Source organism: Pogoniulus pusillus, chromosome 19 (genome assembly GCF_015220805.1).
Source record: "Pogoniulus pusillus isolate bPogPus1 chromosome 19, bPogPus1.pri, whole genome shotgun sequence".
Lineage (NCBI taxonomy): Eukaryota > Metazoa > Chordata > Aves > Piciformes > Lybiidae > Pogoniulus > Pogoniulus pusillus.
In genome coordinates this window covers 5,913,543-5,964,073 of record NC_087282.1, presented here as the reverse complement: position 1 = coordinate 5,964,073, position 50,531 = coordinate 5,913,543, and the positions used below count along the sequence as shown (strand labels likewise).

The 50,531-nt window shown below is 47.9% G+C and overlaps 2 protein-coding genes across 7 annotated transcripts; one reads left to right on the top strand and one right to left on the bottom strand.

The window, feature by feature from the left end:
- Positions 1-1,333: 1,333 nt before the first annotated feature.
- Positions 1,334-18,183, bottom strand: LOC135183813 (heat shock factor protein 3). Its single transcript, XM_064159039.1, has 13 exons — positions 18,021-18,183; positions 16,527-16,635; positions 13,518-13,645; positions 11,252-11,376; positions 10,324-10,399; positions 9,548-9,609; positions 9,013-9,094; positions 8,274-8,407; positions 7,098-7,343; positions 5,638-5,743; positions 5,076-5,141; positions 4,505-4,571; positions 1,334-3,927 (listed from the first exon to the last, which is right to left on the bottom strand). Exons 1-13 carry the CDS (start codon positions 18,138-18,140, stop codon positions 3,596-3,598), a joined length of 1,653 nt encoding a protein of 550 aa, XP_064015109.1. The 5' UTR covers positions 18,141-18,183; the 3' UTR covers positions 1,334-3,595.
- A 142-nt stretch (positions 18,184-18,325) lies between these two features.
- HEPH (hephaestin) lies at positions 18,326-48,153 on the top strand. Of its 6 annotated transcripts, none has more exons than XM_064159033.1 (22): positions 18,326-18,472; positions 18,974-19,048; positions 22,406-22,601; positions 25,435-25,679; positions 26,400-26,612; positions 27,193-27,372; positions 27,952-28,206; positions 29,131-29,299; positions 30,860-30,999; positions 31,195-31,326; positions 32,525-32,736; positions 34,339-34,489; positions 34,767-34,979; positions 36,551-36,761; positions 37,412-37,551; positions 38,459-38,590; positions 41,040-41,146; positions 41,895-42,120; positions 43,558-43,697; positions 44,057-44,219; positions 45,254-45,286; positions 47,062-48,153. In XM_064159033.1, the coding sequence occupies exons 3-22, from the start codon at positions 22,438-22,440 to the stop codon at positions 47,304-47,306; spliced, it is 3,471 nt and encodes a 1,156-aa protein (XP_064015103.1). In that variant the 5' UTR covers positions 18,326-18,472; positions 18,974-19,048; positions 22,406-22,437; the 3' UTR covers positions 47,307-48,153. The 6 variants fall into 6 exon arrangements, with proteins under 6 accessions (XP_064015103.1, XP_064015108.1, XP_064015102.1 ...); XM_064159038.1 differs by having other exon boundaries at positions 22,403-22,601; positions 29,143-29,299; XM_064159032.1 differs by having other exon boundaries at positions 22,403-22,601.
- The last annotated feature ends 2,378 nt before the right edge of the window (positions 48,154-50,531 follow it).

Below are 50,531 nucleotides of genomic sequence, written 5' to 3'. Positions count from 1 at the left end.
GGGAAGGGACAGTGAGGCAATGGCTGGGTGGAGGCTTGGTAAACACCACACACACAGGGACAGGGACACTTGCGCAGCCTTTGGGCTGAATCACAGCCCCATGAGCTGGCAAACAGGGCAAGAGTAATGTGGGTGTCCAACACACTTGTACCCACAAGTACAACAGCACTTGTTAGTACAGCAGGTCCCTGAAAGTGGTTCCTGATGCCATTTTGCAGCACACAATCTATCAGGGCTTCAGGTTGCCACTGGGAAACTTTTCACCACAAATGTATTCCACACTAGCACTCAACAGAGTATTTTGAGCTTCCACATCACCACTAATGAAAAAGGTGCCCTCACCATGAGGGCTGGCTCCCAGCAAGCCACCTGCATACAGGCAATGGAAAAAAATAGCCAAAGCCAGCCTGGCCCTACAGGGTCAAATCCCATTCCCACAAGCTTTGATTCCATGGTATGTCAACTATCATAGAATCACAGAACTGTCAGGGCTGGAAGGGATCATAGAATGGTTAAGGTTGGAAAAGACCTCAAGGATCATCTAGTTCCAACCCCCTGCCACAAGCAGGGACACCTCCCACTGAAACAGGCTGCTCAAAGCCTCATCCAACCTGGCTTTGAACACCTCCAGGGAGGGAGCAGCCACAACCTCCCTGGGCAACCTGTGCCAGTCTCACCACCCTCACTGCAAAGAACCCTTTCCTAACATCTAGTTTGAATCTGCCCTCTGCCAGTTTAAACCCATTACCCCTTGTTCTCATTACAACACCTTGGCAATAGTCCCTACCCAGTCCTCCTGTAGGTCCCCTTCAGATACTGGAAGGCCACTACAAGGTCTCCTTGAAGCCTTCTCTTCTCCAGGCTGAAGAGCCCCAACTCTTGTAGCCTGTCCTCATAGCAGAGCTGCTGCAGCCCTCTGAGCATCTTCGTGGCCCTCCTCTGCACTGGCTCCAACAGTTCCATGTCCTTTTTGTGTTGGGGGCTCCAGAACTGAACACCGTACTCCAGGATGTCAAGGATCATTCAGTTCTAACCTCTCTGCCATGAGCAAGGACTTCTCACACTAGATCAAGTTGCTCAGAGCCCCACCCAGCCTGGCCTTAAAGACTTCCATGCTAGATAGGGTTAATAATAAACTTCTCTTTCTCCAGCTGACAGCTCTGAACACAGGCACCGATTTAAACCTTTGCATTTCAGTTAGTCCTGAACCAGCAGCAGCTGCAAGAGATCCCCTAGAGAGCACTGGAAGAAAAAATGCAGTAAACAGGTTTGGGAAGTGTTGGCACACACAGGAACACAGAGACACAAAAAGAATGTACAAGAAACACAGTAATGGTTTTGTAATTCTTGCCTTTAATTACTTCAGCATGTGGGTTTGCCTTGCTGTTCAGCCTTCCCCTTTCCACTGCAATCTTTTAGTGAACTTGCACAAAGAAACATTTTTTTTTTCCTAGACCAGGACAGAAACCAAACACTAATGCACAAGTTTTTCTTTGCAGTTTTCTTAAGCCTTGGTTGCTTGGGTTTTTTTTTTTGGTTTTAAAAGTGAATTATAAAAACGATTATGCAATCAGATCAAGTATCTGATGGGGAGATGAACTGAGACCAGAGGACTCCATGATGGAAGAACATGACTAACCTGTAACAGAAACTACACCGCAGTCCAACCTGTTCATGAACTGAGAGTGACAGGAGATCAGCTGCTCAAATAACTTTGTTGTCTGCACCATGCTGTCCAAACAGCACAGAAGTAAAGTCTGGGGTTTTTTTTTTTACTGTTTCACTCGTGGCAAACATGAGGCCTTTTGGAAGAAATGATGAAACTCAGAGCTCAAGACAGACAGGAATTCACTCACTGCTCTCCCCCCCGCCACTCTCTTTAGCTCATGAAAACTTGAGACTCCTCAGCCCTTTGTCTCAAGAAAGCAAAAAGAAACACTAGAAAAGGCTAGAATATGACATACTCAACAATAACCAATTCAAAATGTACAAACATGGAGGGTCACAAGGTAAAGAACAGTTACAGAAGCCTGGGAATAAAACAAAACTGTGAAGGCATCACACACACAGAGCTGGTAGCAAGATCCTCTGCCACTCAAAAGGGCTGACAATTAAGGTCACCATAGATAACATGCATTATCTAATAGGCTTCAGAGTATCAAATCACCTTCAACTCTTGAATATAAAAGAACTCAAAACTTAGTAGTTCAGACACTTCAGAGGACAAAGCCTGTAGGTAGAATGAATTCCTAAAACTGAAGATAAGAAATGGAAGTAATTGTGCTGGCAGGAAATAATTGGTGTGATACAGTGGATTTTCTACCTGCTTTCAGGCCCTTTCCAGTCACAAAAGCTTTGTTTCATGTCATGTTTCATATGTCAGGTTTGTGTGGGCTAGTGGTGATTGCTACAACCATGACACTGGCAAAGGAGAACCTGACAGCAGAGGCTGGTGTCTGCAGTACAGCTGCTCGAAGGAGTTAGGGAAAAGAGTGTGGAAAGGAATTTTGTGAAAAGATCTTTTGGTTAAGCAGACCTTCCCTTTTTGCAATCTGCCATCAGAGGGGTCTCAGATGCATCTGCTTAACTTAGCTTTAAGGTTCCACAAACAGGAAATGCAGTGAGAAGCTCTCAGTGCTCATATAGGGTCAGGTGAACAAACAACTACCGCAAGCAGGAAAGAAATCTCAATGCAATGTCCAATGTTACCTCGTAACACCTTTCCCCCCCTCCCCCTCTGCCTCTCTCACTTGAAGGGCAGCTGCTGGACTTGATGAGATGTCACTTCTACTCAGCATCTGAGGACACAGACCTGTGAGCTAGGTGCGAGTTACCCGAGAACCGCCATGCAATGTGCATGAGAAACCAGCGTTACGCAGGGTGGCAAAGCACTTCCTACCACAACACCTACAGCCCGTGGCAATGGAGGTGGCTTAGCATGTTAAAAAGTAATAGTCCACAGTTAAAATGTCATTTTCCATAGGAAAAATGTTCCCTGTACCTAGCAGCAAATCTAGGAATACGGAAGTGATCTAAGCAGATGCAAACAATTGCAGCCACAAACTATATCAAAATATCCCAAATAAAAAAACAACCAACCCAAACCACTTAAAAAAAAACCCACCACAACCAACCTTAATTCCAGCCAAGCCACCTACTGAAACAGCCTCTCAGAAAGAGTACAAACTCATGTTTAAAACAGGACACGCCACAGAACTATTCAGCTAATGGAAAAATAAACCCAAACCACAAACGAAAACCAAACCACAAACGTTTACAAACGGGATACAAACAGATTTCCTCTTGCAATAAGGATATTGGATTAAAAAGTTAAAGGAATATACTGTGGTATGGTCTACAGGGAGGTTGTTGTTCTCCTCTGCCCACTGCCTTCACTCCCACCAGCTCCTGGTTTGAGCTCATGTGCAGTTTGTTTGTTTGTTTTACAGATGTGCTCTTTGCCTGTAGACAGAGAACTTGCTTCTGTTTGTACAGAGTAGAGCACCCAGGAAGCAAGTGAGGAGAGGTCAAACTTCTGGGTGATCTCTTTCTTCGTTGTCACATCAATTAAGCCAGCTGCAGATCTTATGTGAGTTCAAGAGGTTTCTATCTCAGAGGCCTCTTCTATGAAATTAGCAACAGGACTGAGGAGCAAGAGCGGGAAGAGTTTATACTCTCCATTCCCATCTTCTGAGAGCAGAGGTGGATCACCCATTCCCAGAGCATCCAGAGGCTCAGCCTGGCTGGCCGGAGCCGCTAATGGCAAGTCAGTTCCGCTCCCTGAGGGAGCAGGAAGAGCAGGTTTTTCCTCCAGGGTGGGCAGCAGAAGGTCTTTAGGATCCTCTGTCTTCCCTGCAGCTTCGCTGGAAGGCAGCTCTTCAAATAATGAAAGCAGAGGATTGGCCCTGTACTGTATCAGCTGCATATCTGAGGGAAAACAGACAGTTTAAACTCCAGGCTCCTGTGTCACATAAGGGAAGGCTCTTACTCAAGATAAGGAAAGCTGGAGAAGCTGCTTCAAAACCTGGTTGATTAAAGAAAACCACACAGCTGAGCTCTGACAGACTACATCCACAGCTGCACCAGGGGAGCCAAGGCTCCTGTGGCTGTTAAGATCAACGTCTGAAGCACACTTCAAGCCCCTAACACATACAGCATGCAATGGCAGCACTGAAGTGGTAAAATGAGTGGCACTGCATTTGAGGGGGGTCATAGCCCAGGTAGGAAACACTTCCACAAAGACATTTGCAGTTCTGCTTCCTATTGTGGCACTCTGTCATGTGCAAGCAAAGGGAGACAGTTAACACCAAAACAGGGCACAGGATTGGGCCTCTAAAGATTGAGGCACAGCTGCATCGAGATCAGAGGAACATTCCAGTCTTCAGGAGCATTTTAAGCCCAGATGACAGGAAGAGATAAACCATATTACAGGCCACAAAAATTCCAATTCAACACACAGTTTTGGAGGAGTTTTTCACAGCTCTCAGTGTTCCTTCTTGCCCACCTTTGCTTCCCGCTGTTTCTCTCTCACCGGCTCCCAGATCCTCACTGCTCTCTGCCAAGTCTGAAATCTAAAAGAAAATGGAGGGAGTAAGACAGAACACACAACAACCACAAAATCAATGTCTCCATTGACTGATTAACAGCTTAAAGGAGTAGGGAAGAGAAATTAAATCAGCTGACCAGTGAGCCCATTTGTGGCAAAGAGGAGCTCTTGGAAAGAGGCATGGTGAAATATAGACAACTTAAAGCCAAACAGGCTTCTGACTAGAAAATACTTTACCTTCCAAAGCAGAAGAATTAATACAATCTGGGGTGTTGGAATAAAAATGAATTCACTGAGTGTATTACTGCAGGTAGGAGCATAAGACTTGAAATGATCTTGAGAACCCACTTAAATTCTTCCATGCCAACAGTGATAACTGAAAACATTAAGTCAGCAGGACTAGATAAAACGTCAGTTTCATCCTGGGCTATCAATCCAGGGCCATCCATCCAGGCTCTACTCTCAAGCTGCATCAGTCAAAAGCTCTCAGCACTGTATTAACCCTCCCCAGTATAAAAGCAACTCTTACATTTTCCATACCAGGAGAGGTTTCCATCAGGCTCATATCCAGGGCTGGCAGCTCAGGATTAAATGCCTGAAAATAGGAAGAGACTGTATGTCAGATAATAAGGTTCTTAATTAAGAAGTTCAGAGAGCTCCCCAGCACATCACTGCAACACAGGGAAGGTGCCTTAGAGCTATGTATTTTCAACCTGTGACACTAAACAGGTGACAGAAGAAGAAAAAGGACACTGCATTTCCAAGTGATTCCAGGTATATGGCTGAGGTCCAGTCTATATCATGAAGCATAATCAAACACATAGTCAGGATGTGATCACGTTTGACAAAGGCTTGAGAAGTGAGCCCAATTATTTCATCCTTCTTCTCCTTCGGTTAAGATGAGCTGAGGCTCTCCATGTTACCTTCCACACTGCCAGACTCCTATGCTGGCTCTGTATTGTCCCAGAACTATTTGCTTTTCACGTTTACCCCCTCTTGCCCATTAGAAGATGGAACAAAGCAGTAAAATTTCATGCTGCAACTTAAATTGGTTGTTTTTCAGAGAGCAGAGAAAGTGAAGAGGCACTCACGTCACTGAAAGCTTCAGAACCAAAGCTGTACTGCTTCCCAGATAGCATCGCTTGCAGCTCCTCAAGGCTGGCATCAATGCAGTTGAGAAAATCCTGAATTTCCTCTCTAAAAAGACAAAAGAATCCAGAACTGTCAGAAATGGCCAGCACTTAAGGCCTTCTACTGCACCATGACACATCATCTGCAAACCTCTCAGTTATCACTGCTGCAGGGCAAGGTGAAAGCTGGACCAGAACAATTTATTGTCAGATGAATGAAGCTACAATCCTGTGCCACGTTTTGTGGCCCAGCTCTTTGGAGGACAGGTACAGGAAAGCTGAACAGTGAGTACAATAACAGTTATTATGATAACCTTCAAAAACCAGGTCCCACTTCCATACCCACTTCCTCCTCCATTGTATTATCTTTTGAATGGTCTCAGGTCCCAGACTTCAAACCAATGTCTGCTTAAATTAAGGTTTTATGTCCTAGGGACAATAAACAACAAGTAAAGAGCTGGAAATAACCTGGATCTGAGTCCCCTATTCTGAACCACCACAGAATGGTTTGGGTTGGAAGAGACCTCCAAAGCTCATCTAATCCAACACCCCTGCAGTCAGCAGGGACATCTTCCACTAGAGCAGCTTGCTCAGAGCCTTATTGAGCCTGACCTTGAGCATCTCCAGGAATGGGGCCTGAACTACCTCCCTGGGCAACCTGTTGCAGTGTTCCACCACCCTCATGGTGCAGAACTTGTTCCTAACATCAAATCTCAATCTCCTCTCATTTCAAACCATTGCCCCATATCCTATCACTACAGACTTTTGCAAACAGTCTCTCTCCAGACCTTTCCAAAGACAGCAGATAGGAGAGAAGGACAGGCAGTGACATGGAATGCATACATGGTTTCAGCACTGAACTCTTCTCTCTGCTGCAAGCTGATTTATATTAGATCTAAGATTAGATCCAAAGAAGATCTTGACTGTGAGGGTGGTGAGGCACTAGAACTGGTTGTCCAGAGAGGTGATGGAATAGTCCACTCCTGTTGGTGTTTGAGATGAGGCTGGATGGGGTTTTGAACAACCTGGTATAGTGGATGGTGCTCCTGTCCATGGTAGAGGGGTTGGACTATGCGATCCTTAAGGCCCCTTCCAACCTAAACCCTTCTACGATTCCATGAATCAAGACCTTCAGATTGCTCTGACACATCACCACAGGACTTCCTACCTGAAGGTAACCACAGTAGAAGATCTGTCAGGAGAAAGAATGAAGGCTTGTTCCTTGATCCATTATGTTACCATGCAGTCACACAAATGATGGCACTGCTAAAGGCTCAGGGGTGAGGGCAGGGCTGGGAACTCTGGCAAACCAGTACCAAAAGAGCTAAATTCACTGTGTTCTGCTAAACACACCCTCCAAAACTTTGACAAGATCCCACAAGATGGCAACAGCATAACAGTTTCCAGAAACAAGTTCATACCTGTCCAGCAAAGGATCATTTTGGTTTGCAGAGCTGTTCTCGTTCAAGATGGAGTCAATCACTGACACAGGGTCTTCTGGAGCATTAGGCTGTGCACTGTGGAGCTCCACAGCAGCATTTCCTGCTTCACTGGATTTACTGACATCGTTTAAATGAACTGGTGGGATGGGTTCTGCACAATGTAACTCGTTTAGCTGTGACACTTGACAAAGAGGCAGGCCAGGATCCAGAGCTGCCTGCGTCTCCCTGCGGCACAAAGAGAAACAACGCACAGGAGAATTCATCAACTCTATTAATTACTCATGGCAAGTTTTGCACCTCAAATCTTAATACAGAATAAGGCCAAGCCAGACAAGGGTTCAAAGAACCAACTGGTCTTTAGGAAAAGAAGAAAAGCTCCTTTCTAAAGGCACAGGAAGAACCTTTTATTACAGCTTATACAGGTGGCATGTCTCAGGGCCAAAAGCAGCCAAATAGTGCACAGAAATTTGGCAGCAGGGAAACTCCCCACACTGTGTCTTTGGAAAGAAAAGATTCCAAACTGGCCCATATTTCACTCTGGATGTTAACAATTACAATGGATTTCCACAAGAACCTGATGCCACACAAAACATCTTCCCTTCAGCACTGCTTAGGCATAGTATTAGCCAGAGTAAGTGGTTTTATCTCTAGTTTCATCACTATCTTGGTTGGTTTATGAGTGATCTCCATGCATTTTGGACTGTTTATTAGTAACTACATATACATTCAGGTTGAAAAGTAAAGTGTCTGCCTCAGCAAATTAAGCCTGCAGTGTCAATCAGCTTGCCAGGCCATTTGGCACTGCTGAAGGGACAGGAGCTCTTAAAAAGCTTTGCTGATCACAACCAATGCTACATCCTGTGAAAAAAGCAGTCTACACACAGGCCTGTTATGCACACAGAATGGTTTAGGTTGGAAGGGATCTCAAAGATCATTTAGTTCCAACCCCCTGCCATAGGCAGGGACACCTCCCACTAGAACAGGTTGCTCAAAGCCTCATCCAACCTGACCTTGAACACCTCCAGAGAGAGGTGTTCAAGCAGAATGAAAATTCAGAGAGGCTGAGTTCAGATGGATCACTCATGTTAACATAACTATGAGCTAAGTAACATAACTGTGAGCTAAGCACAACTATTTCACACCCTTTAAACCTACCTGGCTTTGCCACTCGTGTGTGCCACAGCAAGGAGCCCATCAGTGGCGTTCTCCAGCGTGTCTGTGATATCTCGGATGATGAGACCTGAACCATTCCCATCCTCATCATCTGCATTATGTTCAGAAAAAGCCATCTGCAGGGTAGACGAACAGAATCAGTAACCCAAAGGGTCTGCCTTGGCTGATGGGAAGATTCATTTTTTCTGCTCTTTTCAGCTCACATTTCCCCTTTGACTTGTCACTGACGTGATTTTAGACAGAGCAATGCTTTAAAGCTGCCTATTCAGAACTAGAGTGCATCTAAGGTTAGGGTATTAACAGTTGTATCACAGAATGTTAAGAGCTAGGAGGGACCTCCAGAGGTCAAGTCCAACTCCCCTGGACAAAGCAGGATCACCTAGGGCAGGTCACATGGGAACACACAGAGGTGGATTTTCAATGCTTCCAGCGAAGGAGACTCCACACCTCTCTAAGCAGCCTGTTCCAGTGTTCTGACACTCTCCTCGTGTTGAGGTGGTACCTCCTGTGTTCTAGCTTGCACCTGCTCTTCCTTGTCCTACCACCGGGCACCACCAAAAAAGAGACCATCACTTTCATCTTGACACCCACCCCTTGGGTATTTAATAAGACCCCCTCACAGCCTTCTCTTCTCCAGACTAAACAGCCCCAGGTTTCCCAGTCTTTCTGCACAGGAGAGATCCCTGAATCCTGCCCAGTCCCTGGGAAGGATCTGACTTACTGTTTGGCCACTCTCCACAGGAATCCGAACATACTGCCGACTGTACTTGGAAGGTGAAGCACCTGCAGCATCTGTCAGAGACCTGAGACAGAACACATCTTTAGCAAATAAATCCCTAGGAAAAGGCTGTAGCAAAACCAAATGTGTGCTGCAGTGGTAAGATCACTCTTCCACTTTTAAGGAACCTGGTGCTTGGAACTGCTTTTTGTGTACTGCAGACAGGCTGCATGCTAAGCATGCTCTTTGATGTGAGTAAGCCAGTCACATTTGGGCATTCTGAGCTGCCTTCTGCTATTCCACATAAGTGTGCCCTTTACAACTGAAACTGTATTGTATAGTCTCTTCCCACCCATGTTTGTAGTGATAGAGAAAATCTTTACTTCATGCTTTATTCAATTTGCATCAGCTTTGTCAAGTTTGAATACACCAGTGATAAAAACATTCTTCATACACTTTAAAAGTATCTTGCCTTTGGAAGCTGATTTATCCCTGTAATTCACATCTGACATTGACTGGTGACCTATCCAGCAATTACCTTTTTCTTTTGACCCCAACAATGTAATTTCCTCGCATCAAACTCAGTATAAATTGAAGAATCTAAAAAGGAAAAACAAAGAAACCAAAACCAAGCGGTCAGCACAGCAATTCTAAATCATTCATTCAGACTTCACTACAGAATTATGTAGTTCTGTGATTGAAATTAACAGGCAAATTAAAAATCCATTTGTGCTCATGTCTTAGAAAACAAAAAGGCATGGAAAAATTATTCCACTTGGACAGTTGTTGGTTTTTGAAGTAATGTAACACCGTTAAGTCACCAGAGGACTCCAGACCAGAAACAGTCAAGGTATGAAACAGGGAAAACTTGTTCCAGTGCAGAAGCTCCTACAGTTTCTGGGTTCCAAGATGATTTTCTTGAGTGGTCTAAGTCTGTCTTGGTCCAAGATCTTTCACAGACTCCATTTCATGTGCCTGCAATCCCTCTTTTTAGGCTCCTGTGACCATGCACTGCCTCCAGCCTCATGTTTACCCCAGGCCAGCTCGATTTACTGCTTTCTCTCCAAATAAGATTCACTGAGGTTTCAAACACAGTGAAATCTTTCTCACTACCACTTCATTCCTGTGTTTTGCTCGTGGTTCTTTGCTGTGCTACTTCTGTGAGATTCAGGAACTGTGAACATTTTCTTTATGCTGTATTAATATAGCCTGTTCAGCTCTGTGTCATTTGTCATTCTACATAAGCAAAGAATGCCAGCAAGTATCGCAGAGGCAGGAGTAAGGATGGTAGCACTGAAGATGCTGCAATGGTACCTTAGACAGCAGCTTCTGTTGTTGACTGTGCTTCTGCCTTAGAACTGCCACTTCTTTCCACAGGGCCTTATTTTCTCTGCAATGCAGAATAAATCAGAAGACAGAGGATGAACAGAGTTTACTTGATAATGCTTTAGTTTTAGAGCTTTCAAACTTTCACAGTACCTTGCAGGACCAATGGCAACATTCCTTCTGTAACTGCAAACTGAGCCACTAGCCTGAACCCTGGGTTAAATTAACTCCATGTGTCATCAGGCAGGACCAACCACACACTAATAAAGACAGTCTCATCTGCTGCTGCTGCTCCACCAATAATCTTGGCCTGAGTTACTTCCTCAAAGCCTTAGAATAAAGACTTGGTGTTTTGAAACAGGCTGAGTGTGACACAGGCCACCTCAGAACAGATTTCAAAGACTGTTTCTGAACATGGGGGGTTTTGTTTGTTTTAAGGAACAGAGGGAGTGGAGTGAAGGTATCTCCTAATTCTGGTCAACACCTGCCTGCATAACAACGATTTGAACTTATTACCAGTGCCTACACGTAAAGGATCTGAGGGAACAGAGATGAGGACCTGCAATCTCCACTTCCAATTAGAAGAAACCCAAAGACTAATTCTCCCTCACTACATCTAACCCTGTGCTGTGTTTAGACAAGAAAATGCTTTGATATTCCTGAAAAACTACTGCAGGTGATGGCAACCAAAAAGAAATGTCAAGATAGTCAACAAACTCCAAGTCTCACTCTCTGGTCTGTAACTGAATTACAAAGACAGACGAGACTCAGAAGGTTGTGTGGGGTGGATTGAGAAGTCTTAGAAAAAAAAATGTATAGCTTCACCTGTTTGCAGTTGAAAGGAACCCACATTTAGAGTCAATTAGGTATAAGCAACACTCAATACATAGGTGCGTCTGAAACCCACAGAGTCTACCTCTTCATGTTAGCCAGTCTGACATCCATGTTGTTCTGCTGCTCTCTCATTTCTTGGACTTCAGAGAGTACTTTGTGCAAGTCCTCCGTACAGACCTTGAGATCCTCAGTCCTTACTGCAGACACCTAAAACAGGACCAGGTTAGACATGATTTAATCCAAACAGTGCCTTGCAGACCCCAGTCTGTAGTCTACAGAAGAACAGGGACAAATCCTATTAAGAAGACTAGGTAACACGAACCACGTGTGTCTGGGTGTCATGAACCACGGTGACTGCTGTAGATGGCAGTCCCTAGGACAGCCTGCACTGTAAGCAGTAACACAAGATGCCAATCAAACATGAGAACACCACTGCACAAAGGAGATTCACCACCGTCATTCATGCCAAAAAAACTACTGACCGAACCTGGCCTTCCCTGGGGGGTTTTCTGACAGGTCAAGTGACAGCTTGCCCTCTAGTGTCAAGGAGCAAAAGACCAGCCAAAAGCAGAACACAGAACTGATAGTGGAGCAAGAACAAGATGATCCTATTCCTTCTGGGTGTGGGTAAATCTACCAGCACAGGAGTAACAAATTTCTATGAAGTTACTGGGGGAAAGGTGTCAAATTCAGTGCATCCCACTCCATTGGAAAAATTGTCTCACACCACCAGATCCTCACACTGATGTTTCTCCCATTACCTCTCTGCTCAATGACATTCCAAAACAATGGAGGCTTGTCTCCAGAAAGTCAGAGCCCAAACTGCTCTTCTGCCCACAGCAGAATCCTTCAATGCCATCTCTTCAAATCATGGTGGAAGAGTCATTAGAAAGGAAAAAGTTCACTCTCCATCCCACATTTACACATTGAAAATCCTCTGATTCCTTCAGTAGCTCCCTTGGGTGATGGCTTTGGTGGCTAACACACAATGCAGGACTGTGAGACAGATCTGGTGCATCACATGTCTGAATGACAGGTCCAGATTTGTGAGCATCGTTTGGAAAATCCTTTAGCCAAATAACATAGATGGACCAAGTGAAGCTGCACCAGATAAGCACCAGATGCCTTCCACCTTAGAGCATTACAGGGAGGTTGGACTAAATGATCTTTAAAGGTCCCTTCCCACCAAACCATTCTATGACTGTGTGAAGTCTTGCATTCAAATCTGCAGTCCTGTTAAGAGACTTGAAATGCAGTTTATGGCAAGTACTGAAAGTTTGACTCCATTCCAGATACTAAAAGAGCAAGAAAAACTAAGGCATGTTTTTACAAAAAAATACCCACATTTCCTGTGCAACACAGAGGATGTTTCACCAGCCCCTTCAACACTTCCATATGAACGTCCTTGGCACTATCTGAGCTTTTGTCTTTCCATCTAGAGCACTCCACCCAGCACAACACTCCTGGGACATGTGGTGCCATGTGTAATGTCACCCTGACTGCCACGGCACAGCAGCCGGGTGAACGTGCCAGGACTGGCTGGTGATGACAGCAGCAGGGAGGAGCACAAGCCTGAGCCAGAGAGGCAACTGCATGGCTCTGTCTAATCAATTCTGATTCTGAGCAGACACAGCTCAGTGAAGAATCAATCAAAACACAATTGTGCCTCTCCAGCCTACCCTGTGCTTTTATTAACTTGGGCAATGGAGCCACCACATTACGACGTCCTAAAAAGATTCTGCAGCTCAGGTGTCAACATGATGTATCATGATAATCTCTTCCTCTGGCAGTCAGGATATTATGGGTTCTAATGTGCCAATAGAGGAAAAATTATCTGTGCAGAAACAGGTCAGACAAGGCCTGGATGTACAAAAGAAAACTGGAAAGCGCTAATGAAGATGTAGCTTAGTGGCCACATTGTGGGAGCAACAAAATTTATGCAAGCTGGCCCAAATCAACTGACCACTCTCCAGGAGCACCAGATGGGAATGTGTTTCCTTACACCTATTGCACTTTGAAAACTCTTTCCAACTCAGTAATGCTGGCAGAACTGAAGACCATGCCAAGCTGCAATCGGGTACATGCAGAAAAAGGGCTCTAGGTTGACAGCTCTGAAGAATGTGGTCCTGCTGCAATGCAGGGCTGAACAACAGCTGGGTGTGTTTTGTCTAAGAGCTGACAGGAGGAGGTCAAGCCAAGTATCAGACTGACATTCAAAAGGGAGTTAAAGGCTCACATCATGACGCACAATCTTTGTTCCCGTGGGATTTTTTGGCTGTAAAGCATTTGAAACCCCCAACCACTCTCCTGATAAGCTTTTGAGAACAAAGCCAAGTGAATGGCTGTACCTTGCGCTTGATGTTTTCCAGTAAATGGGACTTCCCTTGCTTGAAGAAAGGGTGCTGGAACTCAATGACTGAGCTTTTCTCTGCTGTAATCATGCCATTCTCAAGAGCAATCACCTTCCTGAAACCATCTGTGGAAAGGTATTCACAAAGTCACTTCTTCCAGTTCAAAGCTGGCTGTTACAACACAAAGCTAAAGAAAATGCCAAGGCTACTGAAATACCTTCAGCACTACTGTAACTGGGAACAGAAACAAAAAAACAAACAGCTGAAGTTGCTTTTCTTTGGTGCTAAATGATTCGACTGCTTCAGTCTTCACAGCTAGAGAACACATTCACAGTATCACAGTATCACAGTACCACCAAGGTTGGAAGAGACCTCATAGATCATCAAGTCCAACCCTTTACCACAGAGCTCAAGGCTAGACCATGGCACCAAGTGCCACGTCCAATCCTGCCTTGAACAGCTCCAGGGACGGCGACTCCACCACCTCCCCGGGCAGCCCATTCCAGTGTCCAATGACTCTCAGTGAAGAACTTTCTTCTCACCTCAAGCCTAAATTTCCCCTGGCGTAGCTTGAGGCTGTGTCCTCTCATTCTGGTGCTGGCCACCTGAGAGAAGAGAGCAACCTCCTCCTGGCTACAACCTCCCTTCAGGTAGTTGTAGACAGCAATAAGGTCTCCCCTGAGCCTCCATCAAAGGACCTCAGCAGGCTGCACCAACAGCGAACATGGCAAAGGTCAGCTAGTGCCTTCAGGCAAGAAAGTGATGTCCAAATAATCACAGAAGTTAGGTAGGAATTAAATTTTTGAGGACATCTTGACTAAAATTCAGTCTCAGTGAAGCAGTGGAATGGTGCACCTTCCCTTTCAGGCCTTTAAACCTTACACAACTACACATCAGAACACCAGAGAATACCCAAGGAAAAGCAATTAGTTCTCAGCCTATGCAAACACAAGCATGCAGGGTACCTTCTCCATACAATGAGACAAGTCATTGCAGCTCTGTTTCCATCACTGCTTCAAATACCACAGGGCAGATGCAACACAGAGTTGATAAACAATCTATATCTCCCCCCCTCCATTCAAGTTTTTAGCATAGTTAACATATTTCAGTTCCACTGAACCCCAAGAGTGCTATCTTTAGAGAACATTACTGAAAGCCAGGACAGGCCCAGCAGGAAAAGGAGGCAGCCCTCACACTGTACGACTTCATAGGAGCATTTCAGCGTTTACTCTTGCCACAAGGCAACTGACTGTTTATCTTTTGACTCTCAAGTGATAGAGTCTCCACACTAGACACAACCAGCAGCACGTCTGGCAAAATCAGCTTGAGAGATCAGGCAAACCCACTGGGCAAAGACAGGGAGTTCCTCCTCCCTAGTTTGAAAACAAATTCTAAATGAGAAAGCCATCCCTGTGTTGTTTGTACGTTCACACAGCTGTGAAACAACCACTCCTGCTATGTGCTGCACCCCTGCACAAGGTACCAGATCTCTGAAATACCACCTCACTCCAGCTTCTTTGTCTGTACATGTTGTACACGTATTATATAATGGGTGCTACATGATGCTGGCAAGTTGAGCATGGAAAACAAAATGAGAATCTTAGCCAGGCTTGATCCATCACATGACTAATCTTGTTCCAACACAGCAATGCAGGCAACAGCATGACCTAGGCATTTTCTTTTTCTACATGCTAGATGTATGGGTGTAGATAAGGACTTTTTTCCTCTGGCTAGGCACAAGTTTGCTTTAACCATTTGTCATTTTTTTGGCTAGGATAGAGTTAATTTGCTCCCCAGTAGTTGGTGCAGCGCTGTGATTTGGATTCAGCATGAGAATAATGTTGGTAACAAACTGATGTTTTGGTTGTTGCTAAGTAGCACTTAATCCCAAGATAAGGATTTTCATTTTCCTGTGCTCTGCCAGTCAGCAGGTGCAGGAGGAGCTGAGAGGAGAAACGGCCAGGAGAGCTGACTCCAACTAGCCAAAAGGATATTCCGTATTACAGGATGTCAAGGCCAGTACACAAGCTGGGGGCAATCAGCTGAGAGGGGCTGACTGCTGCTGAGGCACTGGTCAGCAGAAGGGGAGCAACAGCATTGTGCACCACTGGTCTAGTCACATATTGAGTACTGTGTCCAGTTCTGGGGTCCTCAATTCAAGAGAGATGCTGAGGTGCTGGAACGCGTCCAGAGAAGGGCAACAAAGCTGGTGAGGGGCCTGGAGCACAGCCCTGTGAGGAGAGGCTGAGGTGTGTGGCCTGGAGATGAGGAGGCTCAGGGCAGACCTCATTGCTGGCTACAACTACCCAAAAGGAGGTTGTAGCCAAGTGGGGGTCAGTCTCTTCTCCCAGGCAACCAGCAACAGAACAAGGAGACACAGTCTCAAGTTGTGCCAGGGGGTCTTGGCTGGATGTCAGGAGGAAGTTGTTGGCAGAGAGAGTGATTGGCATTGGAATGGGCTGCCCAGGGAGGTGTTCAAGAAAAAACTACATGGGCCACTTAGTGCCATGGTTTGGTTGACTGGACAGGGCTGAGTGCTAGGTTGGCCTGGATGATCTTGGAGGTCTCATCCAATGTGGCTGATTTTATGATTCTACAATCATTTGTCCTTATTTAGGGTTTAGCTCTTTTTGTCAAATTCCTTTTCATTAGTGATACTATTATTACATTACACTTTATTTCAGCAATCATCCTATTCTAGGAGGGGGTTAGTGATTGAGTGTCAGTGTGAAGTCAGTTGCTGGCTGGGGTTAAATCAGGACACCCAAGCCTTACATACCAGCAGGTGAAACAGTATTTTTATGGCTGTGTCTTAATAGCCCTCAGAGATGAAAGACAGAAAACAAAGACTAAGTCAAGCTCTGCTGCGATTCTTTCCTTTTGCAAAGCAAAATCAAGACCAGAATTCACCTTCTCAGGAATGAAAGACCTGCCAGGTCAGTTGGTTTAAAGAAATTCAGATTGATGCCAAGCAGTAGAAAATACATAAGAGCAGCTGGTGCTTACACATGTTTAGCTGTCGTATGAAGCTGGAGATATTGTTGTGTTTGAAGTACTTGGGGAGCAGCTCCTTGGCAAACCTCTGCTCATCCAGAATGCAGAAGTTCTCACCATTCTAGGAAATAAGCAGAGGGACAAATCAGAGAACAAGCACAGCTTTCCCACGGTGTTGCTCAGAAGTCAGTGCCGTAACTCAACAGAGAGCGATCCTGCAACGAGGAAGAGCATAGCACTTACAGAGGGAGTTGTCTGTGTGAACACTTGGTACCGAAAAGTTCGAATCCAAAAAGATAGTTACACAGCATACTCCAGTGAATGCTGTTTGTTTGGTGGTTGTTGTCTTTTGGAAACCCCGAAGTTTTCCTCTTAATCCAAAGGGCTAAAAATGGTTCTAAACCCCCTCTGTCTGTCTGCCGCTCTTCTCATTCCCAGGACACCGAGAGACAACGGAACCGGTGCCACTAGAGGGCTTTTCCTGCCCTGCTCAGAGCTGCCCAGCTCCTGACGAGATTCTTCCATTGTATGCACTATGTCACCACTAAAAATAGCCAGCAACGCCGGACAGCGGCTGAAAGTTCAGAGCTCACAACCCGCTGCTGAAAACTCATAACGGCGACACAACCGGTTTCGGATTCATCACATTCACCGGCTCAAACTTCCTGGAAGCGGGCAAGTCCCTGTGAACGTCTTTCAGGCTGCTCATAAAGAGCACAAAAATACTGTTTTGTTTTTTTTTCCTCATCTTTGCCTCTGTAAAGGCCAAACCTCGGGGAGGGAAAGAGCGGAGAAGCGTAGGGATGGACAAATGACCGGGGACAAAACCAAAGGCGGTGTTAAGCATCAGATGCCCAGCAGCCTCGGGGCACGTGTGTGCAGCGCGGCTGGGCTCCCTCCACCCGGGGGCACAAAAGGAAAGTTCATTCCTTCGTGAGCCGCCTTTTCCGCTCACTTAATGACTCTGGGAGCTACTAACTGGGGACTGGGACACCGGCACAAACGCCGCTCTGCTCTCCTAGATCCCTGTGACCGCCACGCGTGTCCCCAGGCAAGCACAGCCACCCTGCCGCGGCGGGCCCGACACCGCCACTGCCCCCGCGCTTGTCTCGCCCACGCTCCCACCGACAGCGGGGTCTCCCCGCCGAAGTGTTGGGGCACGCCGGTCCCCCGAACACGAACCCCATCCCGGGGTGGCCTCTACTCTGGGCCGAGCGGGGCTCTCGGTACGCCTCGACCTGTCCTCTTCCCCGAAGAGACGCGGGGCCTTGCCGCCATCGCCCCAGCGCCGCGCCAGGCTCCACCGCCCCGGGTCCCGCTCCCGCAGCGGGGCCGCACCGCCCCCCCCGCCCCGCCCGCAAGGCCTCGCAGACTCAGCCCACCTCCTCCCACTCCGGTCCCTGTTTTGTGTCTCCCCGGCCCCACCGCCCCTCACGGCCAGCCCCGACTTCCCGCCCCACAGGCGGCGGTGCCCAGCCGGGCCACGGCCCCACAAACCGCCCTCACCCTGCCCCAGCAGATGACGTCGTCGCTCTGCGGGTCCTCCACCAGCGCCCAGAGCTTGGCCAGGAAGCCGGGCACCGGGGCGGCGCCGGGGCCGCCGGGCAGCGCCAGCCCTTCCCGCATCCTCGGACCGGGCCGGGCCGCGCGCTCATGCAACGGGCCGGGAGGGGCGAGGCAGCAGCAGCGGCGGCGGCGTGACGCGGAGGGGCGTGGCCTCCGCAGCAGGGCGGCCACTCATTGGCGGGCGCCGCCCGGCCCCGCCCCCCGTCGCCCCGGCGGCTGGGAGCGTGACTCTTGTTGTGCTCCCGGGGGAGCGCGGCGCGCGGGGCCGTGACATCACCGGCGCCTTTAAAGGGGCCGCGCCTGCTGACCCCCCCATCCCCGGGGAGGGTCTTCTGGTGAGGCTAGGGCTGAGGCGCTCTGTGTCTGGCCTCACCTGCCCGCCCGCCCAGTAGGTAGGTGCCGGCAACCTACATGCCACAGTTTGTTCCCTGTGTCCTCGCAGGCTCGTCGCACTGGGGCAGCCGAGCACCCACCTGATGGCCCAGGCCGCGGGGTACCGGGGTCAGGAGGGGCGAGACGAGCATATGCGCCGCGGGACGGTGGCCCGGTGGGGCTCCGTCAGGTCGCGAGCGGAGCGCCGGGAAGCGCGGGGCTGGGGCACACTCCACAGGTGTGCGGCAGCGCTGCCCGATGGGCGGAGCGGCAAGGGGAGAAGCGGAGCGGAGCGGCCCGGCCCCCTCGTGTGGGGAAGCTGCAGTCGGCAGTACGAGTGTGCAGGGCCCTGGGGCGGGCAACTGGGGTCCCGTTGTGCGGCCGCGCCGGAGGCGTGCCCGGGGCAGGGGAGGCAGCGCTGCTGGTGGGGCTGGGGTTGGGCCAGCCCGCGGGAGGAGAGGCAGAGCTCCGTTTACAGCCAGACTTTGTCCCGGCCGTGCCAGCGCATCCTCCCTCCCCAGGTCCCGCCACCGCGATGTCTCCTAGCTGACGCTGTCGCCCTCCGCACCGAGCCTGCTTCCAGCCCTGCTCCGCAAGTAAGGGGATGGGAGGGGGGAGAGATTTTCGTCGCTCATTAATCCCTTTCTCTCTTTTTTTGGGTGTTGGTTTCCCTGCTGTCAGGGGAAAGCCCTGCCGACAGCCTGACTGACCTGGTGAAATAGGAGTTAGAGACCAGATAGACTAAAATGGATTTTTCTGCTAATTTACTGGGAAAAGGGAAGCCCTGGGGATGAGGATCCTGCTCGACCAAGGTTCAGGGATGAATGTAACACAAGTTTTGAGTCGGATTTTGTTTTGGTTTATTGTCCTTAATCACAACATATGCTTTGAAGAAAAAATAAGTGTAGGGAAATAACGTGCCAGTTTCCTTCACCTTGCCCTGGCAGAGTAACTAACTGGTGGTTAGCCCCTGTGAAGAGGTGGTGAGAACAGAATCAGCCTTGCTAGTCGAATCTCCACCGAGTGACATTGTTTTACTTTTACCTACAGTCACACAGACCTGTGTGCGATGTCATGAGCAAACTCTGCTTGAGCTCCAGACAGGACTTCTGTAGAGCCTCAGCAAGGCTGTCCCAAAGATTTGGTCATTGATTTATTTCTCTCAGCACCAGAGCCCATTCACAGGACGTTTAGATTTGCCACAGCTTCTGGTTGACTCTGGTTTATCTGATGAGCGTAGTGATGCTGCGGTGTGGAGCTTTGATGTGGTGAGCAGGGACCCTGTCACGTAGGAATAGTGGGGCTGATGCTGCAGCTGAATTTGTTTCAGGCCTTTTTCACAGCTTTAAGAGTCGCTGTTCGTCCTTGATGTGAAGGTTAAGCTTTGCTCTTTCCTAGGGTTTGATACTGCTTGCAAAAAAACTTTAATGTGAGAGGATGTTAAGATTAACCCTCAGTGACCTCCCTTGGCTCAGCAGCTCCCAGTCCTGGAGGATGGTTGCCCCGCACACCGGGCATGCTTTTCCTGGAGAGCTTCTCCAATGTACTTTGACCCGTGGTGACAAGAAGGCCACTTCTTTGGCTGAGTCAAAAGCATCCACTTGCCTTTCCCAACAGGGTGTGTGCTGGCAGGATGAGAGGCTGTGAGCTGGTGGTGCCAGCCTTGTCTTTCCTCATTGATGTGACCACTGCTAGTCTGGCATGTGTGTGTGAAACAGTGCAGGTACAGCTTTCCCAGCTTGCTTTGAAATCCCTTTTTTTTGGCACAGGAGTGGCTCGGTGCAGGTGTTTCACCTCCGTGGGAATAAGGACAGTGAGGTTAGTGGACAGCATGGTGCAGTGAGATTGATTGATCACCCCTGTGCTGCTACACCCACAGAGAAGGGACTGCTCTGTATCCGAGCTGCTTCAGTGTATGACCAGGACCTTCTGAAGAATTTGCTGCTGAAGCAGAGTTGCACTGTGGTGGTGGATCAATACCATCTTGGTTTTAGAGAAATCCCTGCAACTCCTTTTGAGGAAGGAGAGAGAATAAGTTTTTCCAAGTTGAGAGTTGCTTCCTCTCGGTTTAGTGACAGTTTGGAATCAGTCATGCTTGATTATCCTTGGTTTCTGAGGCTAGTTCAGTGTGTTTGGAGTCACAAATGCAGGCTTAGAAAGGATATGAATATGAATCTCGCTGTCATATGCTACTTGAATCCTGAATGTTTGGTATGGGTTGTAGGAAGAGATTTGAGAGTTTTTCTGGGGAAGCTGTTACAGTGTGGTGCCAAAAGCCTCCAGAATATCCAGCTTTGCTGCAAATAGCCTGAGATACTCATGTTGCTATTGCCAAAGACAGAATAAATAAGGCCAACCTCTTTATAAAACAGGATGTTAGGGGTTGGAAGGGACCTCTGGAGACCTTTGAGTCTGACAAAGCCCCTTTCTGTGTTTGATGTGCTGTTGTCACCACCCCTTTCTTTTGGAAGCTACAGAAAATGGATTCCTTTAAGCTTTTTTTTTTTTGCTGGGTCACATTCTTCTAATTCTTTTACTTTCTGTTTCTCTCAGCTGAGTGTTTTCCAAGTTGCTGTTCAGCGTCTCAGGAACTGGATGTCTGTTTTGTATGGCAGCTTAGTTATTGCCTACATCCTGCTTTGTTAATTCTATCACTGGAGGAGATATTTCCTCAGCATTTTCATCTGGGTTTATATTTAGTTTGTCATTCATTTTACCCCTGAGCTATTTTCTTACCCTTTGGTGTAATTCTGCTGCTCCTTATTGCATCAATTTCTCCTTCACGAGGGTAACTCTTTGAACTTGCACAGAACTGTGTTTTTATGATTTCAGGCAATTTCTGCAGCTTGCTCTGGATCTCTCCTCAGAGTATTTCTGGTGCTTATTCACACCAAGCTTGGTGTTGATTGGAGGTTTTACAAGTAGGCTCCTTACTTTGATCTAAGTCATGGGGGAAAACACTTAATGGAACTTAACTAAGCAAAAAGCCTCGAGCAGCCCGTTGGAGATGCAATCTCTGGGTTACACAGAGCCACTTTTTAAAAGCAATCTTTAAGTGACTTCATAGTGACAAAATCATACTTCTTCAGGTGGTGTAGAATCGAGAGGTCTTGGCAAGAGTTGAAGTAAAGGTATTTGATAAGGATTATTTGTCTGAGCTTTGTAGTGTCCTGTAAGATGATTTGGGATATCAGAGGTGGTGAAAAAGGTATTTTTTTTCATTCCAGTGCATATATCACTTTTGCTCCGGGCCCTGCTGTCCTAAGATGGCCCTTACACAGCCTATGGGATCTGCAGGTGCCTTTTCTGCTAACACAGTGTTTGCTGTGCATCTGTTCACCTCCTGCTGAGTGAATGCTTAGTGAATTAGCAATGCTTCCTAAAACTATGGAACAGTCATTGGGAAGAGAACTACAGAAAAAAAGAAGGGTTAATATTAAACTGTTATGAGAGGCACATTTGTTGTTGGGGACTGATGAGTAAGGCATAACCTCCATTGATGAGTAAGGCATAACCTCCATCCAACTTTGCATTGATTTTATTGTGGGAGTGATTTCCTTCTTGGGTATTTGAGTGCTAATTCCAATACCTGATTTCTTTTATCCAGTTTCTCTTTGCCCTTTCAAAATGTCTGGTTCCTTCAAACCATTAGTTTGCTTCTCTAGGAGGAATGGATCCAAGCTAGAGGAAAGTAGATTTAGATTAGACATTAAGAACTTCTTCACCATAAGGGTGGTGAGACACTGGAACACGTTGCCCAGGGAGGCAGTAGAAGCCCTATCCCTGGAGAGTCTTAATGCCAGGCTGGATGTGACTCTGGGCAACCTGACCTAGTGGAAAGTGTCCCTGCCCATGGCTAGGAGGATTGGAACTGGATGATCCTTGGGGTCCCTTCCAACCCTGACAATTCTGTGATCCTTTCATTACCTTTGTTGTTCTTTTCTCCCCAGTAGGTATACCCTCCAATAGTGCCTTCATTCAGGCTATGATGGGATTGCTCTGCTTGTTGCTGCTTTACATCCACACACTGTCACCCGTGCTTGCTGGAGATGTCACTCGAGTCTACTACCTGGGGATCCGTGAGGTGGAGTGGAACTATGCCCCGACGGGAAGGAACATACTCGCGAACCAAAGCATCGCACAGAACCCGTATGTGTAGTGCTGGCAGGATTCAGTCTGCTACTGGCCTAAAGCAGCAATTTCATGACTGATTTCATGCAAGTGTTCTGGGACATCTAAGCAAGCAAGAGACACGATCTGATAGATGCTTGATCTTTATGAGCTTAATGGTTAACTGGTTTTATCGTAGGAACATAGAAACTGCATCAGTGGGAGAAGGAATGGTGAATGTAAAGGGGCAGCCAGTCCCTGCACAGAGAGGGAAGTACAAACAGTCTTAGAATAGAACAGATTGTGCAATCCTCTGCCCTAGGGTCTCCTTTTTCTTAGTTCCAGCTGGTAATCAGCTTGTGTATCCTGAGGCATGATGACTTTTCGCTTTGGTGTAAATGACTTCACAGAGCCAGCTTGTTTTAGCGAGCCTTAGACTTAATGGAACTTACAGCATGAAATTTTAGGGGTTGTTGGACAAATGTTTTTGTTTTCTTGCAAAAGAGAACCCGGGAACCTCGGTAATTACTTTGAGTCACTACAAAAACAGGTTTGGGGTTTAGCTTTCAAAACACTAAGCCTTTTACTTTGGCTGCTTTTGGGTTTTGTGTGTGGGTTGTTGTTTTTGTATTCTTTTTTTGGCTTGTTTTGTTTTTAATGGCTTTCCACATCTTTTTAAAGGCGTTTGTGCTGCTCTTTTGTTTGTTTCTTTCCCTCTTTTTCCATGCAAACAACCTGTATTTCTTGACAACCTGCTGCCAGTCATTTACCCCTTTGTAAAATAACCCACTCGGGCTTATACAAACCTTTCAGAAACAGCACAGCAGGAATGGGAAGGGTTCACAGAAAAAAAACCACCAAGGTCTACCAGTTTTAGTGTGGAAAAATCTCTGTCCTCTGGAGATGCTGAATAGACTTAAATTAGTTCACAGAGAAGAAAACACCCCGAATTCAGGATTAATAAAGATGTTATTGCTGGCTCCTGCAGTGATAATGAAAGCAGTGGTTTTTGTTTGCTTTCTCTCATAATAAATGGAGAGATGGAAATGAAATTCAAGGTCATTAAACTTCAAAGCAATTTAACAACTGTTCTGTCACTGACAACAATTAGCTAATGGGGACTATTACAATGATTGCAGAAACCAAATTGCTAGCAGGAGGAGAAGGATGTGATATTGAGATGAATGACAAAGGGAGTAAAATGCTTGAAGAATATCTCTTTGTTGGGAAGAAGTGGACTATGTTGGAGGGGAAGAGGAGGGAAATCTGCAAAGTAGGAATTCTCTGTAAATCCTTTTGCTAATGGTGGCTGCAGGGATGACTGCAAGGGGATCTGCTATACAGATCCCTGCTAGGGATCTACTTATAGAGCCTGTATATAGCCCTGCTAGGACTCCAGCTATGCAACTGCTAGGTTGTATAGCTGGAGCCCAGCCCTTCACAGCTTCAGATGACAAAGGTGATGCTCATTGTTTTGGTCTCAGCTGTTCATCTTCTGGAGCTACACACTGGAGTTTGCTCATGTTTCAGGCCTCCTTACGTTATTGCAGGGTGATTGATCCTAGGGGGGAAGTGGGAGGAGTAACTTCATCTCTCATTTAGGCCAGTCCCACCACTGCCTGCAGCATGATTCATCTCTTATCTACTAAGAATTAGCCATAAAGAGCAAATACACTCACGAGTTGAACTTTAGAACCTGACTGAGGTTTTGACTCTGGAAGCTGGTTACGTGCTGGATATGTACCTGCCTGACTCCCCTGCCATTCTACAAGTAATTCAGACTCTCTTGAGCATAAAGTTATCTTTTAGACTGTGAATTTTGGCCAGAAAGCTCAGGGGGTATATCTCCCCACCCTGGCCTTGTAATTTAGCTGCAAATGCCATGAAGGCTTTGAAGTGAGTTTCTAAATGCCCAATGAAGGTTGAAGCAGTCATGGTCTTGGTCTTCCCAGTGTCACCTCCATGTGACTGCCAAAGAAGCACCATCTTTCCCATTCCTTATTTGCACTGCAGAGTTCAGGCATGTACTTTGTGTCTGCTCCTGAGGAACTGGAGACAAGGCTGTGGCAGTGGCAGCAGGCATCTGGCCATGTATTGTGGCTGTGTGTGATGGTTTGGGTGTTACCCACTCCTCCACTCTTAAGAAAATCACCCAGATTAGACTCAGCTGAGCTGGAAATTAGACTGAAGCTTTATGTTTGCAGCTTAGCACAATACACAAGCAGACATTTACAATCTATGCCGCTAGATACAGAAATGTACAAGTTAAACCTGTAATACAGAAACACAACAGCCCTCCCAGAAACCAGAATCCCCAGGAGGGGCTCCCAACCACCTTTTCACCTCATTTCCACTCCTCTACCTTATTCCAGACTTTGCCTTATGTTCAAGGTGAGTTTGGAGAATTGGCCAGGGGGGTTAGAAAGCAGAAGGATTACTTAGACAGCAGGTTAGGGAGAAAAGTGCAGGCAGCCAGTGAGCAACTCTGTTATCTATGTTCTTGTTTTTTATACACCTCAGCAAGCCTATGAGTGACGTAGACCTCACCATTGTTTCAGAGCCTAGAATCTAATTCTTCTGACCTTCAAACTAGCACACTGGTCTCAGGCTACCAAAGGTGTTCACACAGTGACATCCCCCAGTGTGTTTCAGATGAAGTGCTGCTTGTTTCTCAAGCAGCCAGAGGTGTGGGAGGAGGAAGTTCACAGATGGTTTAGGACATTCTGGGGTAGCGCAGAGGTGGTTGTCTGTAATGTCAAAGCTCTGGGCTCACCTGGGAAGCTGTGGGTCATTGTCACTGCACTGTGTTGTCAACCAGCTGTTTTATACAATGCATGACTCACGGTGCCTTTCCCTTCTCTGAATTCAACAGCAAAGCCTCAACGTTCCTCCAGCCTGGCAAGGACAGGGTGGGCAGCACGTACAAGAAAGCTGTCTTTAAGCAATACACAGACTCCACGTACACCACTGAGATTCTCAAACCTGGCTGGTTGGGGTTCCTTGGGCCCCTCATCCGAGCAGAAGTGGGAGATACCATTAAAGTGCACCTAAAAAACTTTGCTAGTCGACCATATACGATTCATCCTCATGGTGTTTTCTACGAGAAGGGCTCTGAAGGTAAGAGAGCCATTGCTACAAGGCAGACAGGGTTTTGTTTCTCACTGGGTACTAAGGCCTGTGCACTGAGGAGTGATGTCTGCAGAGCCACAGGCTTGGTTAGCCCAAAGCTCTATGGCTGGCAGGCAACTGCCCATAGGTGTTTAGTGAAGCCATCTGCTCATTGGTTCTCAGGTTCATGAGGCTGGGAGCTGTTTTCTGATTGGGGCATTTACACAGGGCAGGTTGCTTGAGATTTGGAAGAACCTCCCAAGCTTGCTGGTGGGAGGTGGGGGGCAGAAGGAATCAAGCTGTAATCATTATTTGAAGTGCTGTGGTTTGAGTCTTGAGCATGGTGAGCTTCAAGGAGTTCAGAAGAATGATGAAGTATGAGACCAAAGAACTGCTCTTCAAAGCTACTCCAGAGATTTTAGGGAGGCTGAATGTGGCATGGTGCAGTTGAGGGCAAAGCAGCAACAGTCAGAATGGGAATGGTCTTCCTGACTCTATGCAGACTTGCATTTGGGACAAGTTGCCTTACAATGGCTCTGTGCCTCAGTTTCTTTTTGATATAGTGATGATTAAGCTCTCTTTCAGCCTGGGGGTGGTGAGTCTTCTTTTAAAATCTGCTAGGCACATATATATGTGCAGCTCTTGAGTGAGAGCAGCCCAGTCTAAGGTTATATGTGTGGACATCTTTGCTGCTCTTGAATGGATGTTGTGATTGCTCTGTTGTTCTAGGATCCCTGTATCCTGATATGTCCCCCCAGGATCAGAAGAAGGATGATGCTGTTTTCCCAGGAGGAAATTACACCTATACTTGGACAGTCCCTGAGGATCACAGCCCAACTGCTGATGACCCAAACTGCTTGACCTGGATCTACCATTCCCATATTGATGCACCAAAGGACATTGCATCTGGACTGATTGGGCCATTACTTACATGCAAGAAAGGTAAAAAATCCAAGAGGAAGCATCAGTTTCATACTGTGAAGATTTTGTGGTTCTTCTCACCAAAACACTTAGCTAGCTTCAAACTAGCACAGCCTTTAACAAGGGTAGGATGAAAAGATACTCTACTGGGTGCCTCCCAACTTCAGGGCGAAGTGTAGCATGGCTGGAGAAGACAGTACTTGAGTTCTGTCCCTTGTGTTGTCTTTATCTCCTAGTGGATGGGCAGGTTAGCTTGTAGCCCTCTTGATCTGAAAGAGATGTTTGAATCCATGTTGAAAACAGGCATATTGTCCAAGTTTGTGTACTGAAAAAACTAAGAGTGGCTTGAATAAGAACTGAAGGTGTGGGAGCTCAGACATACAGAGGAGAAGAGCTGCTTGGGAGCAGGAAACTTGTTTGCAGGGCTATGTTAGAAAAGAGCCTGCTGGAAGTCTGCAGTGAGCTGTGGTAGGGTGGTGGGGAAAGCATCTGTCTCAGATTTCTGTGATAAGAGTTATTCTTCATTTGGTGTCTTAATCCCTTGACTGGTGTCTGCTTTTCTGCATGGGTGGGTGTTTGTTCATCTCTTCTTTCTTCCTAGGAATACTGACTGGCAATTCTCAAAGACGCCAGGACGTGGACATTGATTTCTTTCTGATGTTCAGTGTGGTGGATGAGAACCTAAGCTGGTACCTGGATGAGAACATTGCATTGTTCTGCACAGATCCAGGCTCTGTAGACAAAGAAGATGAGGAATTCCAAGAGAGCAACAAAATGCATGGTCAGTGTCACCTTTGTGAAGCTGCTGACTCTGTCAGGGGTGGTACTGCTCTGGTGTCTTGAAATGCACTTCCTAGAATCATAGAATCAGTCAGGGTTGGAAGGGACCACAAGGATCATCTAGTTCCAACCTCCTTGCCATGGGCAGGGACACCCTACCCTAGATCAGGCTGCCCACAGCCTCATCCAGCCTGGCCATAAACACCTCCAGAGGTGGGGGCCTCAACCACCTCCCTGGGCGACCCATTCCAGGGCCCCTCCAATCTTGCTGTTGTATGCCAGAGGTTGGGTAGAGGGGAGGAGCAAGACAAGAGGCTCTGGGGTCATCTGCTAAGCAAACAGCACAGGGACAGGAAAAAAAAGAAAGTGTTATTTCAGTTTCACCTTTGCCACAAGTGAGTCTTCACTACTTGTTTGGAGATACCTGGCCACTCACTTCTGGAAATGGAGTCTCCAGAACAGGAGGAGAATGATGAGTTCTGGTTAGTTTCATCCTCCAAGTGTCTGTGCTGTGGCTGCTGGCAGAAGCTCTGAAGGCCTCTCTTCTAATCTCTGATTTTTGGCTGGCTTGGTTTTGCAGCTATCAACGGTTACATGTTTGGGAACCTCCCTGAGATGACCATGTGTGCTGGGGACTATGTTTCATGGCACCTCTTTGGGATGGGCAATGAAGTTGATGTTCATACAGCCTACTTCCATGGAGAAACACTCAACATCCGAGGCCATAGGACGGATGTGGCCAGCCTCTTCCCAGCCACTTTTGTTACAGCAAACATGATCCCCAGTAACCCTGGGAGGTGGCTACTGAGCTGTCAGATCAATGATCACATACAAGGTAAGGCAGAGGCTGGAAGGTGTCTTGTACTCTGCAGGCTCCATTTTTGTTCTCCTACAGTGTGGTAGGAGACAGTGCCTAGGGCAGCATCCCTACAGAAAATGCCCCTTGATGAATGAGGTGATTCCTGCTCTTGTACAAGTTGGGGTGGATGGATGGTTAATGTGCAGGCCAGACTTAGTGAGGATGCCCTGTACTGCTACACCATGGTTTGCATTGATCTGTGGTGCAACTGAAAACTAGGATGAGGCAGTGCTTTTCACAGTATCACCAAGGTTGGAAGAGACCTCATAGATCATCAAGTCCAACCCTTTACCACAGAGCTCAAGGCTAGACCATGGCACCAAGTGCCACGTCCAGTCCTGCCTTGAACAGCTCCAGGGACGGCGACTCCACCACCTCCCCGGGCAGCCCATTCCAGTGTCCAATGACTCTCTCAGTGAAGAACTTTCTCCTCACCTCCAGCCTAAATCTCCCCTGGCGCAGCCTGAGGCTGTGTCCTCTCGTTCTGGTGCTGGCCACCTGAGAGAAGAGAGCAACCTCCCCCTGGCCACAACCACCCTTCAGGTAGTTGTAGACAGCAATAAGGTCACCCCTGAGCCTCCTCTTCTCCAGGCTAAACAATCCCATTAGAACTCTAATCCCTGTAAGAGACTCTTGCATGGCACATCTGAGGACAGCAGGAGGCTCTGTTTGCTCTCTTTCTATGCTTCCATAGCATCCAATATCAAAGATGAGAAGCTCTGCTCCCTTGCCTCCCTTTGCTGTGGGAGCTGCCTAACTGCCTCCTCCCAGACATGTGCCTCTTGCGCCAACAGAGTGAGAACGGCCAGTTTGTGGTAGGAAGGTGGGACTATGTTCTTTGCCTGGTCAAACTGGTTGAGAGGGGCTAAGCAGGTGTGCCCTCCACCTTGTCTTGGGCAGCTGGGATGGCAGCGCTCTATGAGGTCCGGCCCTGTTCTCGGCAAGCTGCAGCATCCACCCTGGATGGGAGAGTTCGGAAATACTACATAGCTGCAAAGGAGGTGCAGTGGGACTATGGACCTTCAGGTCTTGACCAAAGCACTGGGAAACAGCTGGACGAGGCAGGCAGGTAAGGAGGATGGGCTAGGGCAGTGTTTGGGGTCTCCTGTCTGTACTGGGAAAGCTGCAAGGGAAAATGTGGAATTTCTTATCAAAATAGTTGTCTGCAGTTTGTGTGGAGTGCATTTTACAGAACCACACAGAATGCATCTGGTTGGAAGAGACCTCAAAGATCATCCAGTCTAACTTTGGACCCAGCATTGAAAGGTCAACACTAATTCATGTCCCCTGCGCCGGGTTCACGTGCTGCTTAAACATCTCCAGGGATGGTGCCTCCACCACTGTCCTGGGCAGACCATTCCAGTGTTTGATAATCCTTTCAGTGCAGGAATGTTACCTTACATCCAGCCTGAACACAGGCTTGTTGCCTTACATCCAGCTGGCACAGCTTGAAACCATTTTCTCTAGTCCTGTCACTGGACACCAAGGGGCTGCCCCCTTCTTGCTCCAACCTCCTGTCAGGGAGTTGTAGAGAGTAATGAAATCTGCCCTCAGTCTCCTTCTCCAGACTAAACACATCATCCCATTGGAAGTGCAGCCTGCTGAGCCAGACTGTGCTGAGAGCAGTGCTGGGTACCTTGGGGACTGTATGTGGAAGTGGTCTGTGTTTCATAACCTTGCCCACAGACACCAGGGGCCCCAGCTTTGGCAGAACATGAGCTGCTGTATCTGCCTCTGGGCTTCATATCTGCTGTGCCTGCCCCAGGAGCAGAGCTGTAGACTTGAGCTGGTAAGAAACACATCTTGCAGCAGACACAGGGTGGCAGACCTAGCCTGCAAATAGGCTTCAGTGTAGCTGTGACATCGCAAGCAATATCTAGGAAGTGAAATGCAGCGACAGCCTTTCTTCCCATGTGTCAGATGGTTGTGAGAGTAGTTGGCAAGTGGCTTCCCATTCAGATTTGGCTTAGTTCCTCCCCCTCTCTTCCCTTCCCTGGGAAGCTTTGGGGGAGAGTGTACCTCTTTCGGATGGAGAAGCAGAAATGCAGAGTGGTTAATGATTTACCCAAAGCCACACAGCAGCTCTCTTGCAGACCTTAGAGCTGCAAGTTCCTTAGGTCTGGGAGCTGGCCTCGTAGCTAAACTGCCTCTCCTGCAAGGCATGTTAGGTCTGTTTCTGTGTTTGGTCAGGGTGGTGGCAGTGGAAATAAATCTCTCTTTACAGCTGTTGCGTGGAGGTGGTGTCAGCTATGATTGCAGTCGTCCCCTGGACTCTGAAGAACTCTGTGTTCTAGTGCTGCTTTTCTGCGTCTTCGCCGCAGCTTTGTTCCCTGGCCTCTTTTCACACCTCGTGTACAGATGCTGTTCAGAGCTGTGCCGCTGAACCTGGCTGTGTCAGAGGGCTGTGTGCCAGAGGTGCTCCCTGAGCACATCAGGCAGATGAGTCTGTGGGAGGAAGAGGCTTCACAGAGACGAGCTGTGCTCGTTTGAATCCAAAGATGCAGCCCGTGTCTGCAGAGCCGAAAGGACTCGGCAATGCTGCTGGGACTGCTGGAGGGCTGTGGGCAGGGAGCAGCAGACCAGGACTGGTTTTTGTAGCACTGCCCTAATGGTTACTTTTTGCATTTAGCCCTGCTGAGCAGTTTTTCAAGCGTGGCCCATACCGAATTGGGGGAGTCTACTGGAAGGCAAAGTATGTGGAATACACTGATGAGAGCTTCCGTGAGGAGAAGCAGCCATCAGAAGAAGAGAAGCACCTTGGGATACTTGGTATGCTTCCAGAGGACTCTTGTCAGTCCTCTAGCCCTGCTGCCAGGGCTGAACAGCCTTGGGTGGTGCTGTCCACCTTTCTTCTCTGTCTTCTGCTCTCCTCAGCCTGGGTGAACAGTGGCCTTGGCTTCTGGTTTGCCTGGTTGTCTGGGGAGTTGCTCCACTGCTGACATGCTGTTTCTGCTCTTTGCTTAGGTCCAGTGATCAAAGCTGAAGTTGGAGACACCATCCTGGTGACTTTTTTTAACAAAGCTTCCTGGCCCTTCAGCATCCAGCCCCATGGAGTGTCCTATGGGAAGGCGTGGGAAGGGATGTGGTACCATGACGGTTTGTGGCTCCCTTTTCTTGAGTACTTCTGTGCTAATGCTGCTGATGGAGAAGTACTTCCTCTGTGCTGGGGAGGTCCTGCAAGTAGGAAGGACTAGATATCCTACTGGCTAGAAGCCAGCCTGGTCCTCTGAGGAGTCTCAGGCCTCACTGAAGGAGGCTTTCCACTGAGCTGGTGCCCACGGAGGGTGCCACATCATAGAATGTTAGGGGTTAGAAGGGATCTTGACAGATCATCCAGTCCAGCTCCCTTGCCAGAGCAGGTCATGCAGGAATGCATCCAGGCAGGTTTTGAATGTCTCCAGAGAAGGAGACTCCACAGCCTCTCTGGGCAGCCTGCTCTGAGTCTCTGTCACCCTCAAAGTGAAAAAGTGTTTCCTTATATTCATGTGGAACCTTCTCTGCTCTGGCTTGCACCACAGTCTCAAGTTGTGCCGGGGAAAGTATAGGCTGGATGTTAGGAGGAAGTTGTTGTCAGAGAGAGTGATTGGCATTGGAATGGGCTGCCCAGGGAGGTGGTGGAGGCACTGTCCCTGGAGGTCTTCAAGAAGAGACTGGATGGGGCACTTGGTGCTATGGTCTGGTTGACTGGCTAGGGCTGGGGGATAGGTTGGACTGGATGATCTTGGAGGTCTCTTCCAACCTGGTTGATTCTATGATTGGACATTAGTGAGCAGAGCCTGGCTCTGTCCTCTTGACACTGCCCTTCACATCTTTGTACACATGAATTAAGGTCACCCTTCAGTCTCCTCCAAGCTAGAGCTCCCTCAGCGTTTCCTCACAAGGGAGATGTTCCACTCCCTTGAGCATCTTTGTGGCTTTCTCACAAAGGAGTATAGATCCAGAAGTGCCCAGACCATCTGTAGCTATTGGAAACCCTGTGAGCAGAGGAACATGCTTGGTTCACTCTAGCTTAGATAACTACATGCTTCAAGCATTTCTGTCCCCAGAAGCAGCTGGGTCTGCTTTATTTCCCACTGTCATGCCCATCTCTGCTGTGGTACAGGGAATGGAATTTACATGGTGTGGAGAGCATCTCCCTGTAGACTTCATAAACTTGCCCACCTCACACCTCGGAGGAGCAGGATGGTTGAGTGACATGAATGAAGTAAAGGCCAGTGTGAGTGTAGCTGGTGAGATGATGTAGTCAAGGTTGTAATGGGGACCTTGGGGATAACCATGCCAATCTCTTTCAAAGGTCTGTCCCAGAATGGGATTTCTGTTGCACCACTGCACAACTTCACCTACCGCTGGACTGTGCCGAAGCACGTTGGGCCCACATCCAGTGACCCTCCCTGTCTGACCTGGCTGTACAGCTCAGCTGCCAACCCTGTCAGAGACACCAGTTCAGGCTTGGTAGGGCCTCTGGTCATCTGCAAGCCAGGCATGTTGGATGACAACAACAAGCAGGTAAAAGGGGTTTTCCTGCTACGTTCTTGCCAGGTTCTTGGCTGTCTTGTAGAGAAAGGAAGCTCAGCAAGACTGTAGGGAACATAATGGAAACACAGGGTGAGGTCAGGGAATTGAACCAAAGCCATCAGGCAGGTTAACATTAGCACAGCTGGTGCCCAGGTCTCACATGGAAAAGTCTGGTGTTCTGGGCTGCCAGGGCTGCCCTTAGAATAGTTTCTGGGCTTTGCTTTAAAATTCATGGACAAACTTGGCTGAAAACAGTGCCTTGCATGAGACTTTATAGGTAACTTTGAGACTTGAATAGCAGGCTGCTTTCAGAGGCATGTGGAGTAGTTATTGCAGTCTCAGAAACATTTGGAAAGCCATTTTCACCTAGAGGTGTTTTTCTTGAGTGATACACTGCTTTGAAGTCTAAATGAGCTTTGTTTCTTGTATGAGATCAGTTCACTTTAAGGCAGAGCTGGCTACAAAGAAAGCATGTGAAGATTTGTGCCAGTTTCTGTGCTTCTGATGAAAGACAGGTGAAATCTGAAGGATGACCAGAACTTCCTCTTGAAAGTTCCTTTATGGCAGCAGGTCTAGGGAAAGGAGTTAATTAATGAACTGGGCAAGTGTCAGAGAGATTAGCAAAGCCTTGCTGTGAATGACAGTTAAGTGTCAGAAAACCAGCCTAGTGCCATCCTGCCAGCCTTGTGTAGATTATGGGGTGGCTAGTGAGTCTAAAGCCAGCTGCCACAAGAGCCTTCTGGAGAGATCTGCTCTCTGGCATGACATAAAAGGGCTAAAAGAAGAGGGCAGAAGAGATCAGCATCTTACATGGGGTCTATGTGTGAATCAAGAGAATCATGAATGTATCCAGGCCTGGAGGAGTTGTGCTGATAAAGCATATGCTGGTGTTGAAAGAGTGTAAACAAAACAGACTTGCTTGGAAAAGTAGGGCAGGGAAAAGTCACTTGGGGCATCAATTTTGGCTCCATAATCTCAGGCAATCCCTTAATAAATGTTTCACTGGGAAAGGTGCACAACCACTCCTTGTGTGCTGCAGAGGGGGAATTGCTTTGCCCTCTCTGCTGGGTGTCTTCCTGGGTATGGCTGAGGAAGGTGATCTCAGAGGGAGAATCTGGAGATGTAGCTCTAGTGGGGAAACACACCTTGCTTTGGAATGCAATTCTTAGGAGTATCAACACTTTGAAGGATTTAGAGTAATATAAAATATCCCCAATGCCAGATAAAGGAGGAGTGGAGCATAATTAACAGCCGGCCTTAGGGCTGGGTTCTGATCTCAGATCTAATTTGGGCAGATGATGACACCTACAGCTAAACCTAGAGGTGCTGGGGGAAGGAGTCAATGACTTCATGTCCTTAGCTGAATTTTGATTACTTGGCTCCTGTGCAGTGTTGTGGGAGATGCACAAGTGGTGCCTGTCATGAAACAAAGGAACAACATTCAGCATGAATAAGGGACAGAGGCCTGGTCCTCAGTGAGCCAAGCTTTAAGATCAAGGGCAACCTGAGGGCCAGGCAAAAGATACTCATCTGTGGGGATGGTTAATTGGTGCATTTTAAAGGTTAACAGCCACTGTAATGATTATATCTTAGAAAGGAGTCGACAAAGAGTTTTACCTTCTCTTCAGCGTGTTTGATGAGAACCTCAGCTGGTATTTAAATGCAAACATTAAGTACTATTTGAGGATGGAAGAGACGTCTGTGAAAAAGGATGATGGCTTCCAGGAATCAAACAGGATGCATGGTATGGCCTGGTGCATGTTCTAGGTACAGCAGAACATGGGGTGGCGTTCACCTAAAACCTGAGCTGGAAAGCTGGAGGGGCTGCGTATGTCGTTGGCATGGACTCAAGTAAGGGGAGAAGCAGTGGGTGAGACATGGCACAAGAAGCGTAGCTCTCTGTAGTCATGTCCTGAGCTTGTTCAGGGGTGGATTCAGGCCCGCTCTGTCAAAGTGTCTGCAAAAAAAATGAACCTCTTGGCTCGTATCTACCTGCACAGTTAATTGTTTTCTTCTTGTAGCCATCAATGGACTTATGTTTGGCAACTTGCCTGGGCTGAATGTGTGTGAAGGAGACAAAGTGTCCTGGCACCTTTTGGGCTTGGGCAGTGAAGCAGATGTGCATGGAGCTGTGTTTCAGGGAAACACTTTGCAGATGAATGGGATGCGGAAGGATTCAGCCAGTCTGTTCCCACACACGTTTGCTACAGCCTTCATGCAACCTGACAACCAGGGTAAGTGCCTGCACGGCTCAGTTACCAGCAGGCAAAGCCTCCTGCTGTAGTATTTGCTCCTGTGGCTGATTCTTTAGCATCCTGTAAGCTCTCACAGGTGAGCTGTGCTTTACAGACTTGTGGAATCATTTCTGTTGGAAAAGGCTTTTAAGATCATCAAGTCAACCAGCACCACCGTGGCCATTAACCCATGGCCTCAAGCCCCATGTCTATACATTTTCTGAATGCCTTTTCAGGGACAGTGACTCTATCACCTCCCTGGGCAGCCTCTTCCAATGCCTCTGACCACTCTTTCAGTAAAGATTTTTTTTCCCTAGTAGCCAGTTTGAACCTCTTCTAGCACAATCTGAGGCCATTTGTCTTTCCATCACTTGATGCTAGGGAGAAGAGACCAACACTCATCTCACTACAATCTCCTTTCAGGTAGCTGTAGAGAGAAGGAGGTGATCTCATTGTTGTCTACAGCTACCTGAAGGGAGGCTGTAGCCAGGTGGGGGTTAGTCTCTTCTCCTAGGCGAAGAACAAGGGGACACATTCTCAAGTTGTGCCAGGGGAGGTCTAGGCTGAATGTTAGGAGGAAGTTGTTGTCAGAGAGAGTGATTTGCATTAGAATGGGCTGCCCAGGGAGGTAGTGGAGTCGCCATCCCTGGAGGTGTTGAAGCAAAACCTAGATGAGGCACTTAGTGCCATGGTCTGGTTGATTGTCTAGGGCTGGGTGCTAGGTTGGACTGGATGATCTTGGAGGTCTCTTCCAACCTGAATGATTCTATGATTCCCCTCACCCTCCTTTTTCTCCTGATTAAACAACCCCAACTCCTTCAGCTGCTCCTCACAAGGCTTGTGCTCTAAGCCCTTTAGCTTTGTTGCCCTTCTCTGTCCATGCTCCAGCACCTCCAATGCCCTTCTTGTAGTGGGGGCCTCACTCGATCACGTTTGTTCCCATTTATGAAGCTACAACTCCTGTCTTTGATTCTGGAGAGCAGGAGATAGAGGATTTTGTCCCAGACTGATTTTTCTGGGCTGCCACTTATCAGATATTCATGGTGACAGCCTTGATGGACAGTGCTGCCTGCGAGCCACAGAAATGTGCAAACACAGAGTAAAGCAACAGGCAGTTAGCAGAGCTTAACTCCCCAGTCTGTGGCCTGTGGAGGTTCAGGTTCTTGACAGACCCCAGGCTTCCCAGTTTGCATGGTAGTCACACAACCCCGTGTCACATCCACACATGCACTGGCCTCTGCTGCTAGCTGTCTCCTTCCCTTTGATGTTCACAGGGTAGATCTTCTGCTTAGCCAGCAGTTAGCACAGTTACATCACTTCATTGGTTGCTTCAGCTCTAAGAGGGTCATTGCATAAGAAAGCCTCCTGAGATGATTCTGCTGTGGGACGACTTTGTTGTGCCATTCCTGCTTGGTTTCTCTAACAACCTCTTTTAATTTTGGCTTGTGGCAACCGAGCTCCCTAAACAAACACATTCCGATGTCAGCCACGTCACAAGCTCTGGTGGGAAGCAGCTGCTTCCTGGGACCTTGCAAAGGAGCTGATTTCCTTGTTGGTGCTGCCTCCCTCAGGGACGTTCGAGATCTACTGCCAGACAAGCAATCACTACCAGGCTGGAATGAAGGAACGCTACTCTGTCTCCAAGTGTGGAAAAAGGGCTCCTGCCCCTGCCCTCCGGTACAGGGGGGTGCGGACGTACTACATCATGGCAGAGGAGGTGGTGTGGGACTATGCCCCTGACCGGAGCTGGGAGAGGGAACGGCACAACCATTCTGCAGAGAGGTAGAGCTCTTCTTCTGGGGAAGCCTTTGGCAGACTGTCTCAGTGGACTCTGGTGGGGAATCACAGAACGTTAGGGGTTGGAAGTAACCTCCAAAGCTCATCCAGTCCACCCCCCCCCTGCCAGAGCAGGATCACCTAGACCAGATCATACTGGAGCGCATCCAGGTGGGTTTTGAATGTCTCCAGAGAAAGGGACTGTCACCTTCTCAGTGAAGAAAAAAAATTCCTTATTTTTCCATGGAATTTCCTCTGCCTCAGCTTCCACTCATTGCCCCTTGTCCTGTCATTGGGCATCACCCAGCAGAGCCTGGCTCCAGCCTCTGGGCACTCACCCTGCACATCTTTATGAACATGAATGAGGTCACCCCTCAGGCTCTTCTCCAACTCAAGAGGCCCAGCTCCCCCAGGCTCTCCTCATAAGGAAGATACTCCAATCTCTTAATCATTTTTGTGGCTCTGCACTAGACTCTTTGTCACCTGCCACATATGCCACTGCTGATGAGAACTCCAGTCCCACATTGCTGCCCCTACCTTTGCAGCCAAAGGAGGTCTCTGGGAAAGCCATTCAAGCAGTGAACTCCCTGCCACAGGTTAGCTGTTTCTTCCCTGTGAGCTTTTGGGTATCTCAGCACTCGTTCTGCATTTCTCAGCTACGCCGACGTGTTCCTGAGCAACGAGAATGGGCTGCTTGGCTCCAGGTACAAGAAAGCAGTCTTCAGGGAGTACACTGATGGGACTTTCCAGACCCCCAGGCCCAGGATAAATGGTGATGAACACCTAGGGATACTAGGTAAGGATGCATGCAGAGGGTGTGTCCTCTGCTCATGCAGCAGTGAGACTCACACTCTAGAGCTTCAGTGGCTACGAGCTGTAATCTGAAGGCTTGCTGCTTTAGGCATCTGCTGTATATGCAAGTGAGGAGAAATGTGGGCTATATTGTATCCATGCTTGCCAGCTGTGGAGGGAGAGAATCCTGAGCACACTTTGTAGTAGAGAGGACTGGGTTCTTGTGTGTCTTTATGCCAGCTCTTTTTCATGTCTCAGGGAAAGCGTTTCCCACACCTGCATTTTGTGGTTTGTTTTCTGCACCTGCCTTCTCCTAACTGCAGAGCAGAAACAACTGCTGACTTCTAGAGAGTCTGAGAGATGGTGGAAAAAAAATCTGTAGCTGTGAGAGGAATGCTTTTGGGGCAAAAGCAGGCAGGCCTTGGGAAGTAGAGGTGCCTGTGGAAGTGTCTGATGGAAGTCTGTGGAGACACAGCTCTGTAACAAACCCAGGACTGTAAGTGGAGCCAAAGCTGAAGCAGTATAGACCATTCAAAATAGGCTGCAGCTCCAATTTGTCACAGTCAGGCCACGCTGACTGTTACCACATGTTTTTAATGCAGCAGCAAGGGGTGATCAAGATGCTGTGAAATTTAACATAGCAGCATTCAGAAATGAAGCCTTACTTGCACTGCCCACAGTTAAAATGCATAACAACCTTCATGTCCCTCATTGTGAAACTCAAAGCTTGGTTTTCTGAGACTTGACTTGAATTGAGGCTGACCTCCAATTCTCTTTTTGGGAGAGAGAAGGTAGAGGACGGGGAGGGGAACATCATAAATATCCTAAGGGAATATCTCTGTGGAGAAAGTGAGAGAGGTGGGAAAATCCTTAGGAGATAGGCTGACAGAGTACATTATTCCTATCTCAAGGTCCTTTTCTGTGGGCTGAAGTGGGAGATATCCTCAACATTGTGTTCAAGAACAATGCCACACGACCCTACTCCATCCATGCTCACGGGGTGCTGGAAAGGGGGACGAGACAGCCACAAAGAGCAGACCCTGGTAAGTCACTTATGGTCTCCAGCTGTGTTCTGTATGGCTTTATGAAGCTGGTTTCAACCTTATAGCTGGACTGGTTTCCTGAAGTAGGCTTAGATGTATTTGTTTTGTGATGGTGGAGAGCTGGAGCCAAGCAGTAAGTGGCCTGACAGGTTCGTTGTGGTTTTGGTGATGTGACTGCTGAGGGAATGGCAGCCCTGAGAGTCTGTGCTCTGTGGCCTTCTGGGGTAAGAGTCACACAAACTTCTCTGTGTGCAGCCTTACCCCCCAGCACTGAGTGTGCTCTGTCTGTAGGAGGAATCATAGAATGGTTTAGGTTGGAAGGGACCTCAAAGCTCATCTAGTTCCAACCCCTCTGCCATAGGCAGGGACACCTCCAACTAGAACCTCAACCAACCTGGCCTTGAACACCTCCAGGAAGAGAGCAGCCACAGCCTCCCTGGGCAATCCGTGCCAGTGTCTCACCACCCTCACTGGAAAGAACTTCTTCCTAACATCTAGTTTAAATCTCCCCTCTGCCAGTTTTAAACCCATTCCTCCTTGTCCTGTCATTACAAGACCTTGTCAGTAGTCTCTCCCCAGCCCTCCTGTAGCCCCCTTCAAATGCTGGAAGGCCACTCCAGGCTGCAGAGCCCAAACTCTCTCAGCCTGTCCTCAGCATCTGAGCATCTTCGTGGCCTCCTCTGGACTGGCTCCAACACTTCCATGTCCTTCTTGTGTTGGGGGCTCCAGAACTGCACCCAGGACTGCAAGTGGGGTCTGAGGAGAGCAGAGCCAAGGGGCAGAATCCCCTCCCTTGCCCTGCTGCCCACACTGCTCTTGCTGCAGCCCAGCACAGGGTTGTGTCTGGGCTGCACTCACACTGCAGGCTCATGTGGAGCTTTTCATCACCCCAGACCCCCAAGTCCTTTTCCTGAGGGCTGCTCTCAGACATTCTCCACCCAGCCTAGAGTTGTGCTTGGGATTGTGCTGACCCAGGTGCAGGACCTTACACTTAACCTTCGTTGAATATCATGAGGTTGGCCTGGGCACACCTCTGCAGCCTGTCCCAGGTCCATCTGGATGGATCCTTGTTCTCTAACAAGCTGACTGTGCCACACAGCTTGGTGCCATCTGCAAACTTGCTGAAGGTGCACTCGATTCCTCTGTTCATGGCACTAACAAAGAAGTTAAACAGCAGAAGAGTGGTGGCAGTTCACAGCTCAGTCACTCTGTGGTAGCCCAGGTGGCCAAGAGAGCCAGTGGCATCCTGGCCTGCATCAGGAATGGTGTGGTCAGCAGGAGCAGGGAGGTCATTCTGCCCCTGTACTCTGCACTGGTTAGACCTCACCTTGAGTGCTGTGTTCAGTTCTGGGCCCCCCAGTTTAGGAGGGACACTGAGATGCTTGAGCGTGTCCAGAGAAGGGCGACGAGGCTGGGGAGAGGCCTTGAGCACAGCCCTATGAGGAGAGGCTGAGGGAGCTGGGATTGGTTAGCCTGGAGAAGAGGAGGCTCAGGGGTGACCTTATTGCTGTCTACAACTACCTGAGGGGAGGGGGGAGGTTGTAGCCAGGGGGAGATTGCTCTCTTCTCTCAGGTGGCCAGCACCAGAACGAGAGGACACAGCCTCAGGCTGTGTCAGGGGAAATTTAGGCTGGAGGTGAGGAGAAAGTTCTTCCCTGAGAGAGTCATTGGACACTGGAATGGGCTGCCCGGGGAGGTGGTGGAGTCGCCGTCCCTGGAGCTGTTCAAGGCAGGATTGGACGTGGCACTTGGTGCCATGGTCTAGCCTTGAGAATTGTGGTAAAGGGTTGGACTTGATGATCTATGAGGTCTCTTCCAACCTTGGTGATACTGTGATACCTATGGTGGGGAGGGCCTGCTCCTCCTGTTTGCAACCTGTGCTCTTTGTCATGTGCACAGTGGTGTGGAAATAGCATGGAAGAGGAGAAATGCACTATTGTTTGTCAGTTTGTTTTGGGGTTCTGAAGCTGCTTTGTGTAGTTTTGGGACCATTTCAACTGATGCAGGGTGTCTGAGCCAAACCAGGTGTGCAGCCAGGCCCCATCTGCCTGAAATGTGTTACTGACACACGAAATAGCAATTTTAAAAGGGAATTTGAAAGAGCACTGTAAATATACTTCAAAGAGATGAAAGATCACCTTGAGCTCCATCTGTGCTGAGAAGACATGGAGTTTTCATGGTCAGGTGCAGTCTCAAAGGCAGCAGACAGAGCACAGCTGTGCTGATACCAGTGTGTGCTTCCTGTGACCTCTCTGCTTGGCTTGTCAGTAGGGAGCTGCTTCCATTCTGCTTCTCAGTGTTTGAGGAAAGAAGAGCAATGTCCAACAGAATCTGAACTGGGCTGGCACTTGGGAGAACAGATCTTTTCTTTTGCTTTTGCTTTGCATGCTGCTCAGCAGACTGGTGAATTGTGTGACACTGATGTTGATGCTGCCTCTCTGTCCCTCAGGTGACATCGTGACGTACCGATGGGAAGTTCCTGAGAGGTCTGGTCCGGGGCCAAATGATTCAGTTTGTGTCCCTTGGATCTACTACTCCATGGTGGACCCAGTAAAGGTGAAATACAGGTTTTAGAAGCAAAAAAGCCCAGTTAAACATTTTTTCACTCCCTCCAGAAAACAATGAGAGCTGGATACAGAGATAGGCACAGGTGAGAGGTGGAAGAACCCCCTGGTGGCCCATCCAGCCTTCTCCTGGGAGAGGAAATCCTCTGCATTTGTCCCAGTGTTTGCCCTTATTTTTAACCACCACAAACCTCCATAAAACGATTTCCCTGTCTCCATGACACTAGCCTTCCTTTAGTTAGTTGCAGGATATGAGAGCATCTCCTGTTAAGTCCCAGTTTCTATTAGTGAGAGCCATTGGGCTAATCAAGGAGGACAGAAGTTGTCCAAAATTAGGCCTCCTGGCTGAAGCAGGGAGATTTGAGCATTGCTAGGATCAGTTATCATAGCACTGATTTCACAGGGAAACAACCTGAGGGGTCCTGCAGTAAACCATCACGTTCAAACCAGACATCATTGCCTTTTTATCTCAACTTGCAGATGTTATTGCAGCCAGAGTGGAGACTGTTTTGAGACCATTCATATTTATGAGTTTTGGATTTGCATTCTTAAGAGCATGGAAAGTCTCTCTGTTCTTGTGCTCTGGTAGCTGATTTTTCACCCATGAGAGTACTTAAACAGCATCACTGTTTATCTTCAGTGAGGTGATGCAGGGAACAGAAAATATGGCTGCTGAAAGGCAAGGAATCTGCCTACAAAGGGGAAGGTGAGAAGGTCTTTGTCTCCTTCTTTCTGATCAGGATGTGTACAGTGGTCTGATCGGACCTCTGAAGATCTGCCGGAGAGGGGCTCTGCGGTCTGATGGCATCAGGAAGGATGTAAAGAGGGAGTTTGCACTGCTGTTCCTGGTTTTTGATGAAAATCAGTCCTGGTACTTGGAGGAGAATGTGAAATCTTACAGTAAAGGAAACCCCAAGGAGATCAACCTGCTGGATGCCAAGTTTGTGGAAAGCAACAAAATGCACGGTAATGCCTGTTAGACACTGGAGCACCCAGTGCAGTCTCTCAAGGGTGATGTTGGCTCTGTGACACCTGTAAGGAGTCAGCCACCCCAAACCCAGGAGCCAGGCTGCTACTGAATGCCCTCACCCTTCTGTTGCCAGTGACAGGAACAGAGTTAAACTGCCTTTTCTCAACACTGCAGCAGCACAGACCTTTGGTCTACAATGCAGGTTAATTGTTCTGGCTGTCCCTGTCAGGAGGAAGAGCCCAGGGAGGTTAATCTCTGCTGTGGTTGAGTGACTAGGGACAGGAAATAAAATCAAATGTGAAATTAAGATGTCAGACTAATTTCTTTCTGCTCATCTTGGGGCCTCTAGAATATATATTTCAGACTAACTGAGTTGTGTGGCTGCAATCCATGACTCAGTTCTTTTAGTTAATTACCAGAAAGCTGTTTCTACCATAGCAGGATAAACATGTTTTTGCTAAATTAACATGGTTCTTAGGACAGGTTTTTTTCCCCTCCACATTATAGCTGTATCTGTCTAAAGTATTCTCAGCAAAACAAGTCCCTTGGCAGTTGTGGAGCTAGGAGTAGCAAAGAGCTGCATTGTGTATTGTTGTTACTGCTGGCTTTGTATGAGTGCTACAAAGCATCCCCAGATACACTTGTCCATTGCTATAACTGTTAATGCAAAGTTAGAGCCAGCAAACCCAGTACTGAGCTTGGATGCTTGTTTTGAGCTAGAGAAAGTGCCTGTGGCAGCTCTGGGAGTACAGCACCAATGTTCCTGCCCTCAGGCTGTGTCTCTCCTGTCTTGTTCCCTCTGTGACCATCTTTCAGGCTTTCATCTGCGCATGAAAGTTTCTCTGTGTGAGCCATCCTGTTCAGCTTGCTCACTGGTTTAGTCCCTCTCCTGCCCTTGCAGTCAAAGCAGAATTCCTCTTCCTCCTCACCCTGCTAATTATGAAATACAGTCCCAGCAAGTAGCAATTTCACAAGTGATCAGTGTGTGATGTGTACAGCCAGCATGACACTCTTAACACTGCCAGGGTTACCTGATTGAATTGTTCAGCAAGTAAATTGTTCAGAGGTTTATGTGCAGCTGTTTCCCTGTCGTTGGGCTAAGAAGGCCATTTTCATACAGCTTGACATCCAGAAAATCATCTTTGCTGGCTGACTGAAGGTTTCCAGCAAGAGTTAGTTTCTGGGATCTATTTCAGCTGAGCTACAGCATGGCCTTGGATACAGGTCCATTTTCCTGCCTGTTAACAGAGTAACTGAGCTGCATAGAGGCTGCCAGGCTTCTGGGGGGTTGTCATATGGAAGACGCTAGCTGGTTGCTGTATCAGCTTTGTAGCATCTAACTTGCCCTGCATGTTCTTCCTCTGAGGTGGTTCAGCATCTTTACCATTTCAGTAACAGCCTTTTCTTGCTCTCTCTGCATGTTTACTGCACAGCAATCAATGGGAGGCTCTATGCAAACTTGCCTGGGCTGACCATGGTCCAGGGGGAGCGGGTGAACTGGTACCTTCTGGGAATGGGTCAGGAGATTGACATCCACACAGTCCATTTTCATGCTGAGACCTTCATATACAAGGTAAGATTCTGTTGCTGCTGCTGCTGAAGCAGAAACTGAACACTGCTATCATTTTTACTGCACTCTGATGGACTTGAACTTCTAGAATGACTTCACAGCAGCTTCACCCAGCTGGGAAAGGGATGAGACTCGCTGAACCTCTGTATGGTGCTGATGTCTGGCTGAACCCTTCTTAGGACTAGGCATTATCACACTGTTTTTGCTTTCCCATCTACAGGTTTGGTGCTGCTCTTGGAGAATTTTGCTTGCTTTTGGAGCTTTTAAAAGCTGTGGTAGCACTGCTGTGGTCTCCAGTGACACTGAGAGTGTTTTCTGTCTGAGCAGTACTGCATGCTAACAGCCTTCTCTCCTTTTGACAGAATGGCAAAAGCTACCGAGCAGATGTTGTGGATCTGTTCCCTGGGACCTTGGAAATGGTGGAGATGTTGGTTGGGAACCCTGGGACGTGGCTGCTTCACTGCCACGTGTCTGATCATATCCATGCTGGGATGGAGATACTCTTCACGGTCTTGCCTGCACCAGGTAGGGAGCTGTCAGTGGTGTTACAGCTTTCTTACATCCCATAAACAGGCAGTTAATTGAGCAGATAATGAATATTAATTGAAGATGTGCCCTTTGAACACGGTAATACCTGCAGTTGGAATTAATGATAAATGGGTTTCTGGGGTTGACATTGCCTGTGTTGTTACTGAGTTGTTTTGGCTTGTGTCTGAGAAGCCAATGTTCAGCTGTAATTGTTCTTGCTAAGAATCTGAGCTGGGATCTAAATGCATGTCCTAAGGCTTCTCATCTCCCCAGGATGCACTGGAAGGTGACACTCTGTACTGGATTTGCTGCAGTGGAGTTGATTTTCTTCAGAGCAGTTCATACTGTGCTGTGCTTTAGATTTGTTACCAAAATGAAGTTGTTAGCACACCCAGGCTTTAGCTGTGGGACAACAGTGATTACGCAGTGTCAAGGTCTTCTGTTTCTCACTCTGTAGGTTAAGGGTGGTAATAGGTGGGGAGGGGACACAGCTGGGACAGCTGACCTAAGTGGCCAAGTCCATGCCATGTAACATCAAGCTCAGCTCTTACAATAGCTGTGTTGTTCCAAGAAGCTGTGCTCAGGAGCTAGCTGGGCATCTGTCTGCTGCTGGCAAGTGATTGCTTTGGTGTCACTTGAGGTTTTGTGTTTAGGTTGTTCCCTTCCCTTGTTGAGTGTTTTTTTTCTTGATTGGTTTTTTTTTTTTTGGCCTTGCAATTCCCTCCTCACTTCTCCTAGGAGGTGAGAAAGTGACTCTGTCAGCCAGGGTCAGCCCAGCATGTGCTCAGAGACTCAGACTGTGCTTTTATTCCAAAGGCTGTTAAGTGGTAGCAGTAGGTCTGCTTTTGAAGCAGGTACCATGAAAACTCTTGGTGTGATACGGAGAGGAAAGCGTTGACATGAGACAAGAAAACTACAAGCCCTGGAAAACCATGCTGCCATTGGAGCTGATCCTTGCCCAACATACTGTGTGCTGGACTCTTGACCTGCTTAGCCCAACACTTTTTCACCCTCTTTTTGTTTCCTTTCAGAGCCGGTGCTTGCAGTAATAAATCACAGTGCAGGTACGTTGTGTGTTGTGCTGCTAAATGCTGTGTGTGTGAGTGAGGAGGAGGAGGAGGAAGGGACATCTCTAATCAGGACACAGGTTAAGATCTGTGTGAGAAGGGAGGAGCACAACCATCACTCTCAGCCTTTTTCCTCTGCTGGGTTAGACAGCACATTAATCTGAGGATGGATAACAGGAAGGGTTGCAGGTTGGTTTGTTTATCTCTCCTCCAAATGTCTGTGCTCTAATGATAAAAATAAGGAAGCTGGGCTTGCCAGGCTTGTTTGGCCATGGTAGGTGGAGAACTTTAGTCCTCTTGCATCCTGTTACACTTGCTGCATATGGATTTATCTTAAGAGTGCAAGCTTGGAAAATGGCAGAGATTTAAAGGACTTTAAAGGAGGGTGTTGCACAGGGGATGTTATTCCTCAGCTCTTCCAATCAAAACCCAGAGGGCACCTTAGATTAGTTGTGCTGCCCTCTTGGACTATGTGGTTTAAGGAATTTTCACATTTGCCATAAGTTAGAGCAGGGTAAGCTGGATATTAGGAGGAAGTTCTTCACAGTGAGGGTAGTGAAACCCTGGAGCAGGTTGTGCAACATCCCTGGAGACATTCAAGGTCAAACTTGATTGGGTTCTGAGCAACCTGATCTAGTTAAAGACGTCCCTGGTCACTGCAGAGGAGTTGGGCAAGATGACCTTTGAGGGTCAGTTCCAGCTCAATGAATGTTATGATTCTGTTCCTGGGTGAAGGGACCATGTCAGCTTGTAAACAAGCCTGCTGGACTGCTTTTTCCTTCAAGGAAAGCCCAAGCACATGTCCTGGGCTTGTCAGGTATTGTAAAGAACAGGTATGAGAAGACATTTGGTGAAGCAGCACCAGGGAGAAGAGGCTTAGTAGATAAGATCCCTTTATTTTTTCTCTGAGGTAATAATATGAATAATTTATGGTGGTGATTTATTTCCCTGATATTTCTCTCCCCCTTCTTTCTCCACAACTCAATTTTTCAGCTGCTATGAGCAAATCCATCTGTCCTGATTTCAGAGCCAGCTCAGACCAGCTGAAAATGTAGCCATCTACCTACATCTCTTCAGTCTTTCCATCACTTTCTCAGCCACTTCCTTCCCAGCAATGCTTTCTTCACTCAAAATGGATGTAAAGCAGAGGAGTAGGAAATGTGTCAGGAAAAGTAGTGGCAATATTAAATGATTTGGTTTTATACCATGCTCAGGCATTGGCCTTGTGTGTGCTAGGCAAGAACAACCTTCAGCAGCAGCTGTTACCTGTGCAATAGCCACTTGGCTCAGAAGTTTGCTGCTTCCTCTTTGTGGAAGCATAAGAGAGCTCAGGATCTGAAGTGAATCACCACTGACTTGGCTGAGCAAGTGCCCTGTTGAGCAATGGTGGTTAAAACAGCCATGTGCACGGGGAGCTCAGAGCAGTGTGGAGAGCTTGCAGAATCCCTGGTCCAGAAGCACATCCTCATCTCCATTCTTCTGTTCTTAGTCCAGCCACTGACTCCACACACAGACTCAGATCACTTCCCTCATGAGAACAGGCAGCAGTGGCTAGCTGAATGGCTGTGAGATGCTATGAGATGGAGTGGAGTAAGGAAAGAACCATTCATTCTCATATCTCTCTGTGTGACCTTAGAGATGAGGCTGGAGGGATGGCAGCTCGTTTTGATTGTGTTGGATTTATCTTTTGCTCCTTTTTTTTTGGTGTATCTTGGAACACTGAGTTGTGATTTTTCTGACTCACCTTGGAACTGTCTTTTTACTTTTCTCAGAGTTGCCACCTGAAGATAAGGATGACTCTGAGAAGATGGCACTTTTTGGAGCCAAGTTTACCCCAGGGCAGATAAAGGCCACAGTCATCAGTCTCACTGTTATAGGAATTCTGTTCTTTGTAGTCATCTGTATCCTCCTGGGACTCATCATCTATCTTGAGAGACAGAAGAGGTTAAGACGCAACCGGAGGTCCATTCTGGATGATGGATTCAAACTCATGTCTCAGAAGAATTCAGGGCTATAAAAGCCATGTGCAAACTGTGGGCTGTGTGCTTGGAACAGAGGCTGGATCGTTGTCCACAGCAAAGATTTTGAGGCATTATTTCACTTGTACACTGTAATTCCAGAAGGTTAGGAGGGAAAGCTGGACCCATAGCCTCCTCAGTGCTCCCTAAAGTCCATCCGGGAAAGATCCAAGGACCCTTTGGGCAGAATGAAGACAAGCAGCAACAAAAAAGTCCTTCTAAAATACTTCTCTTCCCCAGGAAAGAGAGGAGACATTTCCACTAATCACTCCAGAACAACTCCACTTGGTCTTTCTCAGCAGACTAGCTTAGGCCAGATTCCAGTCTTCCTCCACAACCAGAGCCGAGTTGGGAATTGTCTCCCAGGAAACTGTGAACACTGAAAGTAATTAATCTGAAGGAGGAAGATAATCTTTTCATTTTTGTGGATCAATGAAGAATATGGAAGAGAAAAAGTTAATTTAGATATAGATTGCTGGTTTATGATGAGTAATTGGATAGATGAGGATCCAGGGCACTACATGTCCTGGTGAAAGACAGCTCCATCAAGGACTTGACAACAGCTGTGCCCCACCATCAGCCTTGCTGTGATGCATCTTCCTGCTCCTGGCACCTCAGGCAACCTGCTTTGATACCAGGCCTCCTGTATCCTGTGCTGGGAGAAGAGGCTTTCCCAAGTGCTGCAGAGTGTCCTGGTGACTTCCCTGTGTCACAGTTCTGTCAGTTAGGCTGTACCTCAGCACCTGCACAGCTCCTTGTGTGCAGATGAAGGATGCTGTGATGTTCTGTGAGGTGGTTTGGTCTCTTCCTTTCTAATACACTTTATTAAAGGTATCTCAGAGCTGAGCTGTTGCTGCATTGCTGCTGTGAGCAGAGACAAAACTTTGGTCCTGTGTGAGCTGGAGTTTGTGCCTGGGACAGAAAAAAATCAGGTGGTGCTTCCCTCATGGTGGTGCAAAAGCAGTTCTGTCCAGGCAAGCATGTCAGCAAGAGAGGAGAAAGCTCATGAGCTGGTGGAATTCAGCAGTGTGGAGCAAACAAGCTGCAGTTGGTGGAGCATGAGGTGGCATGGCCTGAGGTCAGGGGTGCCGGCGGTAAGGAGGGGCTGTACTGAGTGGCCTCTATTGGGATAGCAGCGTCACAGGTGGAGAGGCCTGTCCTGACTGATAGATGTTTGTGGAGCACTGCTGTTGACTGGACCCTCTATAGCTAATGGCAGTCCCCGTGGGGAGAGGAGCTGGGTGCTGGGCAACTCTGCTTGGAGCCAGGAAAGGATGGGGACATGGTGCTCCCCACCCAGCCCCAGGCATGCCTTTGGATTGGGCATCTTCAATCCCTGCTCTTTGCTACAGCTGTCCTGCCAGGAGCCTGACTTGCAGGTAGGTGGTGTGAGTTGTGACTAACCCCAGAGCTCTGTAGCCCACCTCACAGGCTGTGGTAGCTATCTTCCATCAGCAGCTGTGCCTGTGTGTGTCACATCACCTTGCATGCCAGCTACCAGTCAGTTCTCCCTGTGGTACCTGTCTTCTGGCTCACCCACCAAATCCCCATTACCTAATGGCCTCTGGTTAGTGCCAATGTATTTCTGTCTCTGTTTTCACATTGGAAAGAACATAAAAGAAATCCATTCTGGGTGGCTTTTGGAGACACTTAAAGCAGAGCCAGCTAAGTGGCTGTAATGACAAGGGGCTGCTATAGGCTATTTGGGTATAAGAGCACCATTTTATCTGGAACAATAGTTATAACATACTTAATCACACTCAATTCATATTGGCTTCCCATATATTTCCAGCTGCCCTTTCCTTTGGCAACAGGGACAAAGCTCATTAATTTCCTTTCATTATACTTCATTAAGCCTGGTGAAGGAGCTGGAGGGCTGTTGAATGCTCTCAACGTGGGTACTCTGCACATTGTCAACCCTGGTTCAGCTGCTGTTGCCAACCAGAGGTTTCCAAGCCCACCAGCCCTGGGTGAGTTGTAGAAGCTGTGTCATCAGGACTAAGAACTAAGCATGAAACCTTCTCTTTTTAAACTTTTCCCTCCCTTGGCTTGTGGAAAAACAACATCAAAAGATGTTCAGCCCACACTGAGACAAAGGAGGCATTGTAAAAGTATTTACTTTCCTCCAGAAAGAGGGAGGTGGCTCTTTCTTCAGTTCTTCAGCCAGCAGCCATGGTGCTAAGCCAGGGGACAGCAGACCTGGCTACCAGGGCTGGCTCTGCAGCAGGACAGCACAGGGACTGGAGCTGTGGCTCCAGATCTCCACTAACTCCACTAATGCAAGCTGCTAAACTTCCTCCAGTGTGATATTTTTGTGGCCAAGTGGAGCATCCATGTTTTTTCCTCTGGCCCCACACACCCCAAAGGAGGCCTCAGCTTGAGAGGGTGTTTTGGGGAATAAACGGCTCCACCCTAGACTGAGAAAACCCAAGGGAAAGCTCTGGACAAAACAGATCATCTTGCTAAAACTTTCTGTTGCAACAAACCATGACAAAGAACGTTTTATCAGCCACTTCACAACTGCTTCTAATCAGGAGTTGGCTCTCCCAGCCGGTGGGTGTACGAGGAGGAGGAGGAAGAGAGATGTTTCACAGCTCTGGAGCCTGCAAACCAATTTGTTTGCTCTGGCAGCAAGCCTTCTGTCTGAGCACCCTGCAGTGTCATCTTTGGGCCTATTCTTGATGCCTGTGCCAAGGAGTCACCTTCTCAAGCAGACAGCAAGATATGTGGGACTAGGGTCTGTGCTGCTGCTCCACTTGGGTGGCAGCAGCTCCCATGCCGAGCTGGGACACTAAACCCTGCCAGTGCTCCTGCTTCTTTATAGTGTATTTTGCACTGGCATAAAAAGAAAATCTGAGCTAAAACTCTGTTCTCTGCAAATGATTTGCAATAAAACAGCCAGGGAAGGATTAGAAGTGTTCAGGTAACCTGTTTATGTGGCTCAGCACAGGGACAGAAGGGGCTGTGTCCATCCTTGTAGGTAGTTGGCTATCTGTGGCTGTTTGAGCTAGACTTTCAGCTCAGACCTAAAAAATTCAGAACAGAGAAACTCTGAGTAGAGAGGTGAACATTCTAGGGGTAGGGCATATAATGGCAATAATGGGTAAGTTAATTTCATTGGAGCATCAAGAGCTTTTAAGTCTGGAAGCACAGCTTGGACCTTCCCCTTGCTGCTTCTGCTGCATCTGCTGCTATCTTCCCCTGCTGCTGCTTTTGCTGCTTCG

Bases quoted from the DNA above. Each gene is read 5' to 3' on its own strand.
- LOC135183813 (XM_064159039.1), bottom strand. From the start codon at position 18,140: ATGCGGGAAGGGCTGGCGCTGCCCGGCGGCCCCGGCGCCGCCCCGGTG. The intron at 8,408-9,012 runs GTAAGTCAGATC...TCTACCCTGCAG, and splicing joins CTGTGGAGAGTGGCCAAACA to ATGGCTTTTTCTGAACATAA. The intron at 7,344-8,273 runs GTAGGTTTAAAG...TTTGTGCCGCAG, and splicing joins CACACGAGTGGCAAAGCCAG to GGAGACGCAGGCAGCTCTGG.
- HEPH (XM_064159037.1), top strand. From the start codon at position 22,438: ATGATGGGATTGCTCTGCTTGTTGCTGCTTTACATCCACACACTGTCA. The intron at 22,602-25,434 runs GTATGTGTAGTG...TGAATTCAACAG, and splicing joins CAAAGCATCGCACAGAACCC to CAAAGCCTCAACGTTCCTCC. The intron at 41,147-41,894 runs GTGAAATACAGG...CTTTCTGATCAG, and splicing joins CCATGGTGGACCCAGTAAAG to GATGTGTACAGTGGTCTGAT.